This window comes from Ictalurus furcatus, chromosome 25, assembly GCF_023375685.1.
Source record: "Ictalurus furcatus strain D&B chromosome 25, Billie_1.0, whole genome shotgun sequence".
NCBI classification, from domain to species: domain Eukaryota; kingdom Metazoa; phylum Chordata; class Actinopteri; order Siluriformes; family Ictaluridae; genus Ictalurus; species Ictalurus furcatus.
This window is the reverse complement of record NC_071279.1, coordinates 1676899-1747704: the sequence shown is the minus strand read 5'-3', so window position 1 is coordinate 1747704 and position 70806 is coordinate 1676899. Positions and strand designations below refer to the sequence as shown.

Here is a 70806-nt window from a genome sequence, read left to right as displayed (position 1 = left end):
ACTAACTGACTGTGTGAGCTAGCCTTTAGCAGAAGTATGTATGTAGAAGTAAATTCTGGTCTATACAATTTCTATTTTTATGTCACGGGCAGTTGAAAAAAGCATTTCACTGCACATCGTATTGTGTATGGTTGTGCATGTGACCGTTTTGCTATTGAAATTAGTGTAATTACAAGACAAAAAAAAAAATACATATACACCGATCAGCCATAACATTAAAACCATGACAGGTGAAGTGAATAACATTGATTATCTCGTAACAGTGGCACCTGTTAAAGGGTGGGATGTATTAGGCAGTAAGTGAACATTCAGTTCACAAAGTTGATGTGTTGGAAGCAGGAAAAATGGGCAAGCGTAAGGATTTAAGCGACTTTGACAAGGGCCAAACTGTGATGCATAGACGACTGGGTCAGAGCATCTCCAAAACAGCAGGTCTTGTGGGGTGTTCCAAGTGTGGAGTAGTTAGTACCTACTAAAAGTGCTCAGAGGAAGGACAACCAGTGAACCATCGACAGGGTTATGGATGCACGTGAGGAGCAAAGGTTAGCCTGTCTGGTCCAATCCCACAGAAGAACTACTGTAGCACAAACTGCTGAATAATTTATCACAGACAGTCGAAAAATGGTTGTGCATGTGACCACAAAAATTTTTATTATAATGTAGGTGTGTTTGTGTAAATGGTAATGAGTCTGCACTTGTATAGCGCTTTTATCCAAAGCACTTCACACTGTGTCTCATTCACCCATTCACACACACATGCCATGCAAGGCACTAACTTGCCATCAGGAGCAACTTGGGGTTCAGTGTCTTGCCCAAGGACACTTCGGTATGTGGAGTCACGTGGGCCAGGAATCAAACCAGCAACCCTACGATCAGTGGACAACCTGCTCTACCACCTGATCCACAGCCGCCCAGTGTGTGTGTGTGTGTTCGTTCAAGAGGGAGCCATTTTGGATTCGGCCCAAGACCTTTTCCTGTGTTTTGGTCCTCCCACCACTGTGCGGCGCTGAGCCTTGGTCAAACACATACTGCAGCGCGCCCGGTCTCCTCTTGCTTTCATGGCTGCAGCTCGTTAGCAGATCCTTTATGACTGCCGGTGCTGGACAATAACCCCAAGGTTATAACGTAAACAATGCAAAACAACACTTTGTACTTGATCATTAATGCTGTAAAAAGTTGTTTTAACAGTTTTCCTATGGGTATTTTTTAGTTGTACTGCATTTGTACTGCATTTATTTCTTTGTAAACAAGCACGCCCTTAGTTGACTACGTATAATTTTTTTTTAAGCGCGAATGACTATGACAATAACTTGTTCAGCTTCTAACACAACAATCTCATATGCTTTCGGTGTTTTATTGTTGACACTAACACTCCTCACAATAGATAACGGCTTTATAAAGAGAGAACTGGGTTGATGGTTTTGTGGCAGCTTGTTGTATTAATAGTTGTATCCGCGCCAAATGTTTGCGAATGAAGTACATTTTTAGCGGATGCACATTTACTAAACAGCATGACGAGACACGAACAAGTTCATGAAATAGTGAATGTGTGTAGTATTATCGCTGTGGGTTTTTAAAATATTTATGTTTTAATAGCCACTCCTGAATCTGGCGGGAAAGCTGTGTGGAAATGCTTTGTTACACGTCAAAAAAACTGTTTGTTTGTTTTTTTTAAAGCTTGTTTTAATAATTATTCAGTTGCACCTGCTTGATCGTTTATAATCCGGTATCAGGGGCTGTAGATAAATAGCTTATTTTTATTTGTTGCTTACATGATGCAGTGTTATTTGTTCATGATAATGTTCTTGAAGTGTGTTTATTCGTGGCGTTCTCATTCGTAAACAAGCAAACATATAACATTATGTAACCATTGAAACTACAATGGAGGGAAAAAAAGTTTTTAAAATATATATATATATATATATTATTTAATCACTGGTATTTGGCAAAGCGCGCCATTTTCCCAATCTTAAATGAAAAGCTGCATACTTGTACAGAACGCAGACCCTCCACAGCGTTTGAAATTTCCCGCAATTTGCTGATGACGTTGAGGCGCCTGATTGGCTGACGCCTTCAAAGGAATTAAAGATCCACCTCGAGCCTCGCTCTGATTGGCTGGACCGGATCGAGCGCCAAGAATGCAATAAAAAGGAGCAGCTGGAGCCGGTTCAGCCACACTTTTCCCTCCACTGTATAGGCTTCACATCTTTTTTTATTTATTTTATCGGCGGCTTTACATTTTAAGTTCCTTCCTGCTTCGTGTTTTTACACTAAGAGCCGCTTTGTAGTCTATTTTTAAAAAAAGTATTATTATTATTATTATTTAAGCGTAACGATGATGTCCACTCGCTCACCTCTAAAAAGCAAGAATGAGAACGTTGTTTCCACGAAGCTGGGGAGCATGTCTCTGGGAAATAAAGAAAACACGGTGAGTAAATGTAAAAATATGACTAAATATGTGCACTGCAGAAGTTATTGACCTCTTGCACAAGTTCCTTGTGGAAGCCGAAGTGGGGTGGGGGGGATTCTGTAGAGTGAAAGTTTTAGTCCCTAATACTTTTATATATGTAGTAGTAATAATAATAATGGACTGTTTTTTTTATTATTTTAATATTCCTGCAGCCGCCGAGTTTGAGCTCGACACGAATCCTGGCCTCCAAAACGGCGCGTAAAATTTTCGAGGACTCTGAGGTGAGTAAAACCTACACTTTAGCCAGTTAGCACGCCCTGTAAGTGGGTCTGTAGGAGTCTTAATCCCGTCTACAAAGTTTAAACCGTAGGAACAACCATGTGCTCCATCAGAGAAGCAGAGCTCGGGTCAGTTTTGTAGGTACTTTTTGGAGAGAGAGAGAGAGAGGTTCACGAGGCGAACAGCTGACATTTTTTTTTTTTTTGGCGGTAGGAGTGCTAACTAGCTAGCCTATTGTGTTTTAATGTACACGACGACAATGCATGAGCAAAGTGACGTCACTAATCAGTCTGAACAAACGTATTAGGTCTTTTTATACCATAGAACTAATACAAGCGAGTTTTAACATTTTACTATTATCTTAACATTTATGTATACGCCCCTTGTCCCAAGAGTCAAAATGACCTGCGTTCACTAGACCAGTGGTTTTCAAAGTAGGGGCCACCAGGGGGCGCCCGGGGCCCCAAATTTTTACAATTTGTTGTGAAAAATAAATACATGATTTTTATATGCATTACTATAACATGTTATTTATAACAATGCATATTAAAATAACATATGCTATACCTAACTTTCTATTGCTAAACAGACAACATTCCTAATGTTAAGATGGTTTTTATTAATAAAAAAAAGGGGGGGGTTATATTCAGAAGTCTGTATTTTTAATGTGTTTTAAAGATCTTGCAAAAGGGCGGCCTCGGTCAAATGTTAATGCCATTTGGGGGGCCTTGCCCTGGAAAAGTTTGGGATCCCCTGAGCTAGACCATTAAGATAAAGCAGCTTAGTTGAATTTTAAGCCCCAAGTCTAGTTTTCATAAAGAAACAGTCTGTCATTCATCTCAGACTTCGTGAATATCTGGGTTTTCTGTCCTCAGTGCAGGAAGACTGCATTTAATGGGTGGACACCACTCACTTTCTCTGATGTTAAATATGGTAGTGGGTCACACTTGACCCATAAGACAGGTTATATATGGGGTCTTAAGTTTTATCCACGAAGGGCTTTCATTCCAGCCAAATAAGATGTACACTTGATAGATGATTAAGAATTGATTAAACAAGGGTGTGGCTTCTGCTTGGCTGAAATGAAGACCTGCAGCTACACTGTCCCTTTGTGGATAAGGTTGAAAACCCTTTCTGGAAATGGACAAAATTAATGATGTTCTTTGGCAAAATAAGACCCTGTGTACACTCATGTCGTGAGGTATTTTATTTTCTACACCAATAGTCTCCTGGATGAGTTTCTAAAGCCTATTTTTCTCTTCTTTCAACAGAAGCCCAAAGCCAGCAAAACCAGTGTAGAGGAAGAGCCTCTGTTGAAGGAAAATCCACGTCGCTTTGTCATCTTCCCCATTCAGTACCATGACATCTGGCAGATGTATAAGAAGGCCGAGGCCTCTTTCTGGACAGCTGAAGAGGTATGTGTCTTGTGTTTGGAGTGGGTCCAGGTCCATAGCTCCTGCATGTTCCTTAATGCTGAGGTGGCCTTGCACTCATCTCCTTTCTCTCGCCCTGTAGGTTGACCTCTCCAAGGACCTCCAGCACTGGGAGTCCCTAAAGGATGATGAACGATATTTCATTTCTCATGTGTTGGCGTTCTTTGCTGCAAGTGATGGCATTGTCAATGAAAATCTGGTGGGTTTAGAGGCCATTTTTTGTCTGCAGGTCCTTCAAATGAATCTTTAGCGTTTTGAAACACGGTTCTTATTGCATGTTATATTTTCAACACTAGGTGGAGCGATTCACTCAGGAAGTCCAAGTGACCGAGGCACGCTGTTTTTATGGTTTTCAAATTGCCATGGAGAACATTCACTCTGAGATGTACAGCCTACTTATTGACACGTACATCAAGGATCCAAAAGAGAGGTAAACTCCCCAAAACTGTACATGCTTGGAGGGCAGTGATGAGACGCGCAGGGGTACGGACCTCAGCTGATGATGGGAGCTGAGTGCTGGTGTCTGACTTCAGTTCAGTAGGCATGTGGTCAACTGACTGAAGGACACCAGCATGAAACTGTCGCAATTACTGAGCCCTCGCTGTGAAAATTTAAAATGGGTGTTTGGGGTAGGCTTTGTGGCTAATGTGTGTGGGGTTTAAAACAAATCATTTTATTTTTTTCCTATCTTCAGGGAGTTTCTCTTCAATGCTGTTGAGACTCTTCCTTGTGTGAAGAAGAAGGCTGACTGGGCCCTCAATTGGATCGGCAACAAGGATGCACAGTTTGGTATGTCATCATTTTTTTTATTATTATTTTTTTATTTTTTTTTATTTATTTATTTATTTTTAAAGGAAAAAGAAAGAAATTAAATCTTCACCATGGAGTGCTGCAGGAATGCTGTATTTTTGTAGGCCAACCATCACCCTGGTTCCCCTAACAAAAAGCCAGTAGCATTTTTTTCCCTCTTGGCTTTTGGGTTATTGTGGAAAATAAGCTCTGTGACCAACAAAAGTTTGATTCTTACAGGTTTTGTTCAAGATAATCTTTACAAATGAACCCAATGTATCAAATTTAAAGCCTAAATACAACCGACAGAAGTAAAAAGCCGAAAGTAGGCTATAAATGGACATCACAACCAAGTTTCCGACTGCTCTTTCAATCTTTGTTTAAAAAAAAAAACAACTGGAAAATACTATAAATTGACAAATCTAGAAGTTGCATACTATTCCAACTCAAACTTTCCAAGAGCGTGAGTAAACACAATGAGGCTGTAGTTCTTCCTGTTTGGTGTGATTGTCTTTTTAATGTCCCTGACAACCTCTGTAGTCCCATTTAGCCACTTGTTAGCAACTGCCTTTTTAAGGTGTGTAAAAGTTTAATAAAATTGCAAGTTGGGTATCACTGATCTTATTTTCACGCATTTTATATCAGAATATCTTGAGCTTGCGTTAACAGACCGTATTTAACCAAAAACCCCTCATCGACTTCACGACGATGAAACTGAACGTGCTAGAATGCTAACTCGTTTCCGGGTTTTAGGACTCGTTCCTGGACCACTATATTGGGGTGGGTTTTATTATTGTTAATCAGTTCTTGGTGTTTCTCTTAAACAGGTTTGCTGATGAAGGGCAAGCATAATTAGTTCCACACCTAAGAGAATTAACAATTGGTTTACAAACTTGTATTGCATGCTACAAAATAAATAAAATTGAGTGACTGTACAAAAAGTCCACTCTGCCATTTGTTCCTCCTGTCAGTATTGTAGTAGTATTGACCTGGATGATGCACTTTGTGTACTGTGACCTAGTTCATGTGTATCTCAGACCCCATAATTTGTTGGGGTGGTACTGATCAGGCTCTGCCGTCTGAGTTACCGTGGCTTTGGGATAGGAAGTGTTGGCGTTTTCTTTAAAATATTTGAATCCAATTCTCATTGAGTCTAAGCATTACTAAAACACAATCATGCTTGAAACCTGGAGATCTTCTAGATTAAGGTTTAATGTAAACTCTTGTGTTGTCTGCAGGCGAGCGAGTGGTGGCTTTTGCTGCTGTGGAGGGAATCTTCTTCTCTGGGTCTTTTGCTGCAATTTTCTGGCTAAAGAAGAGGGGCCTTATGCCAGGCCTCACCTTCTCCAATGAACTCATCAGCAGAGATGAGGTACCTCGAGTGCATTGTAATGCATATGGTAACAAATCTGACGCTTGTGGTGTTATGTATAGCGAACTGATTTAAATGTTTTTGGTTTTCAGGGTCTTCACTGTGACTTTGCCTGTCTAATGTTTAAGCACTTGGTAAACAAGCCTTCAGAAGCAACAGTCAAGAGCATCATTGTGAATGCAGTTCAGATTGAGCAGGTATTTACATGCAGATGCACATGATTAAACTTGAGGTGTTATGGATTGTGCTTCGAAGGCACTGACCTTTTTACTCCACCTTTTGCGGTCCACAGGAGTTCCTGACCCAGGCTCTGCCGGTTAAACTGATCGGCATGAACTGTGACCTGATGAAGCAGTACATTGAATTTGTAGCCGACAGGCTGATGATGGAGCTAGGCTTCAACAAGGTAAGAATCTGTTAATGTGAACATGTGGATTTTTGTAGGAAACTCTTTCAGGTTTGCTGGAGATGTAGTGCATCTTCACACCTACGGTATTAGTCAGCTTCTAGACCCTGAGTCACTGAAATAACGCTTATTTTTTATTATTATTTTTACGGTTTTACTTTGCACACATGCCAGAAAGCAAAAAATGCTGCCTACTGGTCAGGACTACAGCGGGGGGCAGCGGCATCATTTCAAAGTAATATTAAAGCTGAACGGATCCGTGCACCTGGGTGCGCATCGGAGCTGTGCTGAAAGGGGAATGCCATTCTTTTTTTTTAAAAGCACTTTTTAGCACTTGTATATTAGGAGTGTACCATGGTGTAAAACATGTAATATCCTGTTGGTAGTAGGTGGTGCCGTGACTGTTAACTGAACATTGTCATGTAGATCTAGGCCAGGATTCGTATCAAATGTGAAGTTTGAACATTGTATGTATGCGTTATGACTTCCTGTTTCATGGTGAAACATCGAACTTTGTCAGACGGCCACGCTGTGCAGTGCAAACTCAAAAGCTTTGCAGTTTAGCATCAACAAGGCCTTTAGATTGGACAGACTGAATATGATCTTGATTGGATGGAATCTCTAGGAGTTTGTGGCCTAGGAATGGCAAAATCTTGCATATAGCTGAAACTTAGAGCAAGGACTGCTTCATTGAAGTTTTGTAGTTGGTGCTATCGAGCCATTTTGCCTCTTAATTCTAAAACCTGTAGCAGATGTGAATTTTCACCATTTGAGGTGTGTGTGCGCAAAGTTTCATGAGTTTCGAGCATGTATAGGCCTCAAATTGACTCGTTTCATATCAAAATTCGTCAGGTGTCATGGACACCCTTCAACGAAAACTCAAAAGCTTTGGAATTTAACATCGCCACAACGTTTTAGATCGGACTGACCGAATATGATGTTGATCTGATTAAATCTCTGGGAGGAATTTGTTAAAGTATGAGGCCTGGAAATGGCAAAAGTTGAAAAGGAAAAATTATAACTGCTGGATTCCTGTTGCGTATTAGAGCATGGGTTCGAGACACTTGTACATATTGGCAGGTTACACGTATACCGAATTCTGTGTATGTAGGTGGAACGTGGTGCAAGGCACCCATTGTTTATCTTGTAGGTGGTCCTTTCAAGCTGTTTTGCCACACTTAATTCTAAAACCCCTATCAGATGTAAATTTTTCCCCCCAGTTCTGACACGTCTGCAAACTTTAATGAGTTTTTGGATTTGTTTAGGCCCTCAAAAATGGGGTTCATTTGTGACTGATTTTATATTGAATTATTTTGTTTTTCTTTAGATCTATAGAGTAGAGAACCCATTTGACTTCATGGAGAACATTTCCTTGGAGGGAAAGACCAATTTCTTTGAGAAGCGAGTGGGAGAGTATCAGCGCATGGGAGTTATGTCTGGGTCCACCGACAACACCTTCCGGCTTGATGCTGACTTCTAAACTCTGAGTAAATGGACATTTGTAAACATTAACACTTGAAAAGGAGATGCTCCTGTGACCACCCCCAACATTCTCAGAAGGACTCTTAAAATGGTATGAAATCTAATGTACATTTGTTTTTGTTTTTTGGTTTAAGTAAATCTGTTGGGCTTTACTGTATTTAGGCGCAGTTTGTTTTTACTTTAATTGTACATGTGTTTTTTGTTCTACGGGACTTAAGCGGTTGGGAAGGATTATTTATAACTTGCAAAAATGCAATGTTTACTGCTTTTTATGTGTAAACTATTTCTGCTTTCCTCTAAATGCTTGTGAGAATGTAAATAAACAACTTCTATCTTTTTTTTCCCCCCCCTTTTTCTTCTTCTCTATCCGTTCATGAATTACGCACGGGTCATTTCATTGTGACTAATTCTCACGTTCTAAGAACCTTTAAATATAACCTAGTGTTAGCTATGTAATGTGGCTAAATGTCATTTACAGCTCCTTAAGATCACGCAATCAAGTGGTATGTTGTCTAAAAGTAAATCACAAGTGCCTGAGCATTCAGGCATAGACCAGGCATCAGCCATACAGGAAGCATTCTCTAATTACCGAGAAGAATATTTTGCATGAACATGCACAGACAGTAATAACGCCAAACACCTCCCAAAGTGTAAGTGTTTAGAGCAACAAGCAAACGTTTCACCCTGCGATTCAGACGACTAAACGTTCGGGCTCCCCTGCAATAGACTCTTTTTAGAAATATCAGACTAGCTTTGGCAGGTGAACGGGTATGTAGTGAGAAATGTTTCCCTGTAGAATTAAAACACCTCTGTAATAGAGAGCAATTTGCATGGAAATTTCCACAGCCCTCCATCTATTTATAGCTGTTATCTGGGGCACTCGGGGCATGAGCTGAAGCAGCCAACCTTCCTCCCTCTTCTAAGTGTTATAAACACCTACTGCAAATAAAGTGTGGAATTTCACCTGAACAAACAAACTTCACAACAACCATTTCGTTTCCAAGAGACCTAAAATTCTATTTTGCTTCACTAAGTTGCTTACCAAATGAATAAATTTGAAAACTATATTTAGTATTTAATAATTTTTAAACTATAGCAATTTAAAGACTTTTTTTTTTATATACAGTAACGTACTGTTTTGATGCCACTATCATGACGTCTGTTGTTGGAAGCTAGAATGGCTCGAAAGTTGTAAGTGTGAGTTCCAGCACTATGTTTAACCGGCAGCGCAATGCCAATGGCTGCAAATCATAAGTGAGAGGTTTTGTTCCGGAGGCAGTGTGTCCGAGCCCGTGTGTGCGGTAACTGGCTGCATTATAACGAGGAATATTTACATGGATATTCCTGATTAGCAAGCCTGTCAGCATGCCTGTGTCATCCTTGACGTTTATGCTTCTGATGACAGCTGCTTCAGCTGACACAACAGACACAATAGACCGTGTTGAGACCATATGTCACTGGTGATGACTCAAAAGTGTCATATATTGGATTATAGTGTGTGTTAGGTACTGGGCAGCTGCACAACAATCTGTTGCGACAGCATATATCAACTGAAGCTGAAATTCTAAATTCTCTTCTCATATTCATCTTTTGATATCAAACCCCAAATAATTCAGTCTACTGCAAAAATAATTGAGTTGTCCTTGTTGTTCCAATAGTTCTGGATGGGACTGTACATACAGGTGTGATGGTCAGGTGTTTACAAATTTTTGGCCGTGTAGTGTCTTTTTATATATCTACATACAGGTAACACTTTGAGTTTTACACAAGAAAAAGTATCTTTGTACTGAAATTAATATATTGAGGCCAAATTTTTAGATTTCGAGGTCAAGTATATTGTGGCTACAAATGACATGACCACTGACTGCTGCTATTCTGAGGGAACCTCATACTTAATGTGGACCTTTTTGTATTTGCTTTGAGAATGGGCCTAAGGTGGCAGATGGTATATCCATGCTGCAACGCCTGTGACACCAGTGTGTATTTATTCTTCGTTCCAAGATCTTGAAGTGAAATATCAGTCATCTCTATGCTTAGGTTCTTGTGGTCACAATAGTCCACTTCAACTGATTTCTGTGTCTCACCCACTTTAAAATACAATAGTTGAAATAAGTTACCTATTTCGTAGCCCCACAATAGATTTTGAGAAATTAGAATTATCTTGTAACCATGAGAAACTTAAATAGTAGCCTCCATATGTTATCGGGCATATCTTATTAAAAAATGAGCACAATTTCACCTCGGAGGTTTCATAGGTTTGAGATTTTACATGACATCTTTGTTCAACATTCTCATTTCATTTGATATATAGCGGGTCTGCCTCTTCGTCGCTTCTCTGACTGATCCCTTCTTCACTCTGGTGGACAGCCTCCTGTAGGTAGAGTCACAGTTGTCATATTCTTTCCATTTTTCAAATTAATGGAGCTCTGTCGGATGTTCAAACCTTGGTCTATTTAATGTTATAACCCAACCCTGATCAGTACTTTTCCAGAACTCGTTTTGAGAGCTCACTGATCTTCGTATTGTTTGTGTATTTATGTTCTCTTAGAAAATATAACTAATACACTGGAAACAGGTGTATTTATTTTTATATCACATAACACTTTAATTGCACACCGTTCAACTGTGTGGGATTTGGTTTCACCAGAACTACTACAGGGGTTTCACACCAACGGAGGCGAACACTTATTCAATCACAAGGTATTTTTCTATTTTTTGTTTCTATTATAAGTCTGCAAAATATATAGATTTTTCCTCCCAATTCAGTATTATAGGCTATTCTGTGTAGAGTCATAAGTCCCAATTAAGTCCACTGGAATTCCACATTATAACCCAACAAAATCTGGAAACATTCAAGGGGAGGGGGGAGGATACTTATGCAAGGCAATGTAAATACCCCATTGATTGCAACCTCAACAAACCATTGCCTCTAACACCATAAATGTTAAAAATCCATTTGTCACCAACAACTGGCGCGTTTCAGATTAGGGTCTGGTAGGGCAGGAAGAGCAGCTGTTTTAAACAATCTAACACCCCATACGTGCCCTTTTAAGGACGTCAGTTCCCCCAAATGCACTCATACTGTAGACCACTTAGTCCACTTCAGAACAAAAGACTATTAAAAGCATTAACCCCCCCACCACCACCACCACCACCAAGAGCTTACTTTATTCACAGTGCGAAATATTCAAACATATATGCACACATGATGCCAAACATTGGCTTTTTGCATGCCTTTAAATATACGGAGGAAATTTCTGGCTAGCATATTTCCACAGCAGCCATGTTAGAAATGACCCCACTGCCTGTGCTATCGTTCTGAATATCACCAGCCACACAGAGCCTGATCAGAACTATTCTGAGCTGCCATTATCACGCCGAGTTCAAGGGAATCCTCAAGGATTGTGCTCACTATCTATCTGTGTATCTAGTGTGAAAATGTTCTAAGTATAGTGCCTCTAAACCGGAGGATGAGACTTTGTGTTACACAGCAATGCTTACACATAATCCAACTATGGCACAGTCCGATGGAACACAAGTCTGTTGAATAACTATGGTCCATTTAAATAGCACCGCGTAAAGGCACATCACACAAGGAAACGGATTCAAATTAAGCAGTGTTTAAAGAGAAAAAAAAATCAATTTTAGACCATAGTCTTTTATCTGTTATTAATTAATGGGATCATTAATGACAACAATGTTTAAAACATATACATAGACACAAACTCTAAGTTTATGAATGAGTCCCTCGAACGCACGGATAATCATATGGACTTTTGCTAAACAGACTATCTGTGATTACTTGATTACTGAGATGTGTGATGATTAACCTACAGTATGTACATATTAATCAAGTTAAGATGCGAATCCTATCTATACATATATGTATATATGTATACAGATATTTTTTCAAAATTCAATATTGCTTTTTAAAATATAACAAGGGATTCATGGTATGCAGTCTAGTAGTCTCACGCTCTAAATACAGCAAAAAAGCCTGTAGCTTTTCCTCATAGGGTTTAGCAAGGAGACGGTGCTGACGAATAAGGAGCTAACAGTGGTCAAGAGCTTCGTTAATCTGCACCCGAGGACACCTGTTACACACCATGACCCTAAAAGGACACGGCAGAGCCAATCAGAATGCAGCAGCTCCACGCTGTCCAGAAAACAGTTGTGAAGGAGGGACAGAGATCTTCATACATCCCCCTTCCATTCAGCCACCTAAACCCCACCTCAGCTGTCTGGCATGTTTTGGGCTCCATCACACATGCCATAGACAGCATTGCACAGCGCTATGCATTTGCCCCCCCCCCCCCCCCCCCCCCCCCTGGCTGGATCCTTAACTAGACCTGAAACATTTACCATTACAGCAGATCTCCTCCCACTCCCACTTCGTATTTTCATACGAACAGACAGAATTGAAACTAAAATGTTTAACACACAAAAACACGATACAGATCAAACTGACCTGGATTGAATTGGAGCAGTGACTGCGATATTGTGCTTGTTTATTTAGGCAACATTTGAGCAGTGTATAAGACATGAGATTGCATCATAACCCTATTGGCACCAATGCAAAATATGCAGATTGAGACTTATATGTATCATGACATGGCTAAAACAAACAAACAAACAAAACAAAAACCCTGTCATAACTGTTAAACAATACAACTCGACTTTTACACGCAAATATAGTCACTAATTCTGCCACAGGGAGGGACTCTTGCCTCTTAAAAATGACCATTCCATTTTAGTAGGTTCCTGTCACCAAGATCAGGTACTGCATTCCCTTACTAGTGCGCCCTTTTTCAACAGCTCTTATTTAGGCTTGTGTGAATACTTGAGCCCGCCCTGGCTCCCGGCCCCCTGGTATATTTAAGGAGCATCCCTCACACTCACCCTCTGTCCCAGTGGAAACTCCAGTCTTCCAGCTCAGCTTGGTGAGTGGCTTGTGGTTTATTTTCACGGACTACCAGAGGGAAGAGGGAGATGAACAGAGTTAGGATTCAAAACTTGACGAAGATGAACGAACTCTGATTTTCAAGATTTGGTAACATAATTAAGCCTTTTTCCCCCCCAATCTCTTTTTATGAAGACAGGTAGTGAAATTGTGTCAAAATCATCTTCTATAGGAAGCCAACTATAGTTTGATTTCATTTTCTAGAAATATGCAGAAATCAGTAAGGAAAGGAAAGGAAAAGTAGGTCTGTTGGTTGAAGCAGTTCTTTTGGCAGTTTTGACAACCAGTCAAAACTGGGGGGGGTTTTGACTGGGGGGAGCAACAATCTGTTGGCCAGTGAAGCAAAGGGATTTATCAATGGTTGCAGTAACAGCACATAGTGCTCAGAGAAGATTTACTGTGTGTGGACAGCTGAGCCAGGACCTTGCTGCCACTCGTCAGCTGGCAAGCTCCTTCATTTGTGAAATAGCTTCAGATAAGGCGGCTCTGTGGGTGATTACACAAACTGACGCCTAAAACAGATTTCTGCTTAACTGTGAAATTGTGCTGATTGACTGGACAACGCAGCTGAAATTTTCCACTTTTGTAGTTTTGTACTTTTACTTTCTTTTTAGTCATTTTTATTACATTGTGTAGTAATTGATCAACTTTATTGGTATGGGTTGTCCTGTGTACACTAAAGAAATAAGTCTACCCCAAAAGGAGATGCTCATAGAGTAATAGTGGTGAAAATACTGTATTCTTACTGTTGCCTGTTCCCTTTTAGACCATCCCAGAAAAAGACGAATCATGTGTGACGACGACGAGACCACCGCCCTCGTGTGCGACAATGGCTCTGGTTTGGTCAAGGCTGGGTTCGCCGGTGATGATGCTCCCCGTGCCGTCTTCCCTTCCATCGTTGGAAGACCCCGTCACCAGGTAAGTCTAATGAACAGCACAATGCAGCAGCAACATACACTCAAAAGTACACATTGAAACACTGACTCGTTCTTACTTGTATTAAAGAGCAAAAAAGAAACCAGTGATTTCTAACACGATGACTTCTTCCAAAAGGGTGTGATGGTGGGTATGGGTCAGAAGGACAGCTACGTCGGAGACGAGGCCCAGAGCAAGAGAGGTATCCTGACTCTGAAGTACCCCATTGAGCACGGTATCATCACCAACTGGGACGATATGGAGAAGGTGAGAGCCAATTACTCAAAGACCTCAAGACACAAACGTAGATTAATTATTATAACACATCAGAATGTTAATAACACAATAGCCCTTTTATTTGTTTTAGGTATTAATTTTGTATCTTCTAATTACTAATACGGACAACCTTAATCAAAGGAATGTAATTTATGCATTCTGTTAACCTTAGCTAAATGCATGGCAAGTTTTTTTAAAACTTTTTTTTCCCTTTTATCTTAGATCTGGCACCACACCTTCTACAATGAGCTGCGTGTGGCCCCTGAGGAACACCCCACACTGCTCACCGAGGCCCCCCTCAACCCCAAGGCCAACAGAGAGAAGATGACCCAGGTCAGTAGAGAGTACAGAGTACACTATACCCCACTCTCACTCTCAATACACTGTTGACGCTCATGCGTCACTTTTAAATTCTACTGAAAATGACCAGCGTTCCATTTGTTATAGATCATGTTTGAGACCTTCAACGTCCCAGCAATGTATGTGGCCATCCAGGCGGTACTGTCCCTGTATGCCTCTGGTCGTACCACTGGTCAGTATCTCCAAAAATAATCCCTGAATAATAAAGCCCTTATTATTATTATTATTATTATTATTATTATTATTATTATCAGTTTGAATAGTTACAGGAAATGTATACTCTTTTCCACTGCTTCACAGGTATTGTCCTGGACTCTGGTGATGGTGTGACCCACAATGTCCCCATCTATGAGGGTTATGCTCTCCCCCATGCCATCATGCGTCTGGATCTGGCTGGTCGTGACCTGACTGACTACCTGATGAAGATCCTGACTGAGCGTGGCTACTCTTTTGTGACCACTGGTGGGTATAGATAACAGAATTTTAGGAAATCCTAGTGATTCTCTTCAAACGATTCAAACCATAAGAATATGTATGAGGAATGATTAGTAAAATACCTTAAAGAATTGATATGACTAGACTAATTCATTAAACATCTGCATCGCCTTCATGAGCTGAACTTGTGTAGTTTCTCACTAAAATATGTCCTCCGTAGCTGAGCGTGAGATTGTGCGTGACATCAAGGAGAAGCTGTGCTATGTCGCTCTGGACTTTGAGAACGAGATGGCCACCGCTGCATCATCCTCCTCCCTGGAGAAATCCTATGAGTTGCCCGACGGCCAGGTCATCACCATCGGCAACGAGCGTTTCCGTTGCCCTGAGACGCTCTTCCAGCCTTCCTTCATTGGTGTGTCTTGCTTGTACAGTGCACTTACTTTGTCCCATTGTGCTCCCCTGGGCTGTTGATAAGTTTATTAAGCCCAGTACAACATTCTATCCATGTTAACTACATGTTCTACCGACGTGACGTTACCTGACAGGTATGGAGTCTGCTGGTATCCATGAGACTGCCTACAACAGCATCATGAAGTGCGACATTGACATCCGCAAGGACCTGTACGCCAACAATGTCCTGTCTGGTGGTACCACCATGTACCCTGGTATTGCTGACCGTATGCAGAAGGAGATCACTGCTCTGGCCCCCAGCACGATGAAGATCAAGGTAACAGATCAAGTGACTGAGTGAAGCCAGAAAAGCAGTATGAATCTGTTCTATGCACGCTCTGATGATGTTTCTTCCTATTTCCAGATCATTGCTCCACCTGAGCGTAAGTACTCTGTCTGGATCGGTGGCTCCATCCTGGCTTCCCTGTCCACCTTCCAGCAGATGTGGATCAGCAAGCAGGAATATGATGAGGCTGGCCCCTCCATTGTCCACAGGAAATGCTTCTAAACGCCTAACGTACCTGTCCAGCTATCCCCCTGTCTGCATTTGTACTGTTTCGATTACTGTATATACATGTACTATTGTAATAAAGTTAATGACCTGTAAGAGTATTCAAATTCCTCATTGTCTTTTGTTGATGAAAAGGTTTTTTTTAAAAAAACATTTTAGAAAGTTCATGAGCTCAGCGGGAAGCATTGTTAGCTCACAGCTCCAGGCTCCCAGGTTTCATCCTGAGCTTGAGTGACTGTGTGGATTTTTGCATGCCCTCCCCATGATCACATGGGTTTTCTCTAGGTTTTCTGGTTTCCAGCTCCTGTCCAAAAACATGCAGGACTGGCTATGGTAAATTGCCCGTAAGTGTGAATGTGTGTGTGCATGGTGTTCTGTAATGGGCTGGTGTCCCATGTGGGGTGAATATTCTTCTGCCTTATGTCTGGACTGCCACCGCGACCCAGGTAAGACATTTCAGTGGCTCCATAGGTAGCTAGCTAACATTAGCGCACTTGTTCGCTTGATTCAGCTAGGTATCGAGCTTCCTATTATGTTTTTGTTTGGTTTTGTTTTGCTATGGTCAGTGTGACAAATTGCACTTATTTTCTGATAGTTATGAGAGAGAGCAATTCACCTCTACTCCAAGAAAACCGTATCCTCCGCCACCTCCGTCGTCAAGTATTGGAGCTAATATACAACCCATATGTATACCTCAGGGCACACAGTGGCTTAGTGGTTAGCACGTTCGCCTCACACCTCCAGGGTCGGGGGTTCGATTCCCACCGTGACGGTGGGTTTGATTCCCACCGTGTTCCTGTGTGTGCGGAGTTTGCGTGTTCTCCCCGTGCTGCGGGGGTTTCCTCCGGGTACTCCGGTTTCCTCCCCCCAGTCCACAGGCATGCATGGTAGGCTGATTGGCGTGTCCAAAGTGTCCGTAGTGTATGAATGGGTGTGTGAGTGTGTATGTGATTGTGCCCTGATGGATTGGCACCCTGTCCACGGTGTACCCCGCCTTGTGCCCCATGCTCCCTGGGATATGCTCCAGGTTCCCCGTGACCCTGAAAAGGATAAAGCGGTATAGAAGATGGATGAATCTTTTATATATGGATGAATCATTATATTTTGTTTTATATAATGTTTTATGGCTACAGGACGCAACATTTTAAGTAATCTTTAATCATGATTACTTGAATGTTTAAGTAAAGAGAACGTTAGGGTTTACAGTGTGTTAAAAACACCATTTATTTGTGTAATGTAAGGCACTTTTTACAGAATAAATCTGAGTAAAAACAGGGCGAGTTGCAGGCCTTGTGTCCTTTCGCACTGCGGGAAGAGGAGATGAGCTGGGTCGCTTAGCAACAGCGCAGTATTCCGGAAGAGAGGAGGAAGCGCGTGTGTCCTCATCCTCATTGCCTCTTCACTGATACACATTACACGGTAAGCTCTGAATTTGTTTACACTCTTCTTTTAATCAGCACAAATCCTAGTCGTCGTTTTGATCTTTAGAGAGATGTGAAACATTGCGCCTGGGCAGTTTTTCTCATCTCCTGCTGGAGCTGGATGCGGGGGGAAAGCAATGTCGTCAACACTGCGGTGTACTTCTTCATGTTGCTTGTCTGGTGCAGATTAAACTGTCACGTATGTGTATGGCTTCAAATATGATGTTGGATGGATGGGAAGAAAGCGTCTCGCGGAGCAATACAACACAGGCCAGATGTGGGATTTGAGGCTATGTAGATATTCAGATTTGCTGTGATCGGTTTCTTGGTGTGGTGTTAGCTCTGTGTCTGTCGGTGCAGTGATGGGTTCGGTGCTGTGGGCGCTGGTGCTGAGCATGGCGGCGCTGGTGTGCGGACGGAGCGCGCGCGCTGACGCGGACATTGAGCGGCTCCTGCACGGGGTGATGGAGCAGCTCGGCATCGCGCGACCGCGCGAGGAGTTCACCGCGCACCAAGCCGCTAATGTAGCAGGCCCGCTCAGCATCCAGGGTAAACACACACACACACACACACACACACACACACACACACACACACACACACCTGTAGGGTTAACAAGGAACATTATAATATTATAAATATATCAAGAAACATAGGCTAGTGTAATAAAAATCACCCAACATCCTGTTTCTAGACCCATTACCCCACACCGTTCTGTTGAGCTCATGAGAATGAGAATCTGAGTCCAGTTATTTATGTTTATTTATATAGAGAAATAACTCAGATTGTTTTTTAAATCATAGGAAACATTACTTAAGGCAAGACAATGCGGGTGAATAGGATCATTAACGAAACAAAACAAAATAAAACAAAACAATACACACTTTCAGTAAACGCCTTCAGTCACAGCAAGTATTTTTGTATTGGAGCTGATAGATAAAAAAAAAAAGGACACTTATTTATGCAAATTAAATTTGCATAAACTTGCATACTTAGGAAAGCAGAAAAATATAAATACCCTTTTGACCTGCGATGGGCTGGTGTCCTATCCGAAGGGGGGGGGGAGGGGGATTTCTGCTGCTGTGGTGAATAGGCCACCGCATGGATCCACTGCAACCTCGCAACCTTACCAGGATGTTCTCCCCGTACTGCGGGGGTTTCCTCCGGGTACTCCGGTTTCCTCCCCCAGTCCAAAGACATGCATGGTAGGCTGATCGGCGTGTCCAAAGTGTCCGTAGTGTATGAATGGGTGTGTGAGTGTGTATGTGATTGTGCCCTGTGATGGATTGGCACCCTGTCCAGGGTGTACCCCGCCTTGTGCCCCATGCTCCCTGGGATAGACTCCAGGTTCCCCGTGACCCTGAAAAGGATAAAGCGGTATAGAAGATGGATGAATGGATGGACTTCACTGTAAAGACAATTTCATGAGAAAGAGTTTTAAAGAAAACTTTAAAATCATTTCTCATTTGTTATTGTTTTGCCAAGACAATACCATTATATCCATAAATATTTTGACCACGGTATCCAGGAATTCAATTAGACAGTTGGCTGCTCGGCATATTCTATGGTCAGATGTGTATAATTCCTTCATTATTTCACTTACAAGTAAGCAGTTAAAAGGTCTAGAGTTCATTGAAGTGTGGAATTTGCATTACAGTTAACTCTCAATATGAAGTCCAAAAAGCTGTCACTGCCAGTGAAGCAAGCAATCATTAGGCTGGAAAAAAAAACCCCCAACAACAACAACCCAACAACCTCAAAACAACCTCATTAGAGAGATAGCAAAAACATAAGGTGTGGCCAAAGCAACTATTTGGTACGTTCTTAAAAAGAAAGACGGCACTAGTGACAAAGACGACTGTGTTAGATGACAGAAGAATTCTTTCCCTGGTGAAGAAAATCCCCTACACAACAGTTGGACAGATAAAGAACCCACTCCAGGAGGGAGGTGTATCTGTATCCAAGTTAACAATCAAGAGAAGACTTCACCAGAGTCAATAGAGAGGGTTTACCGCAAGATGTAAACAACTGGTAAGCCTTAAAAACATGGAGACCAGATTAGAGTTTGCCCAAAACAAAACAAAACCAAAAAAACCCTGTACAGTTCCTTACAGTGCTTATTTTTAAGTTCAATTAATTGATCATGTTTTGGAATCCCCAAACGCAAATAATTATAAACATATTATAAACAAGGATTCATCACAAGGGGGAAATGAGATTCATTTATACGTTTATTGCGATTTGTGTTTGTGAAACAACAACGATCTACTTAAATCTAAAAAAAATATTAATGGAATGTTTGCAATTTAGAACCCTGTCTCAGAGAACAGAGACAATAAAGATTCTTTCAGTCCAGAGCTGGTCTTTGAGACTACTATATTCACATCAAACATCAGAATGAAAAAAAAAAAATATGAGTGAAGATAAAGGACTTTGTGGTAAGAGTAAAATATCATCTGCTCATTGTCTGATTTTATGTTGCATGTTAGAAAGTTATACTAAATATCAGCACTTTGGAAGTCCGCTTGTCCAATCAAATTAGTGGACCAGAACTAACTGTTGTATAATGTGCCTTATTAACTGAATGTTCTGGAGGGAGTGATTGTTCTTTTTCTTTGGCTGTAAACCTGGACAATTCTGTCTGCATGTTAAGTTACAGAAGCATGTGTCCACTAGGTGGTGCACATGAGGGACTTCAGCATCTCGGCCCCTACGGGAACATCCCTAATATTGTTGCAGAACTGACTGGGGACAATGTCCCAAAAGACTTCAGCCAGGACCATGGATATCCGGATCCCCCTAACCCATGCCCTCTAGGAAAAACGGGTACAGATGAGTCTAGTACCACCTGCCAAATCCCACTGAAACATTATGCTTGAAAAGTGTTTATTATTTGTATTATACCAATCATATGACATCACAGAGTAATAATCAGTTTAATTACATTAATAGGAATAGATTGTATTTATTAAAATAAATACAAATAGTACCAAGAGTACTAAACATGTACATCCATAGAGTGTTTTATTTTTCTGTTTAGTTTTCCTGATGAGTTTTTCTTCTTAAATAAACATGATGATTTTTTTTTGTTGTTGTTTTTAGCTGCAGATGGGTGCTTGGAGAATTCGCCAGATACAGCCGAGTTCAGCCGAGAGTTTCAGAAACACCAGCACCTCTTTGACCCGGAGCACGACTATCCATCACTGGCCAAATGGGTGAGTTACGGCGCTGATAACTTGGACAAAGAGTCAAGATTAGCATCTGGTTAACATCTGGTCTCGGAACAGCACGACACACATCTCTAACTGGAACATAGTTTATATGCTGCTGTTGAGAATATTGACTTAAATCGGTAAAGCTTTATTGTTCATTAAAACAAAAACAATTCTAACCTTTTACATTTTGTTTTTATTGAATTGTGAAGTAGAGGATTCATTTGAACTATTTTTCAATAACTGTTATTTTTTCTTGTCAGATAAAAAAATATATATATATTAAAAAAAATATATATATATATAGCATTCACTGACAACGTTTTTTTTTTTATTATTGTGCTTCCAGAATAAAAAGTTATTGTATGAAAAACTGAAAGGAGGACCAAAAAGAAGAAAAAGGGTTTGTTATAATATTAATGTTTCATTACCTGATTTAACAATATGTGAGATAAACATGACACAATAATAAAGCTGTTAGGATGTCTTGGTTTTACAGTTTAGTCATGGTGTATAATCAGACGGATACCTCTACCTGGTTACCTGTTCATTCCCCTCCTAAGTTCTCCGTTCTCCCCCTAACTCATCCGTTTTTCAGATTTTCATCCGTGCCTTCACAAAAAACATTCACAACATTTTTTTCAGAGGCTGCCTTTCCTCACAGCCACGCTCTTTCAATTTACAAAGGCATGATAAATACTGACAATCTAAGAGATTTTATGGACGCTGTGCTTTTCTAAAATTTTTTATATTATATATATATATATAAATATATATATATTTTTCTTTTTGTTATATATAATACAACGTGCAGAGAGACTCGTGCCCAGAATTTTTAAAATCAAACGTTCCTTTAATTTTCACTACCGGCTTGTGTTTCAAACGGTCCATTAATACCATCATAACATGAAACCAACTAGGTTATCATACCGTGAAAATTTAAAACCATAACACCCCTGCCCACAAGACAGAGAGAGAAAAGCTGACGGACGCCCTGCTGTTTTGTGTTTCAGAGCACCAACCCATATCTGATGGGACAGAGACTGGACAATGTGGTGGCTAAAAAATCGGTGCCACATTTCCCAGAGGAGGAAGAAATGGAAACCACTCCAAGACAAGTCTGAATGTACTATTATAATGACAGGTGTATAATAGAGTCGTTGTATCTATCAGTGCATGTTAAAATTAGAACCAGTAAACTTTAATCATGAGACGAAACGGTCGAAACAGAAGATAGTCGTCATTTAAAATGTATTTTTTGGCTTGGTATCATTTTTCGTTTTAAGAAAGTAAAATAAAACAAACATGTTCATGTGCAAAATTTTTTGATGTGTAACAGAAAAAAAAAAAAATGTTCGTAACAACACATCCGCTACTTGTTATGCAGAACGGAACCCAGACCTTCCGGATAGGATTTTCCAGGCACAGCTGCTCTGATCTGTGTTTAGTATATTAGTATAATATAGTCATGGTTAGCCATTCTTGTATTCTATTTCGTGCAGTAGTTGTTGCTGGTAGGACAATCAATCAATCAATAAATATATCTCCCAGTACTTATAGATATCATGATACACTGTGTCTGTTTTTATGTCTTTCTCAGTGTAATAAAACCAATAATGTAACATTTATAAATCTATGAGGGGGAAAACATGAGATTAAACAATTGGTCTGAAAAACTCCTTTTAAAGCTGAGCTTAAAATGAGCTGCAGGTTACAGTCAGTAATGTACCAGACTCAGGAAAGTAAATAATAATGTGATGGAAAAGGAAAGGCAGACAGTTTTTTGAGTAGATTTATTCTTTGTGTCGTTGATGTCAAATTCTATAATATATGATTTTATATATAATTAGTCGGTTTCAGACCACAACATACATCCCTGACTGTTTGTCCTTGCATGTCGAGCTTTTATAAATCTGAGGTGGCCAACATACTATTTAAACAATTTTGTACAGTTTTCTCAGTCACCTCACTGAACCAACTCTTCGAATCATCCTCCATGAATCGATTCAGGTGTGTTGGAGCAGAAAACAACAACAAAAAACACAAAAGAAAACCGACACAACGAACGAATCAAACCGCAGAGTCTACTGCAAAAAAGATTCGAATCAGTGAAGTGAATCACAGACATGGGGGCGTGGCCTGTCTCCTCGCTTCCTGCCCACTTTCAGTTAAAACGGTGCGCGCACGCGTCGCACTTTCTGTCGGTCCCGGTATGAGCTGTGGATTTTCTGCAGTTTACTTTTGGGTTGTTTTCTTTTTTTTCTTCTTCCAAGGATTCAGACAGCCTACAATTATCCCGACTGAACTGCACTTTACGCAAAAATAATAAATAAATAAATACATAAATAAAAAATAAATAAATAACAATAGAGCAACAACTGGCGATTCACAAGGTAAACAAATAATCTTAGTCTTGATGGAAACAATGTTTTCAAGTTCATCATTAATGTTTTAATGGCATTATTTTTTTAACAATAGTATAGTTTACTAGAAACTGATAACTGAAAATGAGAAGGGGTAATTTTTCCCATTTGTTTAAGGTTTCTAAATTATTATTATTATTATTATTATTATTATTATTAGTAGTAGTAGTAGTAGTAATAGTATTGTTGTTGTTGTAGTAAAATATATTATTAAATATGTTAAGCGTCTTGATCATATATATGATGTTGACAGAAGTTTTTATGCATTAGCAGATTACCTGATTATAGAAATGCCTCCTGGGTATGTTTTATTAAACATATCTGCACGAATGCTGCGGAAGCGGAAACGAGGGTTATATGTAGGTTATATTTGTGGATATTGATTGACAGTGTTGATATTGATAATGTTAGCGCACACCCTGTATAAGCAGTTTTGCTGTCTATATTTACATGGAAAGATGGCGCAAGGGGCATCGTTTGCTGTGCTCCTGGGTCTGTGGCTCCTCTCGTGTCCTGTGAAATGCTGGAGCAGCGGCGGATTTCAAGGCGCCGTTCCTCATCACGTTAAACTCAGCCCAGTCTCCTGGGAGCAGACAGAGCAGCCTGCACCGAGCTGGTCCGCCACAGGAACGTCTGCGCAGGCACAGGAGGTGCTCGGCTCCAGCCAGGAGGCTCTGCATGTGACCGAGCGCCACTACCTGAAGCGGGACTGGTGCAAGACGCAGCCGTTGAAGCAGACGCTGCAGGAAGAGGGCTGCATCAGCCGCACCATCATCAACAGCTTCTGCTACGGCCAGTGCAACTCCTTTTACATCCCGCGGCACGTCTACCAAGAAGAAAGCGCCTTCCAGTCCTGCTCCTTCTGCAAACCAAAAACGTTCACCGTCGTCACTTACACGCTGATCTGCCCGAGTCAGATCCCGAGAATCAGACGGAAACACGTGCGGCGGGTCAAACAGTGCCGCTGTACTTCCATAGACTTGGATTAATACTGATCGCACAAAGTTACGTTTTTTGCTTTCCCACGTGACTGATTATGAAAAACTACACACACACACACACACACACACACACACAGTCCATGTTATTCTGTAGGTTTACTTCCATGCACAAAAAAAACAAAAACAAAAACAAAACAGCACTAAACTCTACCTTTTCTTGTTGATGGGAGTGGTGCCCTTAAGAGTCTGTGTTTTGTACCTTTAAATGTCTTTTTTTTTATTTGGAACCTTATGGTTGATCAATGATATTAATGATATCAATGGACCCGAATGCACATCATTTTAGAGTGAAGTTTTACACTACATGCATCTTTCTAGGCACACTGAAAGTACAAATGATGCACCCCTGAGGGTACCCAGCGAAAAGGAAAGGTACGGTATAGTACCGCTTTTTCTGAGTGAATATTTAAAGGGCAAATTGTGGGCAGTAGTCACTGACTGTTCATAACACAGGCTATTCATTTAACCAGTATATTAATTCAGCAGTATTAGTGTATTTTAGGAAATGACTACCATTATTTCTCATGAGGGTCTATTGGAGCTCCCCTCACAGGCCTCACATTATTCTGTTCTCTGTGCAAATGCAGCCTCTATATCATTTTCTTGAAAATGCATTAGTCTCTTCCAGTCCAGATCCCTCGAGAAGGAAGCCCTAGGTATTCTGTTCCACTTATTCTCCCCGCTCTTATTCCACCGTAGCTACTGCCATTTCTGCCCGGCTTTCTTAATGCCACCGCTGCCGTAAAGTCTTCAGACTGTTCGTTTTCTTGAATGCAAACGTGTGGTGGGTTTTGTAATGCATGCTGTGCTTACTGTTGCACGAACGTGGCTTTTAGTAACACAGGCGTGGGTCATGATTTGTGTGCAAAGTTTATTTTCATCAAATGTAAATAGATGGAATTCCAACAGTGAGTGAAAAATCCTGTCAGTCTCCACTATGTGGACGAAGCCTTCCTGAACGATGAAAAGAAAAAGATTCCTTTGTGTACATAATGTATTTTAATAAATCTGAATGCTGAAAAACAAACAACTGTATTTTGAATTTCGAAATTAATATGGATATTTATTGCCTTCAGTTTTGTATTTGGACTTCTGAACTACGCCGCCTCTCGTTGCTACTAAAATCTGATTCGTCCTTTCCAAACAGCGTCTTTAACATAAAAAAAAGATTACGAAATCAATAAGTTACAAACCAAATGTCCATTTCCAAATGTTTACTTTATGTACAGTATCACGGGACTTTCACGTTTTATACTGTGATTGTATTTCAGTGTTTTATCCATCAGAAATACAATATACTCAACGTACAAAATAAAGACGTATTTTGTTGTCTGTAGCAATTTGTGGGTGTTTTGTGGGGAATCTGATCGAGTGAGACTGGGGAAAGTTCCTGGCGACAGTGTCGTGGGGTTTACAAACTGGTGTTTTTATTTAAATACACAGAAGCTGCGGATATTGGACAATTTCTCAGTATTTAATAAAACTAAACCCACTTGGCTTCGGTTCCCAGGCTCGGTTACAGAACTGATGCTGTAACCGTAATCTCATACTGAAACTCCTTCCATGACTCTTAGTACTGTTTGACTTTATAATATTCAGGTATCATGATTTATAATTCCACTATCCAGAGTCACGAAGAAGAGAACGGGTTCCCTTTGAGTCTGGTTCCTCTCGAGGTAAGGGAGAACCGTTATCTTGTCTCAGGGAGTTTTTCCTCTGCCACAGTCACGTCCTGCTTGCTCATCAGGGATCTAAATCTAAATTTCTATAAAGCTGATTTGTTTCAATGTCTATTGTTCCAAGCGCTGCGAAAATAAAATTGAATCGGACTGATTCAAATCTGATGTTAAATCATCACATTCAACCAGGTGTGCTCAAGCAGAAAGAACACAGAACTATGCATTGCTGCATCTCTTCAAGATCTGATTCTTATGCAGGAACGAGCCAACATCGCATGCAGATACAAAATGAAAATAAAGTAAAAAAAAACGGGCTTGAATTGATAAATCATATAAAGTATACTGTCAGTGTGGCGGGTCTGTTGTCTCAGGTGCTGGAGAGGCTTGCTTCTTTTTGACGCAGTCTTTCCTTCTGTCATGAGAAAAAAAACAAAACAAAAAAACAAACCAATAACGCATTATGTTTGTCCTTCTTAAAATTCACTATCTTTAAGCTGGACACAGTATACACTGAATAAGTACACACTACATATAACCTATGATGATTCTCTCTGACAGCAATCAGTTGTGACCCTAAAATGAACCCAGAATGGCTTTAAAATCACTGCTTCTAGAAACAGGACAGATGGACCTTGTTTCCTCTCATAATAACAAGTTTGGTTTTGGAGATCTGCTTCCACAAACAGCATATTCCACAAGTGGAAATCAATTGTGAATGTCAGCTTCTGGCTCCATCGCATCTCAAGTCAGTGTGATAATGGTTATTCTATTCCCTGCTGTGGTATTTATTTTATTATGTCTTTATTCTTAATATTCTTTATGACTGGTAATAAACAGTAGAACAAAGAGAGACTCTTACCAGGCCGTTAGCATGGACCTGCCTGGTCTCCACTTTTTTGTCTGCGGTGAGGTTGCGCACTGACTGCTGGGCTTCTCTCAGCCTGCAGTGTAGAGAAATAGCTTGGCTAAAAATGAAGGCTACACAATCTTCCAGTAACCACAAATTTAGCCAATCAGCCACAAACAAACAAGCAGCGAGGGTTATGTTTTTAATAATGACTTGACTTGTATGTCATACAGAATCATGTTCACTTGACGCTGCAAAATGTGTAGCTTAAATTGCTACCAAGTCCAGGAGTAAAAAAAAAATAAATATAAATAAATAAATAAATAAAAAATTTGAATTTCAATCCAGACCAATGTTCAAGCTTTAGTCAACTATGGGAAAGTTTTTCACCTCTCATTGGAGATGGCCTTGTTCTCCTTTTTCCATCTGGTCTTGAAGTCATTGCAGAATTCAAACCAGAGCATAAAAACATGGCCTGGTAGGACATCCTGCTCGCCAGAACGGGGCTTGATCCCAAAATACTGCACCAGGTCATGGAAGCTAAGCGACGGAGTCAGAAAGAAAGTAGAGATGAAGTATACTCTGTGTGTAGAAAGGCTGAATCTCAGATTATACACAGACATAAGCATGCAAGACTTAACACAAAATGACTGCTTTATTTTATGAAATTAAATACTTTTTTTTTAATGATACTTTATACAACATTACTGTTGAATTCTGGAGTTAATTATTTAATAAATTTTCTATAACAGCATCTCTGACAACAGTTCTGGCTGCAAGGTAAATCAAGGTTTATATGAATGCACTTTTCCTAATATGTTTCCAGTCTATTGTGACTTACAAAGAGGACTCGTATGCCAGATGCTCCACACTAACGTTTGTATGGTGAAGCTTACCTTGAAGGTGAAGGAGACTTTTAATTGAGCATTTTTTTATCCGAAGTATGTAAATATTTCTGACACAGAAATGTCTTCAGAACTGAGGGGTTTGCAGTTTCTTGCTAACATGAAAAGCTTGTCGTCGTATTAACTTCAAGACCGAAAACGACGGCAGATAATGGCAGATAACGTAAATGGAAAAGGGAAAGGCCTGTGCGTGCGTTCCACGACATTGAATGAATAAAATGGACGAATAAAAAAAATGGATAAAAAGTATGACATGCTGTTATTATTTAAAAAAAAAAATAAAAATAATAATCCTTACATAATAGAGTGGATTTACTAGAAGCACTAAATGACATCATCAATAATTCAAAAGTATTCAAAAAGTAACAAAAATGAAAAGAATGTCATACCTTTTTTGGGCAGATATGAGATGATGTTCAGTTGCTATTTGTTCTTTTTGGGCTGCAAAAACCAAAAGTATATTTCCATGCTGAAAATCATTTATCGTTTATAAATAGTTCTAGAAATGAACACATATTGAAAACCACTTCATTCACTGAGCTAGTGTTTAAAATGAGTAATCATTTGTGATTATTCATACCGAGGAAGCTGTCATCAATACACAGCTACCACATGACAGAAAATGATTTGTTCCATGTCCTCAGTCATATTGCAAGTTCTTCGGTGTACAGGCTTTACTCAACTTTTAAAGAAATTATAAAAATGAGCAAATAAGTTGAGTCACTTGGAAGTCTTGCTCACTGCCAAAGCCTCTCCGATCCCTATCTGTCTGTCTGCCTTCTGAACCCGACTGCTAGCTATCTCACACAGGTAGTGAAGACCACAGACAGGCCAATCACAGATATTCTCCAGGGCAACTGAATGAGATCTTTACTGTGCGGCAGAGATAATGGAGTAATTATTGTGCGCGTTTCAGTCTGTACTGTCTTGTTGACCTTCACTGCAGTATGGAATAAACCCACTTTATGGGTTTGGAAAGTATTAAGATGCGTTCTGTTTTGCATACTATATTCTACACATAATAACCAATAATGGCAAAGCAAAATTGTTTTCTTTTTTTTTGTTGACATTTTTGCACATTTATAAAACAAAAATGGAAATCTCTCATTTAGATTTATAAAGACCCTCTATTCAGAAATTTCTAGAAGAACATTCGGCAACGATGACAGCTTTGAGTCTTCTTGTGTGAGTCTGTCAGCTCTGCACACCTGAATTTGGTCATGCTTGCTCATTCTTCCGAGCAGATCCTCTCAAACTCAGTTAGATTGGATGGGGAGCATCTGTCAACCGCCATCTTCAGGTCTCTCCACAGATGTCCTGTGGGGTTCAAGTGTGACAAAGCCACTCCAGCATTGTCTTGGCTGTACGTTTCAGGTTGTTGTCATGCTGAAAGATTAAACTTCGTCCTAGTCTGAGGTTGTGTGCACTCTGGAGCAGGTTTTCTTGGGCCTGTTTGATGGAGTATTTCTGAGGTGGTTGTCCTTAGGGCAGGTCGTCACATCTCCGCAGAGGACTTCTGAAGCTCTGTTATTTGATGCTTGGTCACCTCGCTCGTCTAGCCCGGTTTATCCAGAGGGCCGGCTGTAGGAAGAGTCTTGGTGGTCCCAAATTTCATCCACACAACGATGGTGCCCACCATGCTCCTGGCTCCTATATCTCAACACAGCTTTCGAGAAAATCATGGACTTCATGGCTTGGATTGCACTCTGATTAGTGGGACCTTATACACACACACAGGTGTGTGCTTTTCTAAATTATGTTGAATCGATTGAATTTACCCCATGTGGACTCCAGTCAAGTTCTCCAGACATCTCAAGATATCTCAAAAAGAATCAAGGGAAGCAGGATGCGTATAAGCTCAATCTGGAATGCCTTAGCTAACTCAAAGCAAGAATACTTATCCAAATGAGCCACTTCCATTTTTGATCTTTAATGCATTTGCAAAAAAAAAAAAAATTCTAAAAAAACAAAACAAAACCACACCCTCCCCCCTCCCCCAAACAACAAAAAACATGTATCCACTGTACAGTATATGTACAGTGTATATCCTCAGAGTTGAGAATACCTTGTCTCAAACTGAGACCAAAATGAACCTGATACACCTCTTCACATGATTGTGATTGTGGGAGTTTAAATCATATGACAAAAAAACAAAAAAAAACACTTTTAGGGTCTTCATGAATACTCTTAGCTGGCAACCAGAACTAAGAGGAGAATTGCTCATTAAAGTAATCTATTCTGCTATTTTAATGCATGGCTTACCGCTGGAGATGAAAGCTTCCATTTTCTCCTTGAAGGGGTAGATGTATTCTTGAGATGATGTTAACCACACTCTTTGGACGTCCTTCTCACAACCTGTATGAAAAAAAAAAACAAAACCACCATCTAAAAAGCCATATTTATGCTTCTGAGTTTCAAATTTGATAAATATATTACCTTATCCTTATGCTATGTTACTGTTTTACCATTCCTTGACGATCTGCGACGCTGTAAAGGTTGTTATTATTAACTAAAGTCATTTGACAATTTACTAATTACAAGTTATATTCGCCATTGTTGTTAATCATTATTATTTAATTGGCAGCATGGTGGCACAGTGGGTAGTGTTGCTGCCTAATAGACGGTAAGCCCAGAGGTCCCCAGTTAGCGTCTGAGCTCGGGTTACTGTCTGTGTGCAGTTTCTGTGCACGTCCTCCGTATGTACAGGTGCTTCTCAAAAAATTTGAATATCGTGGAAACGTTCCTTTTTTTCTGTAATTTCATTCAAAGAGTGGAACTTTTCGTATATTCTAGATTCATTACACATAAAGTGAAATGTTTCAAACATTATTTCGTTTTAGACTGGATGATTACGGGTTACGGCTCGCGGAAATCAAAACTCCAGCATCTCAAAATATTCGAATAAAGGATTTATAATACAGAAATGTCGACCTGAGAAGACTCTAATCAGATAATTAACTCAAAACACCTGCGAAGGTTTCCTGAGTCTGTAATCTCTCAGTCTGGGTCAGTACACACACAATCACGGGGAAGATGGAAGTCAATGCTGCGTTTCATTTGGAAATCAAGGTTCCAGAGTCTGGAGGAAGAGTGGAGAGGAACAGAATCCGAGCTGCTTGAAGTCCAGTGTGAAGTTTCCACAGTCGGTGATGATTTGGGTTGCCATGTCATCTGCTGGTGTTGGTCCAGTGTGTTTTCTCAAGTCGAGAGTCGATGCAGCGTCTACCAGGAGATTTTAGAGAACTTCATGCTTCTACCTGCTGACGAGCTTCATGGAAATGCTGATTTCCTTTTCCAGCAGGACTCGGTACCTGCCCACAGTGCCAAAACTTCTAGTAACCGCTTTACTGACCGTGGTGTTACCGTGCTCGATCGTCCAGCCGACTCGCCTGACCCGAACCCCATAGAGAATCTACGAGAGACACCAGACCCGACAATACAGACGAGCTGAAGACCGCTATCAAAGCAACCTGGACTTCCAGAACACCTCAGCGGTGCCACAGGCCGATCGCCTCCATGCCACGCCGCACTGATGCAGTCATTCCTGCAAAAGGATTAAAACCCCGACCGAGTATCGAGTGCAAAACTTAACATACTGTTCAGAAGGTCCACATTTCTGTATTATAAATTCTTTATTCGAATATTTTGAGATGCCGGAGTTTTGATTTCCGTGAGCCGTGAGCTGTAATCATCCAGATTAAAACAACAACAAAAAAAGGCTTGAAATATTTCACTTTATGTGTAATGAATCTACAATATATGAAAGTTTTGCTTTTTTAATTAAATTATGGAAAGAAAATAACTTTTCCACAATATTACATTTTTTTGAGATGCACCTGTACATGTGGATTTCCTCTGGGTTCTCCAGTATCCCCACGCCTCTAAAAACATGCCAGTAGGTGGTTACACTAAATTACCCCTAGGTATGAATGAGTGTGTGAATGAGTGTGTGAATGAGTGTGTGAATGAGTGTGTGAATGAGTGTGTGAATGAGTGTGTGAATGAGTGTGTGAATGAGTGTGTGAATCAGTGTGTGAATGAGTGTGTGTATCAGTGTGTGCATGGTGCCCAGAGATGTCGTTCCTCTTCATGCCCTGTGTTCCTGGGATATTCTCCAGAATCAATGCAATTCTTACCAAGATAAAGCAGTTACTGGAGATGAATTGAATATTATTTACTTTAAAAAAAGGTTTTCAGAATTTGCTGTCAACTTATCATTAAGCTACAAAAACTTTTTTTTTGCATGACTTTCCTTCATAGCTTATTGTATTCTCAAAGCACAAGAAAGATAAGTGTACTTTTTTCTTTTCTTCAAATGAGGCAGGGGAAGACGCTGCACCTGTGGTGGAGTCAGAGGTTCAGATACTGTTTTGTGGCACCACTGATGGCGGCAGCAGATAGCTGCCACTCCCCCCTGTGGCACCAGGCCGCGCCGTTTGTTCATCGTCAGTTCAGTCCAATCCGAGGATCAGAGGGGCCAGACTGCTGTCCCAGTCATAATAGACAGAGATGGGAGCCCAGGCCTGCTGGATTCAGTCCATCTGCATCTGCCTCTGATAAGACTACACATGCCACTGTTTTCATTCAGCATTTGTGTAAACTGTGGGGCTACTGGTTATGCAATAAAACCCCCAGGATACAGAAGAAGATTACTTAAGCAATCTTCCAGAATGTAAACAGTGTCGTATGTCTGTGTGACAAAGATGTCAGAGTCTGAGTAGTAAGTCCTTAATGCATTAAGAGACCTGAATGCAAAAATTGCGATATACAACGCATTAAAAAAAAAAAAAAAAAATCTCTGCTGAAAACAATACAATTCCCAGAGTGACTCATTTAAATATCAGAAATTCCCTGTACCACCAAATGGCACAGGAGATAAACGCGAAACGCGATAAATGTCAAAGCGAGAGCGAGCGTAAACTATGTGCTCGGGGCAAACAAACTAAACATGCCGTTGAAAAACAAAACAAAATGACATAAAACAAAAAAAGACATGGTTCATTGCAGGTATGAGGGAGGTTCAAACAGTGAGACAAAGAGGAGAACGTGATGGGCCAGATTTGGCAGTCTCTCAGTCGCCCGATAAGGAGGGCTTGTTGAGAGCTAAAGAAAAGAATCTCTGACACAAATCTGCAGGGCCACACTGAACTGAAGCTGATACAGTGTAACAGGAGAACTGCGGTGCATCTGTGCAGAGATAGAGAGCGGCCGTCGGGAAGATAAGCTGCTCTTCCCTCGGATTACATAAGAACAGCGGCACTGCAAGCCTGCGACCCTCAACGACGACATACGCAACAAAGCCCTGAAATCATACAATACCAGAACGCATCAGATGGGCAGGATTAAAGACATATCTAAAAGGCGCCATGGCAAAATCACAGAGACTCCACTTTGTCTAACATGCACAGATCATCATAGACACACACACACACACACACACACACACACGCACTTCAGTGAAAAGGCAAGCTGTACGTACACTACAGAGAGATATGATTACACACAAAATGCACTATAAATAAACTACAATAAAGTGGAGGTTAAAGTAGAGAAGGAAAAAATATATAATAGGGAAAAACATATTCAAGCAGGCCTTCAATCCTAACGTGGATCTGTAATAGCTTGCTTTAATCCTAACGTGGAGCTGTAATGACTGTGGGCAATGGCCGAGAGCAAAATGCTTTTCAGTCTATTCTGATTAATGTCAAGTCACAGGGTTGTAACCTTCCCAGTCTTGGGAAAGTGAATCACTGTGAAATACTGACCATGAAACAAAGGCATCAGAGCATTGAAACCTCCAAACACAACTGAGACAATGCAGTAACAGGACGAAAGTTGATCGATTACAGTCATGCTAACAATCGGGACTATCGGGTGATCAGTAGATCTCATGACAATAGCTAGAATTCCATCCAACCATTTTCTGTACCACGGGGAGCCTGGGAGTCTATCCCACTGAACTTTGGGCACAAGGCGGGGGACACCCCGGACAGGGTGCCAACCCATAGCAAGGCACAATCACATACACATTCACGCATTATAGACAATTTAGAGATGCCAATCAGCCTACAACGCATGTCTTTGGACTGGGGAGGAAACCCCCAAAGCATAGGGAGAACATGCAGACTCCACACACACAGGGTGGAGGAGATAGGGATCGAACCCCCAACCCTGGAGGTGCAGGGTAAATGTGCTAACCACCAAGCCACTACGCCCCCCAATAGTTAGAATTGTTTAACTAAATAAAAAACCCAAAACAAACAAAAGCAACAACAAAAAAAAATAGTGCATGGTGAGTTTTATGAGATTTTGTAAGGGCCTTGCTCTCACCTTCAAGGTCTTTGCCCAGCTTACGGAGCTCTTTGGAAAGGTCTTCAAACTTAACTTGGGAAGCAAGGAAGACATCCTGAGGCTCAGGCAATGGAAACACACAGTTTTCAGTCCCAGCATTCTAAGGAGAGGGAAAGATTAGATAAACAAAAGCAAAATATTGTTCTTGTATTTCAAGTAAAAAAAAAAGAAAGTTTAATACAAAAAATATACCTTATTTACCTTATCAAGATTGCGTAGATAGTAAGACACTACATAATCCACCAAACTTATGCGGTTATCCTGTGGAGGTTTTTTTGGCAAAGAAACAGTAGTGCTTTTAAAGTCTTTATTGAGCACAGTGAGTAATCATTCACAGTGCAGGCTGGAAAAAAGTAAGTGATCCCTTGAATTTAGTAGCTCGTAGATCCATCTTTAGCAGCAACAACCTCCACCAAACGGTTCCTGTATCTACTTATAAGACTGGCACGATGATGAGGATGAATTTTGGACCGTTCCTCCAGCGCAAAACTGTTTCAGTTCATCAGTATTTTTGGGCTGTCTTGATTGAACAGCCCTCTTCCGATCATGCCACAGGATCTCAATAGGGTTAAGGTCAGGACTTGCTCATTCCAAAACATGACTGTTCATCTTTTTCAGCCATTCTTTAGTTGATTTACATGTGTGTTTTGGGTCATTGAGTTGTTGCATCACCCAACCTCTCTTAAGCCTGAGGTCATGGACTGTTGCCCTGATATTCTTGTGAAAAGTATCACGATACAGTTTTGAATTCATTGTTCCCTTAATGACTGCAGGATGTCCACTCCTATGGAGAGTAGCATCAGTCCTGCTTTTTTTCTTCTTCATCCATTTGTAGTCAGTTTGTCTTATTGTGGATTGATGAGCACCCAGGTCTTTAGAAATGCTTTAGTAGCCTTTTCCAGCTTTGCGCATCTCTATAATGTGTCTCATAAGGTCTAAAGTGAAAGCTGATGCGATCGAAGCATGGTTCACATGAATCATTTGTTCTTGATGAGAATAGATTTGTCAGTAACTGACTTTGTGTGTCTTTATTTAAAGGGCAACGCACGTGTACAGCTCACACTTCCAATCTCATCTGCTTAATTGACTCCAATTAGTTTTTGTAGAAATTGTTAGCACAGAGAATCCCTTACGTTTTCCAGCCTGCTTATATAATATAATATGCTTGATAAGGACCTGAAAACTAGTACTGCGAGTGTATTGATCTACATTTATATGTGGATCGTATTCTTGGAAAAGCCTACCCTGCTCTTAACGTCTTTGAGCTTGGGGAGAATCTCGAGGTCAAAGCCATCTGCCTGGCCTCGGTTTCTGCTCCCGCCATTCATGTAGTTCCCGAAGGCAAGGACCAGCCCCAGCACCTCTCTCACACTGTCTCTCTCCAGTAGACCCTGTCACGGTTTAACACATGACTATAAATATTCATGTCCACTCCCACCGTTCCCATGAACCAGTGGAATCCGTGAACACCAACGTAAAGTTCATGTTGCTCTTGGATATTCTAAGTATGGCATTTGTAGGACATTTTACAGTGCATATATGCTAGTCAGAATCAATCCTCTAAAAGATCTGGAATTGTAAAGAGTCTTGTGATCATATCATTGATATCCATAATATATTATCATCGAAAGCTGCATTGCACCTTGCACACTTGGAGAACCATGTTTGTTTTGCGCTGGATAGACGCAACAGCGTCAGTGAACGTTGACTGAAGAATGATACAGCGTGCTCTCAGAGAGAACTGGGGGATCAGAGAGAGTTCATACAGGAACCTGAAAGAATTAATGAACAGTATGACTTACAGTGTGGTATTGAATTTCACAGTTTGATCCCACAGGATGAACACTAAATATTTGGCTGTTTAGCTGAAAATGTCATATTGATGTCTTATAAATATCTGGACATATAATTTGTGATAAGAGGAATTGGTATGGTAGCAGTGTAAATTGTGGAAAGGAACACTCATCATGCAGCAACTTTTCATGTAGTTTCATAATCACTGCCGTTATGTTTTATGTCAAGAGTGGATATGTTACTAATCTCGCTAGTATCTCACTGTTCAGGCTTGTCCAGCAGTCTGACATGCTCTTCATCTGAAGTTTCATAGTGTTTTCTTATTCTCGTCAACTCTTCAGGCTGAGCTCTCTGAGGGCCATAAAAAAAAAAGAAAAAAAGCACAGCACCCAACAAAGTGAAGTAAAATCACCTGAAAACAGGACTATCCAAATACGTAGCTATTCAGTTATCAAATCATGTGGAGAAATAATTTGTGGATGATTTTTAAACAGACCATTTATTCCTATGAACCATGGGAAAATACTCATTTAAAGCGATAAAACAACAAGCCACGTCTCGACTACTTTATAAAGCTAGGTACTACTTTTATCTTGAAGCATACTGCAGACATTAACAGTTTACTGTAAAATGTAAAGTGTGTGAAATTTAAGTCTATATATTACTTGTAACCCATATTATTTGTTAATGACATTAGTCTTGGAGCTATGGTGAAAACCAAAGAAGCAAACTTCAGACATTAAACAAAAATGTCTTGGCTGAGCAGCTAAATTTGGGGTTTAAATTTCATTTTCACAGAGCTATTTCTTTTAACTACTAGGGCCAGTTATCCATTTTCCATTCCTATTAATGAATAAGCTGCCAGTGTAAACACTTCAGTAGCATAGCACGGGTTTATAGTGGTCTCCTCACACCTAATTACCATACATATATGAATTGTGGAAGGGACACTTACATTTTCATACAGGGCTTCAATAGCATCCAGATCAACCACAGAGTTGTCCATCATCAAAATTGCTATGAGGGGAAAAGTATGTGTGTTAGTTTCTAGATTAGCTCATTTTGCTATTATCTTCCAAGCCAAATATTTAAATGTCAGTTCCATGAGTTCAGACTATTAAGATTGGTTTGTGGTGTATTCCCCCAACTATAAACCCATGTTTTATAGCACAGGCGAACATAGGCTGGACCCTACTAGTATTCTATACTGTATATTTTAGACAGATTCCTGCTTGCACTAGGCTTTAACGTGTCTTAAAGAAAATCTTCCATGTTTAATTTCACTACTAGTGCAAGCGCTATAGTTGTATTTAAAATCTCACAAAAATACCTGTTCATGACCTGTGTACTTAAAACACTAGTTTGACTGTTAGAACTTGTATAGACCGCTAGGGGGCAGTCTTACCTGAAATGGTATGAAATACAATGCAAACCAAAGTAGAAAGGGAATACATAAAACATGTGGAAAGAGGAGGAAGGTGTGTAAAGAAAGAAAGAAAGAAAGAAAGAGAGTTGTATGGTCAGTATAAATTGGTGAATATTGTTTACTTTGAATTCAGGTATGTCTAGGTTTTTATATTTTAGAAGATGTATGTCAGTGTGTGAGGTCTGAGGCACATGGAAAATTGTCTGGTATTTTGCAATGTGGAATTTGACATTTGTCTACCATTTTTTTGTACTGCAGATGAGGCATGCGTGGCCCACCATGCTCCTGAAGTAACTGGAGTGTGAAATCTGGTGAATTTATTTAGTTTGGATCTTAGAAATGTAGGATTATGTTAACAGCCGGTGCTGTTTGATGATGGTTGAAGTCTTGGGGATTTATTATGTGGCGGACTCCATGTTCCTCCCAGCACAGGAAACACAGACACCCTGCAGCAAGACACTACCATTCAAGCCGTTACTCGCGACATTACTGCTCAGAGAATTTTCTTGTGATTAGTTTAGTCTATCATGTTTTTGAATTCTGTATTAATGGTCAGTTTCCCGTGTATGTGGATGCATACAGTATATACTGTGGAGAGAACGTGGAAAAGCAGTTTAGAGGAAGCACGTGAAAAGAAAACCAGTGCTGGGCGATGCAGCAAATTGTTCAAAAATAAATACAATTTTATGCTTCACTTCTTAAACTGCCATAACTTCTTCCCTGAATATTGATGACTTTGCCACCATCTTTAACGTGATGATCTGCCAGCTAATCTGCCCATCTTTCCCGTCCCATGTTACTGCACTGCACAATCCCTCTTACCTTCCCATGTCCATAAAGCCTTTTTCTGTAGACTAGATCCTGCTGCTTCTCTTGTTTAGCAAATGTAACAACTGCCTACTGGATGCCATTCTTCCAGAATGCTCCAGCCCATATCACAAGACAGCACCTTCGTCACTTCCATCATAAATGACTCCATAACATCTGGTCATGTACTCACTGCTTTCAAGACAGCAGTGGTTATACCCACCCTGAAAATCACACACTAGACTCATCAGAATTGAGGTGTGTACAGGACTGTAGTTTTTTATTTTTATTTTTATTAAATCTCACTCCTGCCCACTCCTAAAATAATTCTGAACCACTCTGACTGACACTCATGACCAATTCCGACATGGAGGGGATCCACATCTGCCCATGCAGACTCTCCACTGGTGTCTGACAAGGCTCAGTTCTGAGTCCTATTTTATCCTCCTTTATACCAACTCTAACAGTGAGGTTGTATCCTGACATCTTGGCATATTTGCCAGACATCATAATATAAATGGCAGCTCATCACCTTAAAAAACCCTGCAAACTGAGCTGTTGTATATCCCTGATCATGTATCCTCACGACTTTGTGTTATCCCTGGATAAAACTCTTGGATCACCTAACCTTGGAGTCATTTTGGACAACCAACTACTGTCCTGTTCTCTCATTGCTAACCCGACTCAGTCGTGCAGGTTTCTCCCTAAAACCATCAGGAGGATCTAGCCATTTCTCTCCACTCAGGTCGCTGTCCAGTTCAGTGTCATCTTGAGATTGAAATACTGAAACTCAATTTCGGCAGCAATAATGTGTAGCTATGGTGGCCATTATTCTTCTTCAGGATTGTCAGGTCTGATGTATAATAGGGCATTTTTCATGTAACACTATTTAATTTCATTTTGTTGGCCAATTAATAATAGGCAATAAAGCCATTGCAAATGGGATGACTTGGCTTGTTTTTTTAATGTGTAAAACTCTGCTCCGTAATGGCACCCAGGTGGTGGAATGAACGTCCCCTGGGCAAAATAATAGCTGAGTCCCTGGCGTTTTTCATACTTTTAGTTCACTAAGCAATTAAATGAGCACTAATTAACAACAGAACCTGTGACTTGTACTGTCTTTGTTGCTGTAACATCCTTTGCCGCCAAACTTGTCATTACTGTAAAGCAATGTCTCTGGTACTTACCTGGTATTGTTACTTATAACGACACGGTACGATTGAAACGGATGCCTGAACAGACCTCGCACATTTCAGAGGAATCATAGTTATGTGATTTATTATGGGAAGAAGTAAATGGATTAGGTTAAAAGACAAGTCTAAAATATTTTATAACATATGCTGAATTGGATAAGCAACCAAGTGTTACTGGTCTAATGCAAAAGAGGTAGAATCTTGGCTAATCGTTCTGTACCAGTGAGAGCTCTCGGTTTCAGGCATTTTATAATTTTTTTTTTTTGATTAATCTAACATATGAGGCCAATGTCGGAAAGACCATTTGGTTATATAACAGAAGCACTTTCCAAATAAGGCATTTCAATGCTATTACTCAGACAAGGCAGTTCAACTAAGCGGAATAAAAAGCCTTCAAAACCAAACTTTTTCTACTGGATACTGTCTAAAATCAACTGGTTGACTTGTCTTTCACTCACCTTCCAGCCCAAACATGAAATGTTCCTAGCGATGTACTTCATTCGAACTGAAGACTGAACGATGATCGATGGTTTACTTATGTGGGGTGACGTGGTGCTTTTGCATGTTGTGTTCAGCTGTGTGTGGAAAACCACTCACCCTGCTGTATGTCCTTCATCTCTAGGTGGAGACTTGAGATTAAGATGCCAACAGCTTGAGAACGCTTGCTGTCCAGCACCTTAATGATCTGAAGGGACAGAAAGGTCAAAACACACTTCATTTGTCAAGTGTCTTAGAGTGTTTGTCTTAGGCAAGACCGGGAACAGTTAATAAATACAAATGGGAAGAAAAAAAAAACAAAAAAAGTCTCACCAAGAGTAACATCACTGAATCTGAGGTTTTTATCCCAACATAATTACACATCAGTTTCAGACAATTAATGTCTCTCAGTCAAATTTATTCTGCCTGCAATAGAGACTCTATGAATTTAGCTATTAAAATATGATATCCAACAACAAAACAGTGAAACCATACTATTACTGTCTACCTGAAATCAAAGCAAAAAAAATGTGTTTTACTGAACGTAAAGACCATCTAAATGCAAGCAGTGATGACAATCAGTAAAACAACTCAAGCACCTCTGAAGATGATGTGAAGATAATGTGGACATTTTGTTTAAATGATGAAACAGATGAACAGTGGACCAGGTTTCCACTAATAGAGAGTTGGGTAGTAGTTATCCTTTGGCTAATGCTACAAGCCAACAAAAACTGAGCTCAACATGATCCAACTTAATTTATTATTATTATTATTATTATTATTATTATTATTTCCACACTTTTATCAGTAAATAATACAAAAGTGATTATACTCATACTTGAAGACAGGATATTTGTACTTGTTTCAAAATAGAAATGAACACTATTTGCGCTCACTTTAGCCATTGATTGTTCCCTACATTGGAGGTTTTTATAGCACAAAAACCGTTGATAACATTAGGAGGGTAAAGGTTCTTGCTAACCAACACTGCTTACACAATATAATAGTCATCCTAATGTTAGCGAACTTCTTGTTGGACTTGGCTACAATATAAAGCCAAATTTTAGCTTGATCGATGCATTTTATTGCCATTCTTTAATACTTAGCTAGGTTGTTTGTTGATCTGTCTAGCTAAGTCAGCTAGCTACTGATGGGCTACTGATTAGCACAGTGCTTTATTTTTGTAGCTAATGTTGCTATATAAGGATGTAACAGTTCTGTTTTTTTGGTATTTATGGGGTGCAAAAAAATATATCGTGTGGCCGGGCGATTTTCATTCTACAACTTTAAGGCGACTTAAAAACATAGATACTTGATTGTGAACCATACATTGTCTGTGGCATTACTTTTGCTATTTTACAGAATACTGCCTTGTAAATTACAGAGGGCTGTATAAAATCTGCTGACTAATTAAGGTATAAATGTTATTCAGCCATGTAAAGCGTCCTTCAATCACCCTTATCCTGATGATTAGACAGGATCGTATACCTTCTTGGCTTTGTCCGTCTTCTCGTAGGCCTCAGATAGGGGTTTCCTTTTGGCGGGTGAAGCCATTTTAGCAAACAACTCAGCAAACTCATTAGTATTTATTATGGCCGGCTCCTTCAGCAAGCTCCACAGGGTATCATTTCTAGGAGAAGAGACAGAGATGAAGACAGATATCCAGACACTACTCAGGCTTGGTATAAGCCATTATCCCTCCCCCTGTTTTTAACATAATCCTGAATAATTGAGGGTTTTTCTTCTCGTTGCAAAAGGCTAGCAAGATTCAGTTTATACACTTCAAAGACAGCAGCCAGGCAGCCTACCAAATACTAAGCAAAAGCAAAAATTAATGGAAACACACTATTACTGTTTCTGGGTAACCATGCCTGAAAGCACATAAAATCAGTAGGGGGTCAAATACGAGTGCTCTGGCTTGCTAAACTTTTGCTCCCACGAAAACAATTATAGAGCCAGCAAGGCGCTGCGAGGCTAAGCTTGACTGGGTTCAGCTTTGGCTTGTTGGTTGCTCAGTGAGGGAAGAAGGCTTTCAAGAGGAGTCAAATAACAGTGCAATAGCAGAGCGAGGGCCTGGAAACAGGATCCCACAGAAATCCACACCACCACTAGAGGTCCTGGAAGGTCTGCTTATTCTACTACTGGCCCCAAAGACAGACCTCAGGCTGCTGCGGTTAAACTTATACCGCCCCTGATGTCTGATCAGGAAGTCTTGAAGACGTCTCCTTCCTGCTTTCACACACTGATCTGTCTGTCTTTGAAGGGAGTGATGAAAGATGATTTGAAATGTCTCAGTGATTTTGCAATGGAAATATTATTATGTAAGCGTGAACAGGGTGTAGCAAAAATAAATCGCCAAAAGCCTTAAGGAGTCTGGTTGTATCTCAAAGTTTCTACATACTGTAGACCCTTACAAGAGAGTATTTCCCTTCTACCAAGGGTTCCAAGTAAAACTCCTTAGTAAGCTAAAAATCCTTAACAATCCAAAGACCCCTCGAGGAATAACGAATTGGATTTTTTAGACGTCTCTCATGTGCGTGTTAAGTACTACCTGCTGTTTTGAATCTGTATCCGTGTCCAGTAGAGTGGCTTCATTGGGCAGATGGGTTCCACTCTTGCCTTTCGTTGCGGCCTCTCCTCAGCTCTACAGAGGAATAATCCACCTCCAGTAGGAGGGGAGGGCACAGGGCCTGGTAGGGGTGGTGGAGGACAAAGATCAGCTCTGATTGTTGGTGGAAGTGGTGGTGGAGGAGGTGGACCATTGGCTTGTATGACTGGTGGGCACTTGTCTGTCTGAGCAGGTTTTGAAGAACACTCTGAAGGACCAGGCAGTGATGGTGAAGGCTTTGAAGTTGTTCCACTATCAAATCCTGACTGAACAGACGGTGGCGGTGGCGGCGGCGGCAATGGAGTCAAAGCAGGCTCCTGTTTGCCGGAAAGGCTATGGCTAATTGATGCAAGATCAAGCTTTTTAGGCACATTTGATTGAGGGAGAAGGTCTTTGTTAAACTCTGGCTTCTCCACAGGCTTAATAAAAGTCTCTCGGTCTGTCTGGATGCACACAGTGCGAAAAATGCGAGGTCTGAAGTTGTCTTCTGTTGACACAGCCACATCTCTGAGTTCACCATGCGAGCACTTAGCAGCATTTTTCAAATCCGCAATTGCTGCTTGCAGTCTGGACACAGATTCCTCATTCTCCTCTCTGAGGTGGTAGAGCTGGAGCTTAAAGTCAGCCTGTGTAGGATCATTTTAGGGAGCCAGAGATAAGTTTGGTAAATCCTTTCATAAACATTGTTGAGCATGTGCATGACTGAAATAGCTTAAATGAATGAAAAAAACAAACAAAAAACCCACAGCTCTGCCCGTCTCACAAACTTTATACTTGTTAGGAACATCAAATTATTAGTTTAAGATTATGTCTTGTTTGTAACTTGCCTCTAATGCCTCCACCTCTTCTTTGCACTCTCTTTTAAGATGTAGAAGAGCTGCCTGATGTTCTGTAAGGACAAAATACCAAACACTCAGTTTATCCAAAACATTGCATGTCAGTGATAGCCTTGATGTATGAAGAGCTGTAAATCATCCATCGTGTATATACTGTGTATGTAGTTCACAGCAAACGTTTGTATACCATTAGGACAAAATGAAGAAGGCAAGCAATACGTTTGGTGTATTAGGTTTTAAAGATGATACAGATGTGCTGTGCTGAAGTTTGCTGGTATGTTTTGGGTCCACTTGTACCTCAGAGGGAAAACTCCCCGCAAATCAATACGGAATTATTCTGACTGATCACCTGACTGATATCCTATGATGAACATTTTTATCCTGATGAGAGTGGTGTTTTACAAGATGACAATAACCCCATCGACAGGGCTTAATGGTGCACAGGATGGTTTGAGGAGTATGAAAATGATGTGAATCGTATGCCATGTCCTTCTCAGTCACCAGATCTCAACTCGGTTGAACACCAGTGGGAGAAGTTCGATCAACATGACAGACAACACTACCACCCTCATCAACCCTGTCTGAGTTTGAAGAACGGTGTTCATCCCACCAGTACAGTTCCAACCTTGTAGACTCTATGCACCTGCAGACGTATTCACCCAATGAAACTTAGAATTGTGCTGAGCAACTAATGGATAAGGATCTTGCTCAATGGTCCAACAGTGACAGTTTGGCAGTCCCTGGTTTTGAACTAAAAAACTTCTAATCAATAGCCCAGAGCCTTAACCACTGAGCTACCACCACCTCTATGCCCGGGCACAGTGAAGCCGTTCTGTTGATGACCTTACTAGGACGCAATATTCTTTTAATTTGTCACCTGCCTGTATATATCATAATACCTAGATCTGCCTGTCTGTTTGTCTGTCTGTGCTGTAGCATTACAATTTCTCTTCACTGGAACTAATGGGCCCAAACCTGTTCCTTGAAGACGTGCCCCTGTGCACAAAGTGAGGTCCATAAAGACATGGTTTTCCAAGGTTGGACTGGAAGAACTTGAGTGGCCCTCACAGAGCCCTGACCTCAACCCCACTGGACAACTTTGAGATGAACTGGAATGCTGACTGCACCCTCTCTCCAAACATCAGTGCCTGACCTCACTAATGCCCTTGTGGCTGAATGGGCAAATCCAATCAGTGTACCTCCAAAATAGGCCTCAATAAGACAGTGACCACTTTCTAGAAGATGGCAGTACAGTTATATAGGTGAAATGTAAAATAATAAACAATATAAAGATATGGTCATTGTTTTTTTTTTTTTTTGAAGTCAACAGAAGCTAGCTGTTTTAAAACCAAAGCCAAACAAATGCATCCCTTATGTTCAGTGGTTCTTTACCAAATCACACCCCTTGAACACATGTACATATAATACTAAGGCTAGAATGTCTGAGTGCAAGTGTTGGAGGGGAAAATTTCTGAAATGACAGTCAACATGATTAGCTTTTTCTCCAGTTTGCAGAGTATGGGGCAGCCACAGAGATGCTCCTTTGAGCAGGTATTTTATTGCCAGCTACCTGAATGTGAGAAGAACTTCACCCAATATTACTAAAAGTGTTCTGACATAAAAAAAAATAAAAAAAATAGCTCACTCCACCTTTAATAAATAGCGTAGTCATATCTGAGATATGACTATTCCTACAGTGTGTACTAAGGTGTGTCTGTAGACTCTGTACCGTGCTGGATTACAGGATATTTGTCTGGTAGACTGCACATAGAATGTCAATAGTAGCATGTGATGATGAAATAACAAAACGCACAACGTTTACCTGGTTTACTTTACATGAGTGCATTTTAATACAGTTTGTTTATTTTGGAGGAAACCAGAGTCTGACTATGGAACCGCGGATGATGTAATTGATTTAAAAACAGTCTCTAACCCTCGGAAGAAGCAGTGGAGGTGGAGGGTGGAGGTGTATTAGCATTTGTTTGCAGAGTGTTGTACCATAACATTAAAAAAGCAAATATTTCACTCTGGACAAACATTTGCTTTACTTTTCTCACATGTCCATACGCATGCATGGCAACCACTTACCAGCCTCTGTGTATTTTAACCCAATTTTCTCCTCCTTGTCTATTGGCTTTGGAGGGGGCCATACAGCCTGCAAACGCCCCGGTGTCCTCTCCTCGCTCTCAGGAGACTGGAGGAGAAGACAAATCATATCATGTATATTTATTAATACGGCATAACATTTCAAGTAGTCACTTCCTACGATATTGTATAAATGTAAAGTCAAGGTAAGAGTTTGTAAAAATGCAAATGAGTTTCAATGCCAGTTTAATGAACAGTGTTTATAACATGATAAACCTGGACTCTACAACACGTTTCATGTAGGCTTCATTTATTACATTTAACACTTTAGTTTGTATTCATAAATAGAATTTCAACACTACATAGTAGTGCACAGTGCAGCATTTAGTTCTGGTGTATTTGAACAGGTGAAAGCCAAATGCAAACAAATACAATAAGAATAACTTGGTCATACAATAAAATGGTTAAAAAGTTACATTAAGAACATGCAAATATATTTTTTTTAATTTCCGTCCCTCTGGGGGAAAGGTTCCGTTAAAGGTCCCGTGTAAAATTCTTCAGTAGAATATTTCCCTATCAGAGAAGGTTTCAGTGAGAAACTTTAAATATGTCTGAAAAAGTTAGCATGGTTCTCTAATTTGAAATATGCTTTTACTTGTTTTAATGGACAATGCTAAAGTAATTTCTAAGTGCGTACTTTTTCAAAGATGGTCTTGTTGTCTGGAGACTTGCTAGAATTTCTGTCAAAGATAGCTCGGATTGTCTCTGGGTTGAATGCCCTCTTTACAGCATCCAGGTCGATATGGTCTGAAGTGTCCCTCTTAGCTGGTTTAGGGGTAAAGAAAGCTTTGAAAGCATTGAGAGCTGTCTCTGTATTTGTTAATTTGCCACTTTCCACTGGTGAAGCAACATCAGGACCTTCCACACTTTCCTCTACGGGAGGCATTTCTGCTACTGGGGTCTCGCTGCTAGGTGACAGTGGAGGACTTGCTATGGGTTCCTGTGTTTTTTTTGCTCCTACTTTGGCAGAATCAAAGCTCAGGAGTTGAGAGAGCTGCTCAAGGATGCTCCCTTTAGCCTCAACTTTGGGATGTTTCTCAGAGAATAGTGCCCGTTTAACAGAGGCCCGTTTCATCAGGACAGGACTCTTTGGTTGTTCAAGGGTTAATGCTTTTTTCTGCTGGTCATGCGTTTCTTTTTTAAACCCTTTCAGTCCACTAAAGATGGACGGTAGGTGAGGAGGTTTCTCTAACTTTAGGCCCGGAGAGAAGGTAACTCTTCTGGTACGCCTCGAAGCATTTTCCGTGTTTGGTGGCTCTTCTATGTTCCCAGGGGCAGAGGGAATACCTAAGGACTCCGAATTGCTGTCTTCTTGTAATATATCATTTTTCTCTTCCTTCATCGCTCTTTCTTTGTTTTCTCCCTGTATTTGTACCGGGTTATCACTCTCATCTTTTAGCATTGTCCCTCTATCTTGTCCACCATTCTTCTTCATTTCTAGCTTACTCAATTCTTGTACATCATTGGTTCTGCTCCATTTTTGTGTTTCATTGAGACTGTCTGGAGTTGTTGGCTCTAATTGTAATAACGCTCGATCTGACTTGACTTTGAGGAATGTATCTCCAGTTTCTGAACTGGATTGCCTGTCTGATTCCACATGACATCCATTACATGTGTCTGGACTTAAGGAGCTCCAGAATTCCTCTTTTTGTTGGACCGTATTATTGTCTGAGTGTGTGCACTTTGTATTTGTGCCAAAGTCTCCATTCGGTATAACCAGATTGCTTTTAAAAGTAGACATGGCCTGATCTGCCTGATCTGAGACTGCTATAGTAGAGATTGGATTGTTCATGTCTGTAGAACTTGTTTGAAATATATCCTCTGTGTATGGTTCCTCATTGTTGTTCATACGCGATGGTTCCTGGGTTTTGGTCTGCATATGTTTAGCCTGATTTGTCCACTCTTGACAGTTCCCCTCATGTTGTGCAGTAGATAATACCTCTGCTTTGGTGATGTTAGTTGCGTTGCCATCTCTCATAACTCTGTCTGGTAATCCCTCAGCAATCTGTTTGTTGATACAGTCCGAGAGATCTCCACTTCTGTGGCTCTCGTCTGGTGCTGTGTTACTCAGACTAGCATCATTATATTCCTGGCTAAATGCTTTGGACAGCAGGTCAGCTTGACCATCTGCCATCCTTTGGTCACCCTGGCATGCCAAGGACGAGTCTTTCCATGAACTGTCATGTTCCATATTGACTTTCAGGTCCATGTCCAAGAATTCCTTTCCAATATGAGTTGGTGTTTCTTGATTTTTTGCTTCAACTTGGTTCATGTTACTATTAATGTGAGTTTCAGCATTATTATCCCTTATTTGCTCCAGAGATGATCTCTGACCCAGATTGTTATGGTTGTTGCATTCATCTGTAGGCTGAATTGTTTTTGCTAAAACAACCTTTGCCTCTATTAAGACTTCTGTCTCCGATGTCATCTTGCTATTAGTTTCACTCGAACCATCCAGTGCTTTGAGATCTTTTTCGACAGGTGACTCGTTATCAAATTTAATAGTGTGAGGTTTTTGGATGCCGATGTTTCGAGATTCATCGTCTTTCTCGGACAGGGAAGAAAAAGATGAAAGAACCGGTGTGTCTTCAGTTTTCTCTGTACTGTTGAAAAGCTTGGTGAAGTTGTTAAAGAACGAATTGGCAGGATAACTAACCATTTTTTCCAGGCAAGGCACTTTTTAAATCCAAGTATTTTATGTTTTACATGCAGACTTCAACATTTCATTAAGCAGAATAGTTCCGTATTATTTGCATTTGCATCGAATCGTTTTTGTTGGCATGCAACATTCATTTCCATTCAAACTCGATTATTGAATCCTTTGTTAAATAAATGTGTTGGACTTCTAAAACTTTCCACCGACATCTGTTATCTAGCTTTTATATGTTTGTTCACCAGAAATGTTCTCCACGCCTTCCTTTTCCGGTATGTTTGTAGTCGGCTTGATGTCCTTGACTTGTACTGAAACTTCCAGAAAGATGAAGTCAGGTCAAAATCACACTATGAAAATTATGCAAAATCTCTGTTTGTCTTGTCAGTCCCAAGGAGATGTACAAAAGACAATCCACAAATCTTTCATTCGATCTGGGAGTAAATTAATTCTCCAACTGATACGGACGTTCCAATTGATTTTTCTTTACCTTCTCTCAGTCATCTCTTCGCTCCAGTTTAGATTGCGTTATACTAGTAGAATAAGCAGGTTCTCTTGCTATTAATCCATATGCCACACAGGAACCACCACACAACAAAATGATCTTATTTACACATATACACTCCTTTCCCCAGTGCAAATGCTCCACCTTCTCTTCTTTTCCTAGTGACACAATGTTTGCATACACCCTTCTACACACTCAAACGCACACAGGTCATGGCTAGGCAGTAAAGCATGCTCTATTCACTAATGATAATGATAATGAGTCTTTATTGATCACGTATACATATGTACAGTGAAATTCTTTCCTTCACATACCCCAGCATGTTAGGAGGTTGGGGTCTGAGCGCAGGGTTAGCCATGATACAGCGCCCCCTGGAGCAGAGAGGGTTAAGGGCCTTGCTCAAGGGCCCAACAGTGGCAGCTTGGCAGTGCTGGGCAGTGCTGGGCAGTGCTTGAACCCCCGACCTTCCGATCAGTAACCCAGAGCCTTAACCACCAAGCCACACACTCTACTGCCATCACCGTGCACCGTGCACCGTGGCCTCAGAGGTTAGTTGTATTTTTCTTCTGCCAAGCCAAATACTGGGGGGAAAAGGAACTGCTACTGTGCAAATACTGGACACTATAAGCATAATAGGAGTTTGGAAGACCAAAACTCTTGTTAACCCTTTAATTGTTTGCTCAACAGTCTTTACTGGGAATATTAAGTAGAACATTTATTGAGCCATGTCAACCACATTTATGCAATACTTAAGATATGAAATGAATGTTGTATATATACATATATAAAGATATATTTTTTAAAAATATAAGCCTGTTTTTTTTTTTTTTTGCAATTGTCTGATATCCATGAGAGCAAAGTATTTTTGTGAATTTTTTTTTTAAAAAAAAGATCAATAAGATAAACAATAAAGACAATTTTTCACAGCCTTCTTTGCTCATATTTTCCAAGGGTGCCGATATTAGTGGAGGACACTGTAAATAATCAATGCAGGGTACTGAACATACACTTTTACCATCAGGAACCATTTGCCCAAGGATCATTAAAATGACTGGTTTGTTAAAAAGGCATTCCTGTTATCACCAAAAGGACCTAAAAAAATTTTCACTGCTATTTCTGTCATAAGACCATTAAATGTTGAAGAGTATAACTACATTATATTGACAAGGAGAAACGTTTATTGTGCTCTGTTTGATCTAGTGGGAACTCTAGTGTAAATATGACTCAGTCCTTACTACAGAATCATGACAGACTGAAATGAAACCTTCTAATTACAAATAACCCTTCAAAAAAGTGTCAGAGTGCATAAGAATATTTGCAATACAGTTCAAAAACTACCATATGTCCCATATACGCTCCCTTTCCATTATATAGAAATGACATCAAACATATTACATCCATTCATCCATCCATCTTCTATACCGCTTTATCCTTTTCAGGGTCACGGGGGAACCTGGAGCCTATCCCAGGGAGCATGGGGCACAAGGCGGGGTACACCCTGGACAGGGTGCCAATCCATCGCAGGGCACAATCACATACACACTCACACACCCATTCATACACTACGGACACTTTGGACATGCCGATCAGCCTACCATGCATGTCTTTGGACTGGGGGAGGAAATTTTTAAATGACACATAAATACAGCACAAACAAACATTTTGAAACAATTTATAGCAAAAGTTTGATGCATTTTGTTGCCAAGGTATTTCTATATTATACTTTGTGTCATGTTGTTTCAAGCAGTGATGTTCTCTTACAGTTATTACCGGGTCGGGGGAGATAAATGTGTCACGGGTGGTGCCTTTCTTAGCAGAAATTATTCTTAGGAAGTCATTGTGTGTGTGTCTTCGGGTGTAGTCCACAGACTTGCAGCAGGACACGCGCTGAGCCTCATACAATAACCAAGTGTCCTCTCCTGTGTAGATAAATTGCATGATATTAATAGGTTTTTATATCTTTCGTGAGAAACAAAAAAAACAACAACATATTTTATAATTTCTGTCAGAATATTTATAGCAGGAGGATGGATAAATTCAGAGAGATGAGTCATTCACGGCAGTAGAGAACGATAGATTGGTTCCATCATCATGGGAATTGCTAGGGCGGCACTCATTGGATATGAAGAGGTACTGTATGTGCTTTACCTGTCAGCTTTAGATACCATAATCCTAATTTATAACACAGCATATAGCAAGTAGTCCTATAAAGAGTGTCATGTTCCTGGGATGAGCTCTAGATCCTGACCAGGATGCAACAGTTACTGAAGACGAATGAATGAATGAATTAATAACAATAATAATAATAATAAAAAAAACCATCATCACTAATTGCTGTTGTGCATCATCTACATAGATAATTACTCATACAAATGTAAAAATAAATAAATAATAATAAATAAAAAAGAAAGAAAGAAGATCACACCTGTGCAAAAACATTACTGGGTGTGTTTTTAGTTTTATTGCTGTAGAGAAAGTTCACAATATGGTGTGATTTCCATCAAGACTCGTTTGAACTTATTTTTGTTGGTTTTCTGACACCGCTTGCGTATCTGCTTGTGGCAGCTTTTGGAAATGCAAGCGCTGTGTCACTACATGACATTGCTTTGTCATTTTTGAAAAGACTGCTCTAAACCCTAGGACGTCAACTGTTTTTAGATAACGTCTCTGGAAAAACCTCTGTTTCAGTGTTGAATGAGTAAACATGGGGCACTATGTTTATCTCGCATACACTTCAAATAGATTTTAATGCCAAACACAGACACATGGAGGCGTACCTGCTGTGTCACAATCCACACACTAATCTCTCTGTCTGGTACTAATCGCATTAGGGATCAGTGGTGTCTTGAGAGAGTTCATTTCCTGAAAGACTGATGAGAAAGGAGCATTATTGGCTGCCTGTACCGTAGCTGCTGGTGAGGTAGCGTGGGAAACCTCTGCTCTAAATGAAAGTGCCAATGTCCATTCACATCTTGGTACATGTCCATGTCCCAACATCTAGGCTACTGTGACTATGACTACAAAACAACGAACCTGCAGCTGCTCAAGTGCCTCTGCACAATATATCAACACTATATACTCATAGTGAGCTGTGATGGGGGTGTGATAGATACGGGATAAAATGTTCCGGGAGTGGGGAGTTTATTCCTCTCTTACCACAGCAATTTAAAAGACGGCATATCGTACATGTTATTTGTTTATTATTATCTTTAATGTTGAGGAACACGTGCAACAAGTTAGTTCCTGTTATATCGTACTTCATAACACCTAATATAAACAGTGTTCTCAGAAAACTTCAGCATATCAAAGATTACACACATTTAAAAAAATATTTTATGTGGAACATCCACTACACAAGTCCCTGTGTAGATTGTTACCATAGAAACAAAAATGTATTAGAACAAATGCATTCATGTAAACGTTGCAGCTGGCACTACTGTCAGCACTGTGCTATTATAGAACATTAATCAACACCCTCTGACCAATCGACCATTCAAATTCACCGTGTGTACAGTATATACAGTATATATATATATATATATATATATATATACACTCACCATCCACTTTAGGATACCCTGCACATTCATGCTGTTACCTAATCAGCAGAGCAATACAAAAAGTCCTTCAGATACAGGGCAAAAGCTTCAGTTAATGTTCACATCAAACATCAGAATGAAGAAAAAGTCTGATCTCTGTGACTTTGATCATGGCATTTTATATGGTACCAGAAAGGCTGGGTTGAGTGTTTCAGAAACGGCGGATCTCCTGGGAATTTCACACACAACGGTCTCTAGAGTTTACACAGAATGGTGCAAAAAAAAACCCAAAAAACACAAAAACCCACAAAATGAATTGATTGAGTGACAGTTCAGTGTGTGGAAACAGCTTTTTTGGAAAAAAAAAAACAAAAAACAAACATTTACAGCATTTGGCAGACACCCTTATCCAGAGCAACTTAGATTCGTTTAATTTATACATCAGAGCAGCTGAGGGCCTTGCTCAAGGGCCCAACATTGGAGGCTTGAACTCTTCCGAGCAGTAGCCCGACGTCTTAACCACTGCCTACAGAATAGCTTATCTTATGATAAAAGAGGTCAGAGGAAAATGTCCAAATTGGTTCAAGCTGCCAGGAAGGATATAGTAACTCATATAATCACTATCACAACCATGGTGAGAAGAAAAGCATCTCAGAATGCCTAAAACATTGACCCTTGAGGCTGATGGGCTACAATAGCAGAAGACCATGACAGGTTCCACTATGGTCAGCCAAGAACAAGAATCTCAGGCTATCATGGGCACAGTCTCACCAATACTGGGAGATTAGAAAAAAACAAACAAACACCTGGTCTTTTCCCAGTCTTAATTTCTATTTCATGCTACAGGGATCCGGGCGCACGGTGGCTTAGTGGTTAGCACGTTCGATTCCCACCGCGGCCCTGTGTGTGTGGAGTTTGCATGTTCTTCCCGTGCTGTGGGGGTTTCCTCCGGGTACTCCGGTTTCCTCCCCCAGTCCAAACACATGCATGGTAGGCTGATTGGCGTGTCTAAAGTGTCCGTAGTGTATGAATGGGTGTGTGAGCGTGTATGTGATTGTGCCCTGCGATGGATTGGCACCCTGAGCATTTTTGATCTTTTAATCACATGAAAAATTTTTTTTAGACTTGCTTGTCCAGACACAGCGTGCTTCAGGGCCCTTTATTTGAAATCCTGAATCAATGTTTCAGATTTTGGTGCTAATCTCGGTCATAACAGTCATCACAAGGCTCCGATTCAGGGTACTGTACAGCTCAGTGAGCATGGACTAAAGATAAAAAGGATTCATTCTAACAAAGTCTTTTTTCCCCCTCCGTGTGCTTGGTTTAAATATAACGGTTTACGGCTTTTCATTGAAAGATACCGACATAATGTGTATGTCTAGGTGTTTTTTTTTTTTTTTTTAGAAAGTAAAAGAAGGATATGCCCACCTTCAACAAGTGAGATGGACATGACTGGTAATGTAGTCTTCTGCTCATTAACGATCAGCATTAGAGCAGTCGCAGATGTCCTCACGGTGCTAGAATCCACTGCTGCAGTGTCACTTTGTGTTCGGAACATCCCTTTCTTCTCTTTTCTGTCACCTCTAGGCAGGAATGAGATGCTGTGCTGTAACATTGCTAGTCCCAAGGAGCAAGGAGAAACAAGCGGCATCACACGGCTCATTCTGCAGGATCTGAATAAGTGTGTAAAGGCAGACAGGGCAAATATGTTCTCTGCTCCTGGTTTGATGTTAAATCTGCTGTGTGTTAAATCCACTGGGTTCTTCTGGTAAATAAATATATTCATACATTTGTGGTTTATAGTAACTAGTTCCTGTGTCCAGGCTGCATCCAAACTAATCTCCTGCATTTGATGGCGTCCGGTTCGATTAGGATTCTTGCTGCACTTTGCAGAGAGCTTGATAACGCTCTCTATATTTTGGTTCAGATCTTCTTCCAGAACGTGAAGCCTTTCCATGTGGACCGTCGTCTGATGGTGCTCTGAGCCATGCGCCTGAGGTATAGATTTACTGTCTATGCTTTTCAGTGCGTTTGCACTTGAACGATGCATTCTAAGGTGGTCAGAAGTAATGACGTTGGCTTGTTGCATGACATCCTCCGACTTCTTGTTGAACCCAAACCCAAGAGACAAACGGTTGTTTTTCACTATCTCATCTCGTACCAAAATGCCGAGCTTTGTAGAACTAATCGTTAAGCTCCTTAGCTGGATCTCATCTAGTAAATCCCCAGACTCTCCCGTAGACCGAGTCACGATGTAGACTTCATTGTTATATTCTGACATCTTGTTATTTCAGTCTCCATCCATTTCAGAATGTCTGGTGGCTTCTAGAGTGCAGGATAAATGACCTTCTGTGCCATGGGATCTGTTGGAGATTACATTAGAAATACACAGCATAATAAATCGTTATACAAACGTGTAAAGTCCAGAATGAGAGAGCAGTCCGGCTCATTTCCATCTTTGATGAACTGTGTAAGAGTATTTCAGTGGCTGTATCAGATGCATAGTCATCCATACACTAACATGGCTTTTCCATCGTCAAAGTATTCACAATGCACAGCTTTTTTTTTTTCATTCCTCTGTAGGATGTTCTTACGGACTATGAAGAGATATGGAGATACGGCTCAGCTCCTGTCTTCGTCGCTGGACGCTCTGAAACTCCCAGTTGTTAGGGAGACCACAATTCTTGTTGCCCCGTTGATTCCCCATAGCAACCTCGGCTTTGTAACCTGCGTACAGTCAACAGGTCTTTCATTCACTGTGGTTCTGTAAGCACCTCTTCTGACTTCATCTGTCTTACCAAGACCGTTACTCTTTGCTGTTAGTAATCCCTCCTTCTTAATGCTATGACCAATTACGATTTTATTCTCACAAGGACTAACGCCTTCCTGGGAGTAGTCCTGAACATTGCGGGGTTGTTTGTCCAACTCTTTTCTGATCGGTTTGTACATGTGAAATAGGGTGTGGGGTGCACCATAGTTTTAGTTAACCAATAGAAATGCTATTTATTTAGAACTTTTTTTCTCTTACAGTCTCTACTGCTGCATGTAAGAGTTGAAATAAATATTTTTATTCATTTTTTTTTTAAAACTAAGAACAATGTTCACAGTTACAAGTACATGGGTAGGTATATATGTGGAGGTCTGAAAAATTCCATCAAACGTCCTTATGGCTGAATTCTGGAAAACGGGTCTTGTTTTGACCAAAATTGTATTTTGGAAAACATAAATATATCTGACTACTTTCTAACATTACCTTGGTGTGTACCGGCAAAGTTCAGCTTGCCACTGTAGTGGTAAAAATAGTCAGTCCGCCTAAAGGTGTCTAAAGCCTTACTATTTCAAAACGATTTGATCTTGTTGTGGGATATCGACATGTAATAGCAAAATGAACATAAAAAAAACCCCCCAATGCTGTTTGTAATCATATAATAGAGGAGTGCTTAGACATTCTGTACAGATGATAGTGGACATCGTTGACTTAAATGTTTGAATGAAATGTTTAAGTGACCTAATGAAAACATTAGTAACAAGAACAGAACACTCAATCTGGGATTTCACTGATTTCACCGCCAGTGTTAGGACACAGCAATCAGTTGATTGACGAGACAAAGATGAGACTCATGTTTAAATGCCGCTAGTGACTTTTACCTCAGGGTGAATGACGTGGATGATGCTGATAATCAAAGTGATAATCACATTTCCCATTTTGCCATGAGTCGATCAGGTATAAGTGTAGAGCTAGGCAAGGAATCTTTCAGTGCATGTAGAATAGAATCCGTAAATGCAAATTTCTCCATTGTTTTTCTGGGTAAAATGCTCCAGACTTTAAAACACGTTGGTTCATTTTGGTTAAAATACATGCAGAAGGAGGCGGGCACAGTGGCTTAGTGGTTAGCATGCTTGCCTCGTACCTCCAACGGTGGGGGGTTCCTGTCTCTGCCCTATGTGTGCGGAACTTGCATGGTTTCCCCGTGCTTCAGGGGCCTCCTCCAGGTACTCCAGTCCACAGATATGTATTGTAGGCTGATTTGCCATTTCCAGATTGTTCGTAGTGTGTGAATGTGTGTGATTGCACCCCATCCAGGTCGTCCTCTGCCTCGTGCCCCAAGTTCCCTGGGATGGGCTTCAGGCTCGTCGTGACCCTGTGTAGGATACGCGGTACAGAAAATGGATGGATGGATGGATGGATGGACATGCAAAAGGAGAATATATTTCAGTCCAGGAAAACCTGTAGTTTTCAGAAATATACACACTACACACTCCTGTTAAAATTGCCGGTTCTTGTGATGAAACCAAGATAAATCATGTCAGGATTTTCCCACCTTTAATGTGATATACATATATTTAGCAACCCACAAAATTCAACTGATAATAATCTCTCTGCGTAAGTGTTCACACCTTTTTATAACGGGCCGCGTGACTGTGCTCACAGTTAACCAAACACGTTCAAACTCATGTACAAAAGCAATTATTATACACTTGTCCTCAATGAAGTGATTCTGGTTAACCCCCATAATAAAGATCAGTTCTTTCAGAGGATTTTCTTGACATATGAAGCACCACCATACATATTTGCCCAAGTACAAGTCGTATGAAATTGGGACTTGTGTTGAAAACAATGCCTCCAATTTCCCACCAGATGGCCTTATTGCTCATAGAATGGAGATGCAGCAGATCTCAGGGCCATGCAGGCTCCATTTAGATGTGTGTGTTGTATAGTAATAAATAAATAAATCTCTGCATTGTCAGATGCAAGCATGTAAGCTCAGAAAAGCATGGTTAATTATATTTGATTTAGTGTCAGACCCTGGCCACCAGGATGAAGGAACATGAAGCGAATGGAACGCTTGGACATTTTGTGCTTTATATTCATGTAATGCAAGTCTTCCTGTTCTTCACAGTTATGGCTTGTACGCTAAATGTCAAACACCTTTTTTTTTTTTTTGTAAACTGTATCCAACCTGTTAGTAAATGAGCTGGATTATGCGAGTGGCAGTGTGTGGGAATGGCTGGGGCTTCGGTGTGCCATCAGTGGTCAGCGTGAGTGCCAGTCTGTGGTGGCACTGCCTGCTCTGCCCTATATGGCTGTGAATGGAGCAGTACGCACATATCGCGCAGTCAGCGGTGCTTCTCTCAGTCTACATCGCCAGGCTCTGCCACTACAGCCATGGCTGAAGGGGGAGAAGGGGAAGATGAGATCCAGTTCTTGCGAACTGTAAGTACAGAAACACGGTTCTGCTTCACCTGGGTCTGTTCGAACGCCTTTTAAAACGTGCCAGCGTTTATTTATTATTATTATTATTATTACTTAAATAAAAAGAAGAAGAAGAAAAATCAGATCAGCAAAAAAAAAAAAAAAAAACAGGCATCAGATTTGAGAGGTCGAGGACGATCGGCTTGATTCGCTTGGTTTTACGCACGTGCACGCGCGTTCCGCCGGTAATGTGTTTAAAGGTGGATTAGTACGCGGACTCGGGTGCGAGTTTTACGCGCATGTGACGCACCTGCTGTGGAAAGGTTGTGAATGCGAACGTGGGACGATGCGTCTGTAGGCTATATGCACACAAGAAACTTAATAAGACTTGCTTCTGAGGCTTGTTGGAAAGTTTGTTTTTTCTTTCTTTCCAATTCATCTCGCTTTGGGTTTGAATGCGAAAGAAATGCGTCCTATCTTTGGTCTCACGTTACCGTTCTGAAATTAGCCATGTAGAGTAAACCCAACTGAACCCCAGTTCACACTGCATCCACTGACCAAAGCGCGTTCAATCTATTGACTATTGATTCCACATGCTGTGGGTTTAGTTCCAAGCATATGTCTTTGATAAGTTCTAGTTCACTCAAGGCATTTTCTATTTCGGTTGTCCGACTGAGATGAATGACATTACATTAATGACATCGGCTCTCTGTAATCGATATGATATGAAGCAGAGAGCTAGACTCTAGACTCACCAAATGACTCTTCGTCGTTTGGTAGCCATGAAAAAAAAAAAAGAAAAGCTTTAATATGTATTCAGATGTGATTCATATCCGTAGTGATCACATCACATCAGTGACTACGTTTACACCGACAGCAGTAATCTAATTACTGACCTTACTCTGATTAAGATAATCATGTGATTAAGGTGTTTACATGTCTGTAATACACGTCCATAATGCGACTAAAACAGGAGTACTCCACCTGTCTTAATTCGATTAGAGCGTACCTAAAAATGGCTGTTCACATGGTAGTTTCTTAATCAGAGTATGGTCTTAATCGGATTAAGGGTGGATTATCGTTGTCCGTGTAAACGCAGCTAGTGTCACTCAGCCAATACATCTGTATATGGTAGTGTAGTTATAAAAGGCAGCTGCTGTAGAGTTAAGTCGGAGTTCTGTGTTGGAACTTCCTTGACTATTGTGCAGTGAAGAAATGTCATATTCATTCATATGTGATTTGATTTTCCACAACTGGCTGAGATTCCCTCTAAGTGTTTGGCACGCTTGCTTGCTGTACAAGCCCACAACACACAGGTTCCATGTTTCAGTGGCATGCTAACAATCTGACGGCACTGAAAATCTCGATAGAATTCCTGAGCGAACGGTGATTATCGTGGACACTGAACAACAAGGTCATAGTCAAAAGCACTCTCTATTTGTTTGGTTGAATGGGGGATTTCTCACATGTGCACGTGAGAGGGAAATACCTGGGCTGGGGTCGTATTTTTCCTCAGAGGATTTCTCTGAAAGAAATATAGTGGATCTCTGTGAAGATATTTGATCCTGTGTATAACATACAGCGCTACGGATGTTGCACATTTGCCTTGTGCAAGTAAACACTTGGGAGATAAATCAAGATTTGAAACCGATTTTTTTTTGGACGTAATATTTACTGCTTGTAGAAATTTTACGGCGTGCGTTTAGGATACGCGGCACGTGCATTGTAGTTGATTTGATCGAGTTTGATCAGCTGAATTGACTGTAGAATCATCCACAATGTTGTGTTAAAGGATTCTGACAGATTGTCGGAAGATCCTGCATGAGGCAGGTGTGCACAGTTTCACCATGCTGTTAAGGTGTTAAGGTGGGAAAGTTGGCAGTGAAGGGTATATACTCTCGACATGGAAGTACTCGAAGGGTATAAGCAGTTTGAACATTTGGATGAGTGTATAATACATCACATGTCTCTTGAGTACAATTGAGTGCAAAGCCAAGAAATTTGTTATTTGCCACTCATTTGAGCTATATAGGACGTTATTGTAGCACTGACCACTGGGTTCTGTGAGTCAGAGGTTTTTTAGATCAGTTTTTCTATGTGCATTTTTATTTATTTATTTATTTATTTATTTATTATAAATTGTGAGGGCATGATTAAAAACAAATACTTTGATCAAATTGGTGCAGGCAGGTCCTCTCAGCACCTCTGCTTGATCTTACCTTTAGAGTTTAGCTGTTGAAACATTATTAAACCTTAGAGTTTTGGGCATTACCAGTACAGAAGCACTAGGCTTATTTGGAGTTTATGTTGTTTTGGTAGCCCTATACATTCAAATAGAAGACTCTGGGGTTTAAATTTAGCCTCCTTTCCACCACACACACACCCACAGTTTTCTGGCATCAGCCCACACACGGGTCGTTGCATCAGCTAGCTCCAGTTCAATTTGCCTGGCCACTAAACATTTAAACTAAACCAATTCCTAGCGCAAATAAATAAATAAATAAATAAATAAATAAATAAATAAATAGGAGTAGCCAAAGTGTTTCCTTTGGGAAAAATTTGAATCCACCATAGATTTTTATTCAGCATACCGGACAGTTCTGTTTCAGACAGTGCACGGTTCCGTTAATTCCAAATCACCTATTGATAGGATGTAGAATACGAATACATAATGTGATCTTATGAATATGTATTCAATTATTTAGCTCGGAAATAAATTATATATGCACAGGATTAGTTATAGTAATAAATAATAAAAATTAGTTATGAATAGGACACATAACCTAAATTACACACAACCTAGAAATGCATCTCTGTATCAGTGAATGTTCTGTAAATAAACTTACTCTGACTGCATTCAGCTTGATGGAAATGTGTACACACAGTGTGCCCAGTGAGAGAGAAAGAAGTCTGCCTCCATAATTCTTTGAAGGGTTTTCCACTTCTTCTGGGCGGCTCTTAATAGCGGTACAGTGCATGATAAACCAGCCACACTGGTACTATTTTCTGTTTTGCTCTAGTCTCCTTGTAGCCCAAGGTGATCTTTTTTCACACCCCAGGAAGGTTTATTCTAAATCTACTATACATGTGCTCTCTCAGATGACTTTTACACTTTGGTGCTGAGTATTTTTGATGCGACACGAAACTGTCTCGATGGCTCTTGCTAGAGTATCTCAGATGTGTACCTGAAGACGAGACGAGCAGAATGACAGGTTCGTTTTCGAGCTATTCCTGCTTGTATGTGTGTGGTGGACACTCTGCGTCTCTCCGTTCACACACGATAAAAAGACAAGCTGCTGAGTGGAGATATGGAGAAATGTGGCTGTGATTAGGAGAGATGTCCAGGTAAAGGCTCAGGGCCAGTGATGAAATCCTACATTATGTGAGCAGACTGTGTCTTTGTACCACGTGATTCAGTGTTCCCCAGGGCTTCTGACCTTTTCCAGCTGTATGTGTTGAATTTAGTGTCTTTTGCGTTGATTAAAAACAGAGTCTGACGTCACTGCCTTGGCATGATCCCTGCCATGGGTTTTGGTCCTGAAGGTTTTGGAACCATCTGTGCTGAAGGACAAAATGTCTTCTTCCATCCATCATGTTCATTATTGTGGAATCAAGGTTTAATATGTACCTTCCTTTGGATTAAGATCGGCGTTTGCATGCATCAACGGACCCTTTTGAGCTGTTAATCGATGCTGGAAAATGTAGCTGTTCTGTATTTTCAGCAATTAACTTGTTACAGGATGTTCCACAGAGATATTCAATTATTTTAGCTCTTTCGTGAGAAAAAAAAAACAGGGCTACATTCGGTCTTGTAAAATGCAGGGTATTTTCTGCATTTGATTGCGTGCTGCTTTATTTAGCCATAAAGCTCGTTCGGTTTATTTTCTCATGTTGCAAAGGATTAATGTGCCAGATATTAGATACTGTGTGTGGTCAGATCTGGGCCTGTGTTGACAGATTAACTGGCCACACAAGGGGGTGGCCAATGTCATTTCTACAGATCTAATATCTTACGGTTTCCCGTCATAAACAATCATTCCTGAACACAATACCGAAACCACACTTCTATGAATCTGAAATAAATAATCAATTCTGTAAAACGGTTACTCTACAAATACAGGAGAATCATCACTCACACGTTCAGATCGTCCTGTACGTCTTGCTTTATAGGTTTACCAACTACCGTGTGAACATTATGACTACCATATCATTTCATGTTTGATGTTTTTCCTCCACGAGTCAGAGAACCTATCATATCAGCACCTTCAGCCACGGAAGCCATTACTGTATTGAGACGTTTCGGTCAAAAAGTGAATTCAGAACATAATTTGTATTTGCATTCACAGTTCATTATTCCAGTGTGTGGAGTGTACATACAAAACCTTGGTTACTATCACCACTGCAGATGTACTAATCTGCACATGGATTTACAGTTCATAAAAATGTTATCAGGAGGCATATTGGTGTAGTGTGTAGTGTGTAGCGTTGCTGCCTCACAGCTCCAGGGTTCCAGGTTTGATCCTGAGCTCAGGTTACTGTCGGTGTTAAATTTTGCATTTTTTTTTCTATGTCTGCGAGGGTTTACTCTGGGTTCTCCATTTTCCTCCTACCTCCAAAGACATGCTGGTAGGTGGACTGGCTAGATTAAATTGCGCATACTTAAGAATGAGCATATGAATATGTGTGCACATGAAGCCCTGTGATGGATTGGCATGTTATCCGCGGTGTGTTCCCTCCTCACACCCAGTGTTTCCTGGATGCTGACCAGGATAAAGCCCTTACTGAAGTTAAATAAATTAAACAAACAAACAAACAAAAATGATCTCATGGTCATTTCATAGCTCTATATCCATACCCTGGGTCTAATATTGACATGCTGCTCGGTATCTTTCATTCGTCCGGAGCTTATCCTGGCAACACTGGGTGTGAGGTAAGAATCCATGTACGCACACATTCACACTCAGGAGCAATTTAGCATAGCCAGTCCACCTACTGACCTGTTTTTGGGAGGTGGGAAGAAAATTGGAGAACCTGGCGGAAACCCATGCAAACATGAGGATAACATGAGAAACTCCACACAGACAGTAACCCAAGCGCAGGATCGAATCCGAAACCCCGGATCTGCGAGACAACGTCGCTACACACCGCACCACTGTCTCACCCTTCTAAATATCTTGATTAACTGAACCAGGTGTGTTTGATTACAGCTGGAGCTAAGCACTTCAGGACACCTGGTATATAGCGTATTTTACTTTCGAACTTAGTTTTGTGCACATTGCGTAACATAGTAAGTTATGAATCTATTTGCTCAATACCTTCAGATGAAAGTACAGGTACAGTCGTATTCCCGTGTCAAACATTGTTCCTTGCATGCAGATTTGGATCACTCTGTTCGACGCAAACTGTTCCTAATGGGAAAAAAAAATCACGTTTTTTTCCATTCTTCCCCTGCCTGTGTCTGGCACGTCCATTTATCAGTGTCGATAGAGGTCGCTCAGCTGTGCTTGCGAGCCATTTTTCTTATTTCATGAGGCTGTTTTAAAGCAATATGCATGGAAAGTAAGCCTGGGAAAATCCAATTTGTAATATTGTTGGGCTGGTGAACCTCTGCGGTCTTATTTTCTCTACACTGTTTCAAGACTGCTGTGTCTATATTAAAATTTTTTTTTTTTTTACAATATGGCTTTTGCTGTGTCATTCACAGAGTGGAGATTAAAATCTCCCCATCGGCATGACTGAACATATTAGTGTAATGGCATTTTATGCATTGTATAATTTCCGCCTTTATGTCAAATCTGAAAGGATGGTCTCGGTTTAAGAGCTTGGAGGATCTTATCAGCAATTAAGTAAGCTGATTGATATGAGCTGGTGGGTGATGGCGTGGGGTTTGGCTACAGTAATGGGAATGCACTGTTATTGATTTAATATGGTAAGAGATATTGCCGTAGTATGTTTTAATCGTGTTAAATGATATCCTCAATTAAATAACCATAAGAAGAAAAAAAAATTCTAAATAATAACCTAAATAGATCTCTTGAAATTACTTATTGAGAGCAATCCCTTAAACAATACAACTAACCCCTAATATATACCTACCTAACGATGTAATAACAAATATATGATTACTGTATATAGCATTACTTTGTTGGTCTTTGGATTCCCCACCCCCCACCCAGGGCAGAGTGTTTTTATTCACAACATGTGGGAAGACTACAGTAAACAGAGGTGGCAGTGATTTATCTCGTTAATCTGTCAGACACAGCAGCCTGACCAGAGGTGTGCACTGGATGGTGGAAAATATGAGTTATTTACAGAGTAGGAAATCAGACCAATTCATTGTTTTCCTGGAATTATCTCGAGTCATGTACATTTAATGACAACCCTTAAAAGACACAGTCAATCCAGATTATCAGGACGCAAAAAAGGCAGTTTAAGGCTGAAATTAGACGTACATATGGTTCTTGGAAATATATTAAGCGCAAAGAATATGCTTAACCACATGTGATCAGGTAATGGTAGTATTTTCACGTCTTGGGTAGGATCACTTCACAGTTGTATGTCATACTGTTATGTGGCAAAGCAAGCTAAAAACCTCTAATGTGATACCACCTCTTATCACCTTGCCTGACATTTATGAGCACGGTCATTCTGAGATGTAGCATTTATATCTTACAGGGAGGTCTTGTAAGTTATGCCCAGAAGTAATAAACACCGCCATTTGTCCAATTCAGTTTTTCTGTTTAAGCTTCTGCTGTTTTGAGCATGTGCATACCGTGTATGTGAAAATAGCAAGCTTGAGGCAGATTTAGTATATTCACCTTTTCTCAAGTTCATGTCAGTGACAGGGGCTGGGTGGTGACTTGCGAGCTTGCTTGGTACAGCAACACATCAGACGCTCTCAGGTTACGGCCTCTCGAGGCATGCGCGCACCTGCTCATGTCCTTAAAGACATACCCTGAGGTGGGAGGAAGGAAGGGGGGGGGTCTTGAGGAGACCAGGGTTTCTCAGTCACACCTGCTTTTTAAACCCACAGGCATGACACTGGGAATGTGACAAGAGCTAGGGCTGACTACCAGCATGATAGCTTGGAGTGGCATAGAGTCTCAATGGCTGTGGATCTAAGGGAATTAAAGGCAGCAGGCTGGGGTCACCCTTAGGATGGACCTCCCCCCTTCTCTGGCACCTTATACACACCCCTCCCCATGACCCTATACATAGACTGTGATGCTGACTCTCAGCTCTCTAGCAGATGGCTCTGCTGCCATCCCCTGGATCACTTTGCCGCAGATTCACCAGATTCCTTGGCACAAGTTCCATTTAAGCAAGAAGATAGCGGGCTGGAGGTCCTTTCTAGATGTGGACCACTATAGCAATGGTTTTATAATGACAGATTTGCTTTTACTAGGACATGCAATGTCCTGTGTTTATTATTATAAATATTACATTACATTATATTATATTGCGTAAACATAGCCATGTTGTGTATAACTAAGCTGAGAGTCTTGAGGTATGGCAATTCCACTATATTAGTATTTTAATCTTTTTATTTTCCCAACCATAGATCCTGGTTTTTAAAGAGCTAGCAGGCTTTTGTCATGAATGAACTTAATTTAAAAAAAGGTTGGATTAAATTTGGATGTTTAAATGGTTCTAGATTTTCTTTTCTACAATGAAAACCAACTGATTTTCGGGAGCTACATAGAACCTTCCCCCACTTATCGAGGGACAAACTGAAGAACACTTTTGTGTATGAGATAGAGGACTTTTGTGTATTTGCTAAGAGTGTACGCTTGGTCAAATCCCAAGACTATGAAGAGAGAGAACTGGAGACATTGAGTGATTTGGCAGGGGGATTTCCACAAGGCTAAAATCTATGGAAGTATAATAGTGCCGAATGCCCTCAAGGCAAAATGGCAAGTTCAATTACATAAACTGAATGAAAACATATCGCAAGAACAATACTTGAATTTTTCTGCCCAGCAATTTGACACAAATTGAACAAAAAAAAAAAAACAACCCAAAAAACACGGATCAATGGTTGAATTAGTTTAGTCTGCAATTCATTGTGTTTGTATATTTGGATTGAAACAAAATTCCAGCATTCAAAATTCAATGCACACATATTCACCTTCCTAAAATACGGTTCCAGAATATTCAGGTGTTAAAATACCATCTTCATTATTCGTCAGGTAATATTTCAACACATTCTCTTTCAACCTCACAAATTCAGGTCTTAAAATTCCAAGTCTTCACATCCGGGTCTCACAGGAAGAGCAATGGATTGCCGATACTATTGTAACATGTTACTCTGGGCCGCCCCCTAGTGGTGAGATTGTGCAGACAAGCCACAAGAGAAGATGAACCTAGAATAAAGTCGGTGTGACGTTGGACGTTCGGTATTCACAGATAAGCAAATTAAGGGACTGTCTCTAAAGTTACATATTGGTATACATGTTTCTAACTTCAATAGCATTCGAAGGGAATGATTTGGTCATAAAACCACCTGTAAAGTGTTCATCTAGGGGTCAGCTATAACGCACACCTTTTTAATCAAAAATCTAAAAGGTGTGCGTCGTACCTGACGCCTACAGGAACACTTTCCAGTTGGTTGTGTGACTGTTAGCCATTCTCTTCAAATGCTATTGAGCTTTAAACTATGGTATATTTTGTGTATATGTCCATACGGTATAAAAACATCACAGTGTTTAGATATGATTTGACAGTTAATTTAATTAAAAATCAAAAATATAAAAGGTGTGCGTTATAGCTGACACCTAGATGAACACTGTACAGGTGGTTATATGACTGTAAGTCATTCCCTTCAAATGCTATTGAAGTTAGAAACGTGTATACCAATGTCGTATGTAACTTTAGAGACGGTCCCTTAATTTGCATATCTGCGAATATCGAACGTCCAACGTCACACCGACTTTATATCAGTCCACTAGGTTCATCTTCTCTTGTGGCTTGTCTGCACAATCCCACCACTAGGGGGCGGCCCAGAGTAACATGTTACAATAGTATCGGCAATCCATTGCTCTTCCTGTGAGACCCGGATGTGAAGACTTGAATTTTAAGACCTGAATTTGTGAGGTTGAAAGAGAATGTGTTGAAATATTACCTGACGAGTAATGAAGATGGTATTTTAACACCTGAATATTCTGGAACCGTATTTTAGGAAGGTGAATATGTGTGCATTGAATTTTGAATGCTGGAATTTTGTTTCAATCAAAATATACAAACCCAATGAATTGCAGAGGAAACTAATACAAGCACTGATATTGCTGTGTTTTTTGTTTGTTTGTTTGTTTGTTTGTTTGTTTGTTTTTGTTCAATTTGTGTCAAACTGCTGGGCAGAAAAATTCAAGTATTGTTCTTGCGTTATGTTTTCATTCAATTTATGTAATTGAACATGCCATTTTGCCTTGAGGGCATTCGGCACTATTATACTTCCATATAAAAATCAGTGCAGAGATAACAGTATGAAGGCTAACAAAGGTTTTTAGAAATGCTTTAAAAGTGTACAATTTTTCACACACTTACTTTTATTAAATCCCGTGAACCACTTGTTTCACTATGGATTTGTGTCCTGTGGGCTTTATTTCATATTCTGCTGAGTATGGAAAATGATGCATGCATAAATGATGGTTTTTAATTTCCCTTTCCCCGAAGGGATCGGAAAAGCTTCGTAAACATAATTCATTCTCCGTGCTCTGCAGTAGGAATAAGCTAATTGAGGTTTTCAGCATCATTGACTGTACATTACGCATGGCATGCGTCTCTTGAGTTCAGAGGTTTTTGATCAAACACCCAAAGATCAGCAGAGCTATTTATTAGCGCTTTTAAACCGGGTCCTGCTATGCTGTAGCGATAATCACTGGATTAACCAGGCATAAAATTAGCCAGAGAATGGCTGCAGTCCAATGCACAAATGTGATTAGTGTGGGAAAAACAGTTCACACATTGGTCTTTATGTATGTTTCGAAGAGTATGAATGTTTTTTACTCTTAATATTTTAATATTTGACCCATGCATCTCTTGGTATATGAACACCTGTACAGCTGTTCATCATGCAAGTATTCAAACAGTAAATCATGTGGTAGGAGCACAATGCATCCAATCAGCAGGTCAAGTGCCCAGGTTTGGTAATCCTGTACCCACTGAAGCCTTATATTCCTGCTCTTGGCGGATAAGAGTCTTCTGCTGTTTTAGCCCGTTTGCCTCAAGGTTCGGGGTGTCGCGCATTCTGGGTTGCTTTTCTGCTCATCATGGTTGTAAAGAGCGATTATTTGAGTAACTGCAGCTTTCCTTCCTGTCCTCTTCCTGCCTCCTTTGACTTTTCTTCTCAACAAGGCATTTCTGCCCACAGAGCTGCCGTTCATTGGATGATTTTTGTTTTCCCACACCATTCTCTGCAAACTCCAGAGACTACTGTGCCCCAGAATCCCTCGAGATTAGTATTTTTCTGAAATACTCAAAACAGCCTGTCTGGCACCAACAACCGTGCCACAGCCGAAGTCACTGAGAGGCCATTTCCCCCCATTTTGATGTTTGATGTGAGCATTAACTGCTGCTCTTGACAGAACTAAGCTCTTGGATTGCACTGATGCCACTCGATTGGCTGATTGGATAATTGCATGCATGAGCAGGTGTACAGGTGTTCCTATCCAGTGCAGCACTAATGATTATTAAACTAAAATGTTTCATCATTGCAAAAAGTCACAGAAGAGCTTCGTGGCTTTAAATATTCATGTCACCTCTCGGACCTTCTTGCTTGTCCTTATATCATGTTGATGGCCAAGGTGTATCTCATTTTGGGGGTTGAATTTTGAATGGTAACCTTTCTTAGGCAAGGTATGGTTATTACTCTTATAGTACAGAGCCATGGCAACCATCAGCTTGGATTAATGTGCTCAATGTGCTTGCATTACCAAATCAATAACCCTCTCTTGAGTGAAATTGTGCCATCGGCTGTAGTGATGGAGTCACTGTCTGCTACGATCCCACAGATGATTCCTCTTCCTCAGTGAAAACACTCGAGGGAATCTTGACTAGACACTGCAAGCTTCAGCAGCGTTGTAGCTGTGATATTTACTTTTTATTGTATAGCTCTTATTTGCTTCAGCAACAAGAAGGTATGTGACTGAATCCAGGACTTGGGAGCCAGTACAACTCTTTAAAAAATATACTTTCGTTTTAAAATCATTTGAATGATTGAATCCATGAAAAATTGCATTCCGCTATTCAAAATCTCAGCCAATAATATCTCTTTTTTTTTTTTTTTTTTTTTACAGTGGTTGCATTTGACTCGTTTTGCAGGGTTGAAAGTGACAGGGTTGAGTTATTTCGTTCCTCCCGAACACACACATCGACTTAAAATATATTAATTAATTAATTAATTAATTTGCGTAATTATAATTTTGGATAATAATATTTTATTATCTGTAATTTGGGTAACATAGTTGTACATTCAGAGTAACCTCGTCAGTCCGTAACACAATATCACTGAAAAGATCTTCAGGAGAAATCTTCGGGAAATTCAGATGAGACAACTTCCTGTTGAACATGTGACTTGTGGAATATTCCAGATCATTTTGTCGGGGTGAATGTATTCAGGTCATAGGGTTGAGTGAACACTGGGCAAAACTAAAAATATATATATATATATATATATTTACAACTTATGATGAGATGAGACATGCAAACAAGATATTTGCTGAATATTAAAAAAAAAAAAAAAAAAGTATAGTTACTGTTGCAGGTTTTATTAAGGTTTTAAATGATTGATCAGAGACATGCACATAAGATGTTTAAAAAGTTCTTTTACCTTTACATGCACGTTTGTAAATGGAACATCATTAGGACACACACGGCACCCAATCGTGGAGCATCTGTTCCTTTGCGTCCTCCTGATGTCTGTAGTGCACATATAAAGAGACATCTCAATTAATAATAATTGAATTTAATTAATAATATTTTAATAAATAAAAGGCCCTGGTCTGTTGCTGTAATCACTATTATTAATGTGGAGATTGTATTGTGGGGGTTTACAGCCTCTTGATTGTATGTACCGTATGTTGTTGTGTTGTATTTACAGTGCAGTGTATTTACAGTGCAGCCAGTGTCAGTGCTGGATAAATACAATAGCTCCTTCTTTGATAGTTTGTACGTATATTTCTTTAGCAATGAAATGCCTTCCATATTATCTAGTATTTTGACTGAAAGCTAGGTTGAGTTGAGCTCGATTTTCGGCTTAAAGTTTAAATCGAACGTTTGATTATTTGTATCTTATTGCCTTTTATTGTTAAAGATATTAAACCTGTACACTATAATTTGGTAAATGCCACCTGTTTTGTTATGTTCTATTTGGATATTGTTGCTGTTGCATGTTATGCTGTCACTGGTGTTTTTGAAAAGTTGATCAACGTGCCCCTTCCCCTCTCAGCGTCTCTGCACAGTCCTGCCACAGAGATCTGTCAGATTGTTCTTTCTTTTTTTATTATTATTATTATTTTGTGTTTTTTAAACGAGGTAGAATACTAAACTCTGCAGTCTGTGACCCTCTGGCACTGGAGTCTGACACCCCTAACTAATTACGTTTTCAAAGTTTTGCCTTTCAGATTGTTTAGACTAACCAGTTCCTCCACCTGTGTTCCTCCTTGGCAGGATGATGAAGTGGTGCTCCAGTGTGTCGCTGCTATTCAGAAGGAGAATCGTAAATTCTGCCTGTCTGCAGAGGGACTTGGAAATCGACTGTGTTACCTCGAGCCCACCTCAGAAGCTAAGGTATGATTGGCGAGATTCAGACGGTTTGTTCAATTAATCTGAATGATGATGACGAAGCATACCGATCACCAGACGCAGGACTCTTTGGTATCTCCTCTGAAAGAGTGAATTCGGAGAACGGTATTTTAGTGAATAATGACACGAATAAATCTCTTCTTCAGAATGCAGATTTCACATTTACTTTTTATATTCCGATTAAAATGAATGCAAATCTTAAAACCCTCATTATGAAACAGTGACATTTTTCTTGTAGCGTGACTGGATTAAGGGCAATTTTGTCAACCTGTTCAGAAACACCAGTGTTTTCTTCCTGATATATATCGGGGTAACGGGAAGAAATGTGTGTGGTGGAGAACCATGGCAACACCAACACATCTGAACCTTTTTTTTTTTTTTTTTTTTGCATCTAGAAACGCGAGAACAGAAGATAGCAGTTCATTTGCATAGCTATATATAAATACACTATGTTTAGCATTTTATAAAAAGAAGTCATTTTACTGTACTCGGCTTTTAAAAAAAATACATAGTCGTATAATCGTATTTAGAACTGTGGCCTGCGTGTAAATGTGCTCGATGGCCCTAGATTATTTTAACACCGAAGCCAAAAAAGCCTAAAAGAATTGTTTATACTGCATGACCCACATGAATTAGGTAAGGTACACCTGTATTCATGTACTTAGTAGATGATCTGCTCAGGTGGTCACATGCCCCAGTGCAAATGATTGGTCAAATTGGCTGGAATTAGTGCTTCTCTTAGTAAATATAATCTCATAAAGTCTAGTTTATTATTCAGTTATTCATTTTTAAAACATTAGTCAGTAACGATTCAGTCCATACAGTGAAACTAATAGGAAATGTGCTGATATGTATTTATAATATATATATATATATATATTCTGGGAACAATTCAATTCAGTTTTATTTGTGTA

General features: G+C 40.2%; 6 protein-coding genes and 1 non-coding gene across 11 annotated transcripts in view; 6 read left to right on the top strand and 1 right to left on the bottom strand.

Moving 5' to 3' along the window:
* The first annotated feature begins 1068 nt into the window (after positions 1-1068).
* LOC128601362 (ribonucleoside-diphosphate reductase subunit M2) lies at positions 1069-8514 on the top strand. Of its 3 annotated transcripts, none has more exons than XM_053614513.1 (11): positions 1069-1117; positions 2329-2428; positions 2623-2691; positions 3961-4104; positions 4205-4321; positions 4419-4552; positions 4817-4911; positions 6150-6283; positions 6376-6480; positions 6576-6689; positions 8017-8514. In XM_053614513.1, the coding sequence occupies exons 2-11, from the start codon at positions 2336-2338 to the stop codon at positions 8167-8169; spliced, it is 1158 nt and encodes a 385-aa protein (XP_053470488.1). In that variant the 5' UTR covers positions 1069-1117; positions 2329-2335; the 3' UTR covers positions 8170-8514. The 3 variants fall into 3 exon arrangements, with proteins under 3 accessions (XP_053470488.1, XP_053470490.1, XP_053470489.1); XM_053614514.1 differs by having other exon boundaries at positions 1108-1125; XM_053614515.1 differs by lacking the exon at positions 2329-2428 and having other exon boundaries at positions 1095-1117.
* Positions 4582-4721, top strand: LOC128601644 (small nucleolar RNA SNORD94). Its single transcript, XR_008384737.1, has one exon. It is a non-coding gene; the product is annotated as a small nucleolar RNA SNORD94 (small nucleolar RNA).
* A 4084-nt stretch (positions 8515-12598) lies between the features above and the next one.
* Positions 12599-16153, top strand: actc1a (actin alpha cardiac muscle 1a). Its single transcript, XM_053613789.1, has 9 exons — positions 12599-13111; positions 13898-14049; positions 14185-14313; positions 14545-14655; positions 14770-14854; positions 14983-15144; positions 15338-15529; positions 15663-15844; positions 15932-16153. The coding sequence occupies exons 2-9, from the start codon at positions 13921-13923 to the stop codon at positions 16073-16075; spliced, it is 1134 nt and encodes a 377-aa protein (XP_053469764.1). The 5' UTR covers positions 12599-13111; positions 13898-13920; the 3' UTR covers positions 16076-16153.
* Positions 16154-17690: 1537 nt separating this feature from the next.
* Positions 17691-22633, top strand: LOC128601082 (neuroendocrine protein 7B2). The gene is made up of 5 exons (XM_053613994.1): positions 17691-18048; positions 20176-20325; positions 20602-20714; positions 21061-21114; positions 21725-22633. The coding sequence occupies exons 1-5, from the start codon at positions 17862-17864 to the stop codon at positions 21833-21835; spliced, it is 615 nt and encodes a 204-aa protein (XP_053469969.1). The 5' UTR covers positions 17691-17861; the 3' UTR covers positions 21836-22633.
* A 308-nt stretch (positions 22634-22941) lies between these two features.
* On the top strand, positions 22942-24169 carry grem1a (gremlin 1a, DAN family BMP antagonist). Its single transcript, XM_053613995.1, has 2 exons — positions 22942-23104; positions 23593-24169. Exon 2 carries the CDS (start codon positions 23593-23595, stop codon positions 24121-24123), a length of 531 nt encoding a protein of 176 aa, XP_053469970.1. The 5' UTR covers positions 22942-23104; the 3' UTR covers positions 24124-24169.
* Positions 24170-25135: 966 nt separating this feature from the next.
* On the bottom strand, positions 25136-47412 carry fmn1 (formin 1). Its single transcript, XM_053614861.1, has 17 exons — positions 45841-47412; positions 45147-45252; positions 43050-43111; positions 42166-42848; positions 41103-41244; positions 39735-39822; positions 36667-36728; positions 35974-36062; positions 35560-35689; positions 35162-35308; positions 34119-34178; positions 33897-34017; positions 29829-29921; positions 27956-28007; positions 27052-27201; positions 26674-26755; positions 25136-26226 (listed from the first exon to the last, which is right to left on the bottom strand). Exons 1-17 carry the CDS (start codon positions 47410-47412, stop codon positions 26182-26184), a joined length of 3684 nt encoding a protein of 1227 aa, XP_053470836.1. The 3' UTR covers positions 25136-26181.
* A 9209-nt stretch (positions 47413-56621) lies between these two features.
* ryr3 (ryanodine receptor 3) overlaps positions 56622-70806 on the top strand; it is a 96938-nt gene continuing 82753 nt past the window's right edge. For all 3 annotated transcript variants that reach the window (XM_053614560.1, XM_053614559.1, XM_053614561.1), the window contains exons 1-2: positions 56622-57112; positions 69758-69877. In XM_053614560.1, the coding sequence (XP_053470535.1) occupies positions 57065-57112; positions 69758-69877 (168 nt within the window). In that variant the 5' untranslated portion in view covers positions 56622-57064. The remainder of the gene's footprint in view (positions 57113-69757; positions 69878-70806) is intronic.

Bases quoted from the DNA above. Each gene is read 5' to 3' on its own strand.
- LOC128601082 (XM_053613994.1), top strand. From the start codon at position 17,862: ATGGGTTCGGTGCTGTGGGCGCTGGTGCTGAGCATGGCGGCGCTGGTG. The intron at 18,049-20,175 runs GTAAACACACAC...TGTGTCCACTAG, and splicing joins AGGCCCGCTCAGCATCCAGG to GTGGTGCACATGAGGGACTT. The intron at 20,715-21,060 runs GTGAGTTACGGC...TTGTGCTTCCAG, and splicing joins ATCCATCACTGGCCAAATGG to AATAAAAAGTTATTGTATGA.
- grem1a (XM_053613995.1), top strand. From the start codon at position 23,593: ATGGCGCAAGGGGCATCGTTTGCTGTGCTCCTGGGTCTGTGGCTCCTC.
- fmn1 (XM_053614861.1), bottom strand. From the start codon at position 47,412: ATGGACCTGAAAGTCAATATGGAACATGACAGTTCATGGAAAGACTCG. The intron at 35,690-35,973 runs GTGAGATACTAG...TAATTCTTTCAG, and splicing joins CTGCTGGACAAGCCTGAACA to GTTCCTGTATGAACTCTCTC. The intron at 34,179-35,161 runs GTAGGCTTTTCC...AAACCTCCACAG, and splicing joins TCAAAGACGTTAAGAGCAGG to GATAACCGCATAAGTTTGGT.
- LOC128601362 (XM_053614513.1), top strand. From the start codon at position 2,336: ATGATGTCCACTCGCTCACCTCTAAAAAGCAAGAATGAGAACGTTGTT. The intron at 2,429-2,622 runs GTGAGTAAATGT...ATATTCCTGCAG, and splicing joins TGGGAAATAAAGAAAACACG to CCGCCGAGTTTGAGCTCGAC. The intron at 4,553-4,816 runs GTAAACTCCCCA...TCCTATCTTCAG, and splicing joins ATCAAGGATCCAAAAGAGAG to GGAGTTTCTCTTCAATGCTG.
- actc1a (XM_053613789.1), top strand. From the start codon at position 13,921: ATGTGTGACGACGACGAGACCACCGCCCTCGTGTGCGACAATGGCTCT. The intron at 14,855-14,982 runs GTCAGTATCTCC...ACTGCTTCACAG, and splicing joins TGCCTCTGGTCGTACCACTG to GTATTGTCCTGGACTCTGGT. The intron at 15,145-15,337 runs GTGGGTATAGAT...TGTCCTCCGTAG, and splicing joins CTACTCTTTTGTGACCACTG to CTGAGCGTGAGATTGTGCGT.